The sequence below is a fragment of the Ambystoma mexicanum genome, chromosome 9 (genome assembly GCF_040938575.1).
Source record: "Ambystoma mexicanum isolate Mex_15411 chromosome 9, UKY_AmexF1_1, whole genome shotgun sequence".
Taxonomy (NCBI): domain Eukaryota; kingdom Metazoa; phylum Chordata; class Amphibia; order Caudata; family Ambystomatidae; genus Ambystoma; species Ambystoma mexicanum.
Genome location: NC_090931.1, coordinates 617,672,964 through 617,745,052, shown reverse-complemented (window position 1 = coordinate 617,745,052; position 72,089 = coordinate 617,672,964).

Genomic DNA, 72,089 nt, shown 5'->3' with positions numbered 1-72,089 from the left:
TTGAGGGGGGAGAGGTGCTCTACATTGATAGGTCTTCAACTATTGATCAAAGTGATGGGATCAGGAGAACAGGGGCTGCTGTATTGAGATCGAAGGAAGACTGGACAAGTGAGGTAGTGGTGAGTGCCAGGTTACCACCTCATTATTCAGCACAAGCAGCAGAGCTTGTGGCTCTCATATTGGCTCTACGACACAGTGTAGGAAAGAGAGTGACAATATACTCCGACAGTGCCTTTGTCACATCAACAGTACATTCAGGATTGGTCAGATGGCTCAGGAGAGGATACAGGAGAAGTGATGGAACTAGAGTACAACAAGCCCTAATATTAGGAGAATGAATTGAAGTGATAACATACCCGCAGGAGCTTGCAATGGTAAAGTGCCAGGCACACACCAAAGGGAAAATGCAATATTAAGAGGGAATGAAGCAGCAGATTATGAGGCAAAATGTGCATCATATTTTGGAGAGTTGTGGGAATTGAAGGAGAGTACACAGGCCACTGGAGGAGTAAGGCTAATGGTGTTGAAGGAAGGGTACAATTACCTACCAAAAACACAAATCATGGAGCTGCAGGGAGCTGCACCCAAGGATAAAAAGGATCTCTAGGTAAAGAGAGGGTGTTCAATGTCCCCCACAGATGCCCTATGGTGACAAAACAACACTGGGAAGGTGGTATTGCCACTTGCATTTCTGAAAACAGTATTGACACAGCTGCATCATCCAACGCAAACAGGGAAAGAGGTAATTGCCGTACGCATTGAGAATCATGGTTCTGTCCTAACTTAAATGAGCATGCGGCACAGATTTTGCCAGGTAAGTTCCAGTAAAGCTGTTAAGCTAGATGATGTTAGGAGAGAAGACCTTGATAAGCCTAGTGTCCTGTGGGTTCCAGTCGGAGGCACGAATTAACCTTCTCTTTTCTCGCACATGCAGGTTATGCACATTTGACAGCAGTAACACAATTTAATCTTCTCTTTTTCGCACATGCAGGTTGATGCAACTGTTGCTAACATAGTTAGGAAAGTAGCTTGGTATTCATAGATTACTTGACCCAAATATACCGTCTGCTCGAACATAGCGCATACCCCGTCCTGACCACATTATGTAACCCATCCATACAGATAATCTGGGAGGAAATCTTTGCATGGGCACTTAGTGATTACTTAGTTCGCAGAGCTTGAATCATACTCACAATTACTAAACAAATAAAGCTTTTTCTTACGAATTTCAGACGGGCAACTTTATCATCTCTTCTGCTGCTCACAAAAGCAGCGTAAGTGGTTAAGATGAATAAAATTAAGATTGCAATGACTTTTGTGTGGTTCCTATTATCCACTGGGCTCTTGGGTACTGTTTTCTGGCAGCTGTATTTTGCTATGCATGCCACTGCTGTGTCCCTTACTAACACTCCCCCGACCCAAGCAGCAAGGACATCCATGTCAAGTGAAAGAGAAAATACTGCTGATAAGGTAAGGAGAGGTAAGCGCAGTGTTGACACAGACATGAAGGGAGTTAACATTTATCTTACAGACACAGCACACTTAACAAACATGTGGTACACGCATATCTCAGAAAAATTGGCAAAGATACGATCAGAAAGAGCTGTTATTTCTGCTCTTTAATCCCCTATGCCATGAGTGCCTACAGAACCTTCATAGCAACAGAAATATCTGCAGCAAGAGCGCAACGTTTGATGTATCTCGCAAAGTTCCAAATGCAAGGAAGATTTTGAGGGAAAACAGCACTATTAAGGTGGATGTCCAAGGGGACTTTCCGTAACATGACAATTATATTAAGACATCATCCACATTTAACAATTACTGGCAGCTAAGTGAGGGGTTGCAATACATAACCGAAGGACGAAAGAAAGGAGAAACAAAGACTATCACATTACAATACTTGCCATGCCCATGGACAAGAGTAAAAGAAATAGGAGGAGATCATGGTTGCTGGGAAAGGCCACAGATACTGATCTATGGAAGAGTATATACTAATGATGGGTGGGAAGATGGAGTAGTGGGAAGCAAGGCACTGACTGTGGCAAAACCTGCAGTAAATAAGGTACAAGAAGAAAATGACAAATACCTCAAGGAATGGGACAGAAGCGCAAACCTAGTGACATGGGTGGATAATGAAGCAGGACCACTACCTATAACCCCCCTGAAGACACCAGCTCTCCGTTATCAACACAATGAATCCTAGAAACCCACCCTGATTGCCTAGGAGACCCTCTTAACACCATCAATAAAAAGAAGCCCCCTCCAATCCCCAAGAGCTTTTTCTTTAACAAAGGGAATGTCATCATAAAATTCAGTATACGTTGTGCAGTCATGTACCTAATCATCCTCCCCGGTTTATGGTATTTCCATCAAATTATTTGCATCGAGGGACATTTCCATCAAATTTTTTGCAAAGAAACAATTTGCATCGAATGCATTTTTTTTTTGGGTGGGTGGGGAGGGGGGGGGAGTCCCCAACAACCACCCTTTTTTACTATTTAAAACCTGCTGCAACAAAAATGTACCTTTTACCCCCAAAAAACATGCATTTGGTGCATATTTTTTCATTGCAAACCCCTCGATGCAAATGCATTTGATCGAAAGGTATTCGACGCAAAGTCCAGATACCCTCCTCCCCTACTGGTTTCACTATGAATGTTGCTGAATTCACTTTACTGAATCTAACACATTTTGATAGCAGGTTTCGAGATAATTACCCCGTACCCTGATGCTCTTTTATTTATTGGACATTTGTATGACGCCTGTAGACAAGTGACTCCAGGCGCCACAAGACAAGATGGGGTGGGGGACCATGGGAATAACAAAGTAGAGCAATACAAAACGGTTATATTGACCGTGTGACAATCCTACCGTGCAAGTGCATGAACAAGGAGGTAAGTGCAGGGGGAGGGGGATAAGGGCGAAGTGCAGGTGGGGGTGGCCAAGTGCTGGGCAGACCAAGGTGGCAAGTGCCCAGAGGGATAGTAGGGGAAGGGAGGATGCGTGCGGTGGACAGGAAGGACTAGGTGGCGCTAGACCAGGAAAGGGTTCCCGAGGGCAAGTGCTGACAAGGGATGCGGGGGCGACTGGTAGGGGGTGGTCTGGCCCCTGTATGACTCTGAAGGGACCAGGCCCCAGTTGCAGTGGCAGAGGGAGAGTTAGCACGGGAGGGGGATACGGAAAGAAGAGAAAAGGAAAGTCTTGAGAAGTTTTCAGAACTTAAGAAGATCCGGCTCAATTCTGAGGGGAGGAGGGAATCCGTTCCAGAGGGAGGAGACAGCCGAAGAGAGGGATCTACCTCCCACTCTGCTTGGAGAAATGTTTAACCTGAAGAGAGTTGGAGCCAGAGGACCGAAGGACTCTGGCTGGGAGGTATTTAAGGAGGGAAAGCTGGATGTAGATAGGTCTCAGGCCCCAGACAGCCTTGAGGATGATGCAAAGGGTCTTGAATTTGATCCTTGTGGACACCGGGAGCCAGTGGTGAGATGTTGACAGGAGAGATACGGTCCCTGGGCTTGAGGCCAAGGATAAGGCTCGCACTCCTATTCTGGATTAAGTGAAGGGAGGAAAGAGGCCAATTCAGGAAGTGGCTGTTGCAGTAGTCCATCCTAGAGAGAACTGGGGCTCTGGAGACAATGAGCTTCTGGGGGAAGATGAGGAAAGGTAGAATGTCCCTGAGGAGGTGCAGCTGAAATTTGAACTTCTTGGCAAGGTCCATGATGTGTGGAGAGAAGGAGAGAGAGGACGCACAGATGATTCCAAGGTTTTCTGACTCACAAGTGGGTGAGGGGAGTAGACCCAAGGGGTCTGGCCAGAGAGTGGCGGGAAACAAGGAGCATGCATCGCAATGAGAAGGATCTCTGTCTTACTGGCATTAAGGCAGAGATCATTGGCAAAGCACCATGCTTGAATAGCAGTCAGGCTTGAGGGAGGAGGTATTTGTATTTTATTGAATTTATATAGCCCTTTAATCCAAAGTGCTGTACATAAGAACTAGAAGAAATACAACAAGCATAAGATGGTAATTGAATCACAACTCGAAAACAGTATAAGGAACAATTTACATTATTGCTGATGTGAGGAGGGAGCGGAGAGGGACAAGGGGACAAGGGATACTAGGGATAGGGGAGAGACAATAAACAGCTAGTAATAATTGAGACATAAATTGAAACAGTGAAAGGAACAATTAACATTATTGGTAAGGAGGGAGGGGAGAGGGACAAGGGAATAAGAGGGAGTGGGAGGTAAAACAATATAAGATGATGAATGAGTCACAACTCGATGGACGAGGAACAGTTTACATTATTGCTGGGGAGAGGAGGGAGTGTAGAGTGACTAAGGAAAGGGAGGGAAAAGGAGGGATGAGAGGAGATGTCAGCGGAGTTAGAGGGAAGCAGGAGGGTGAGAGGAAGACGAAAGGGAAGAATGAGATTAGGTAAGAGCAGGAGGTAGTATAAGAGGGAAGAGGAGGGGAGGAAAGGGTGTAGAGGTGAAGAAGTAGGAGGTGAGGCAAGGGCGTAGAGAAGTGGAAGAGGGGGTGAGAGGTGTTAGGGGTGAATGGAAGAGATAAGGTAATGATAACTTAAGGTAGAGAATGGCAGCTTGAAAGAGACCTTTGTGTCATCTGCATTACACTGGAAGTGGTGGGAGAAGGTGGAGATCAGGTGGGCCAATTTAGTTTATGAGGATGGAGTGGTTGACTGTGTCAAAGGCAGAAGAATGATCGAGGAGGATAAGAACAGAGGGAGAGTTAGAGTCCGGATTAGAGAGTAGGTCTTCACAGGGTGTTCAGGAGAGCAGTTTCTATGCCTCTGGCTGCCCTGAAACCAGACTGGTGGTCATGAAGACAGCCATCCATTTTGTTGTGTAGGGTCAGTTGGGGAATGACCAGATTTTCCATGGGCTTGTCCAAAGAACTGTTAATAGAGATAGGGCGATAGATAGCCGGGCAAGAAAGTTCAGCAGATGGCGTTTTAGGAGACAGTGCCCAAGAGAGTGCTCAACGGGTTGAGGGAAGGGGCCAGTAGCAAATGAGTGGTTGCAGAGGCCAGCCAAGGCTGGGGCGAGAGAGGCAATGTTGTCCTTGATGGTTGTGGAGGAGTATGGGAGCACCTGTTTAGAGGAGACTTTCATAGAGTGGACAACTGTAGAGATCTCATCTGGTGCAATGGGGGAGAAGGAGGAGAGTAAGGGGATCAGAGGAGGAGCAAGGGAGGCAAGAGGCAGGGCAGCCGGGGGCTTGAGGTGGAGCAGATGATAGGGAAGACAGGATGTCTAGAGTTTTGGAGGAGAAGTGGGTACCCAATGCAGAGCAGAGGGCCTGGGAGGGAGGAGGAAACGAGGAGACTGCGTAAGGATTGGCCAGTTCCTTGCAGATTTGAAAGAGTTCTGCCATGTTATTGGTGGCTCCAAAGATGCAGGCTTGGACACGAGTCCTCTTCTTGGAGCAGATGGTGAGACAATATTGCCTTTGGAGTAGGCGGCAGGCCAGTTTGTCAGAGGATGAGCTAGATGCCTGTCACTTCCACTCTGCAGCTTTGCACTTGCGTTTCAAAGCTGCCCAATCGGAATCATACAATGAGTTGCATTTGGAGGCACGCTTCATACGGATCCTCATGATGGGGTCAAGGATGTCCAGGGTGTTAGAGATAGAGAGATGGAAGTTAGCTAGAAAAGAGTCAGAAAGAGAGTCTAATGAAGGGGAAATGAAGGAAGGGGCAAATTCAGCGACTGACATGCTTCATTGGTCAAATGACAGAGAAGGAGACTGGCAGAGTGGGTGCAGGCATCATCATGGGACAGGAGAGGTCAAGGTGGGAAGAGAGTAGAGAGTGGTCAGACCAGGAGAGTTGGGTGGTAAGAGGGTTGGAGATGGGGATGTCAATTGAGATGAGAGCATCCAAGATGTGTCTGGCAGAGTGGGTAGGGCCAGAGGGAAGGATAGTGGGGGAAAGAGTGTTGCAGAGGTCATGAAAGAGAACAGTAACCACATCAGGAGAATTGAGATGGATGTTAAAGTCACCAAGGAAGATAGGTTTGGGGAGGAGGCAAGAAGAAAAGAGGATAGGTCAGCACATTCTGAGAGTAAGAGGGACATAGGTCCGGGGGGCATGTAGATGGTAGCGAGAGTAAGAGAGAAGGTAGGTGAGACAGAAAGCCTGCAGACTAAGCTTTCAAAGGAAGAGTAGGTTTGAGTGGGGATGATGGAGGGGGGAACCCACTCAGGGAAGATGAGAACCACTCCACCACCAGGCCGAGAGGGCCAGAGATTGGACAGGATCTTATAGCCCTCAGGGAGAAAAGTGTCAAAAACAGTAACAGAGCTGGCCTTGAACCACGTCTCAGTGAGAGCAAGGACGTTAAGGTCAAGGTCTACAAGGAGGTAACAGATGTCAGAACAGTGTTTGATAGCAGAGCGAGAATTTAGGGTAGCTAAGTGAAGCTCGTTGCCCCCTTTAAAAGATTAGTAAGGGGGTACAGGAGTGGAGGGTCACCATGGGGCGAGGGGAGAGGTGGGATAAGGGATGGAGGGGTGGCAGTCAATGTACTTTTGGGTTTCTCTAGAATTGCAAACAATGCATGCTCAATTAATAATGTTACTGAACACCCCATTGTGATACTTGAAGCTTTTTCAATTGCAAATGCAGCAGCAGCTAAAGCTTGTTCACCAGGGTAATGCTCTTTCATAACTGGTACTAAACTACCACTGCAATAAGCCAATGGTTTGTATCCATGCCCTAATGTTGTTTTCTGTGGAAGAACTGATGTCATGACTTCTCCATTTGAATGAAAAAATACATAATATTCTTCATTATGGTATGGGATTCCTAGCATAGGGGTTGTACTAATTCCCTTTTTTTATTCCTCAATTCTTTCAGCCATTTCATCTGTCCATGTTATCTTACGTTTGTCTACCTGTGCTTCTTTAAGGCCTTTTAAAAGTGGTTGAATATATTTACTGTAATCAAAAACCCAGGCCCTACAATAGTTACATAGGACTAAAAACGGTTGTATTTCACGCATTGTTTTAGGTTCTGAAGTCTTCATAACTGCTTCTGCTCTTTCAGGTGTCACTTTTCTCCCCTCTTGAGAGATTAGCTTTCCTCTTTACAGGACCTCTTCCTGACAATATTGTAACTTTTCTTTGTCCACTTTGTATCCTTTCTCTGCTAATTATGGTCATGAGTCGCACTGAGTCTTCCGTGTACCTTTCCTCTGTCTCACTGCAAACCAATATTTTACCTACGTACTGAATTATTGCACTCTCAAACTGTACATTACCCAGGTGCATCTGAAGAACCCCGTTAAAGATTGATGGGGACTCACAATACCCTTGGGGCAAATGAGTATGTTTCAGGCAGATATTGCTATGCAAAAAGGAAGTCAAATCTTGTGAGTCCTTATGGAGGGGAAACAAGGAGGGTTCTGGGAGTCCCTCTAATATCCCTGCATATCAGTCTTTGTCCTGCCCGGGAGCAGTCCAGCACCAAAATGCTAGGCAATTCTCGTGCTTAGGCTTAGTTGGGCCTCATTAGTGAGGTGGAGATGTGCCTCTCTAAAAACAGTGAGCAAGGATTCCATGTCTGGATTCCCCTGGTAACTTAGGGTGAAACCCAAAGTTACTTAACCCGTAAAGTGCCAAGGGCGAGGTATCTCATCCTTGGCACTACCTCCCTGTTGCCAAGGACGAGATACCTCATCCTTGGCACTTAAGGAGTTAATGAAAGAGAAAACATTAGAAGGCATTGAATGGTGACATACCAAAATAACCAAAAAAGGCCTTGGCACTTGGGGGGGGGGTGGTAAACCCATGGCAGTTAAAGGGTTAATATGCAAAACAAGAGGAGTTCTGGGAGACTCTCTACCGGCACAAATGCAGCCCATTGACCTGTTCTTGGGTGGATGACCCCCAGGAGAGTCTCAACCAAGTCTTTAGCTCACTGTCCCTTCACAGAGGAGAAATATCCCTGCATATCAGTCTTTGTCCTGCCCAGGGGCAGTCCAGCACCGACATGCTAGGCAATTCTCCCCTGAACAAGAGTACCAAGAGCAACCCCAGACCCGTGTTTCGGCCTAGTTGAGCCACATCAGTGAGGTGGAGCTGTGGCGCTCTAACAACATGCAGGGATATTTCTCTATTTGTGTTCCATTGTGGTTCCATGGCCTGTTGTGGCTGTGCTTGCTGGGTCTGTATCTATTGGGTTTGCATAGGCACTTGCTGTGGTTGCCCTTGTGGCGATTGCATTTGTATGGAGCTTTTTGTATTTGCGACGCACATACCTGATGATTCTGTGTGTGATCTTCGGCATAATATTCTGGTGGTTTTGTATTATATTGTGGAACATAGCCCACCCGCTCTTGGAGCTGGTCAATTTTGCTGCATGCCCCCTCTACTTCTACATGTTCTGGCTTTATGTCCCATCCGCTTGCAATTCCAGCATTGTTGCGGCTGTCTGCCATTACATCCTCCTCCTCCCTGAGGGTTCTGAAATCCACCTTGTCCTTCTTCCCTGGGTCCATTCCCTCTTCCTCTTAGCTAAACATTGCACCCACTCTGATCCATAGGGTATACTACATTGCTTTGCTGCACTGGTCGCATCTCCTGTGCCGCCACACCCTCATTACTTGTCAATACTGCTCCCTCTATGGCAAGTTTTCACAACTTTTTCTGAACTAACTTCACTTCCTCCGGCTTTCTGCTTTCTTCTTATTCTTCTCTTGTAACAATCGGCGATGGTGCACAACAGTCAATTGAGTTTCTGGCCATGGCTTCACTTCCATCCCTACCTATTTCATTATCTGCCTTTGCACTGGGTTAGGAAGTCCTTGACATAAAATGTGGAAAATTATGCCACTGTTTAATCCCACGGTTGGTTTGTATCGAGACACCATCTCTCTTTAATATCTTTAATAAAGGCAATAGGATCTTCATCCGCCCCATCATCCTAGTCATGATTGCACCCATATCTGATGTATCGGGATATTGTACTCGCTCACCAATTAATACTCTGCAATTATTAAATGGCGCTCCATCTTGTGTCGTGTTTTGTGCAGTCACACCTGCTTATCCTGCTTGCTTCCAAACATCATCAGTTCTTCCCCCTAGGATGGCTGCTAGCAAGCCTTTTATATCACCTATAGCAAACGTCATTCCTGATGTCATTCATTCTACCTCATAAATCCATTTTCCTGCACCTGAAGTCAAACTAGGTAATTTACATTTCAAAGTATCCTTGTCCATTTGTGGCCACAGAATATATTGTGGTTGTCCTCCCGCTTTCTCTAATAATGGAAATTGTGAAAACCTTGATCCATAATTATACCCACCTACACTTCATGTCTTCCAGGTGGGGCTAGTCTCGCCCATTTGTCTCTGTCCAGGTAGTGACCTTAATCTGCTTACATAAGGCGGGATACATCCCCTGCACTGTGTAACCATGCTTGTGGTCGCTCAGTGTATGGTGGCGGTTCTGTTTTTTTTTTAAGGGTTCCCTAAGTCTGATCATTTTACCCCTTTCTCTATGCTAACATTTTTCGTGAAAATGCCTGCGCCCCCTCTTTGCGCTTTCTTGTTTTGTTCCCTTTCTTCGCCTGACATCATTATGCTCCAGCTTGTATGACTCATCTCTTTCCACATCATCAAGATCTAGTCTACTTAAGGACAGTGTTCTATGCTCATCTGTTAATGCGTCACCTGACCCTCCTGCTGTTTCCCTCGATAAAGATCCTTCAACATCCTCTTGTGATTTATTCCCATCTTTATCTCTCATTTGCCTATATAAAATCCCCAATCCTCTTCCCTATGTTTTCTGCTTCATGCTCGTCAGCCCATGTCCGTCTTCTTGGTATCCCTTGCAGCTTCCTCTCTTCTGAAAATCGTTCTCGTGCTTCGATTGGCACTATGCTTCTATGAAATAGATAATCTATCTCATCATCCTTTAGTCCCCTACTTCTGTTAATTTCATCTTCCCTTCTTGTCATCTCTTTTCTCTTCTTCATCTTGCCTATGTTGCAACCTGCGTACTTGCATTCTCTGTATTTCTATGTCCTCTTGCTTCTTCTCTTCAAGTTTCTTTTTCTTTCCTTGCCTCATACCTTCTTCGTTCTTCCGTTCAATTCCTATCTTTTTCCTTCTCTTCTTTGTTTGTGCTCTCTTTCCTTTTACACTCTTCTCTTTCTTCCCTTTTTCGAACCCCCATCAATGCCCTTATAATCTGATCGGCGCTTAGAAACCAAACTCGAACTCAGGTATGGTATTAGGCGCGTTATAAAAAAACAAGTAAATAAATAACTTAAGTAATATCTGTCCTCCCATCCATTCATTCTGTACTATCGTTACACCCTTAGCCTTATCTTTCCCTTCCCGTTGTCTCCATGCCTCCTTCTCCATCTCCATCTGTCTGTCCTTTCTCTCATCACGCGGTTTACTTTCATCGCGTGTTGGCATATATTTGCATTCTCTACTTTTGCTCTCTTCCACACTATCCTCACTGTTGTAAGCGGTGGGAGTCGTATGTCGGATTAACATATCCTGCCGCTTCTTTCAATTCCTTTAAATTATAAAATCCCTGCTCCTCAGTATCTGCGCTCTTGTTTTCTTTTTCTTTATTTGGTTGGTTGAAATTAATCAACCTTTCAAATATGAAACAATCATGAATAAAAATGTAAATAACAGCAATTTGATAGATACAAAGCAAAATAACAAAGCAAACTTCAAAGCAGATGCAACCATGGCATAAGCAAATTGGCAAACAGCTAATAATGCACAGAGTCTAATACCAAACAATTCAAAGAATTAACAGTCGCTATTTGAATTGCGGTGCATGAAGAATTTAAAATTGCTGCCCAACACTCTCGCTGATCTAAGTGACCTAAATAATTACAATATTTTGAGAAGTGTAACTCTCGTTCACCACAGAGAGGAACACATTCCGTAAGCAAATGAATAAGAGTTTCATGAGTGTCAGGTGTCATACAGAATCGACAAATGTTGCTTGATATGGGAAGAAGTTTGTATCTAACTTGTATGTCTCTTGTGGGGCATAAGTTAAATCTCAGACGTAGAATATCTAAACGATATCTCGGAGTAGGCGATAGCAGCAAATAAGGAGCCACTATACAAAGTTTTTTTTAATGAGGGAATCTTAAATCATCCCCATCTTTGTACTGAAGGCAAAGATCTCTTGTCAGAAGCCAATCAGATTGATAGATTTTAAGTTTGACTGTCAGGATTTGTTAACAAAGTTTCAATCGAGACTTCTGTAATTATCAAAATTTGGTAAGCTTTGGTTAACCATGTGTGCATGAAGACATGTGTTACAGAGAACATATAGTCAGCTAGTAGTTTCAAAATAGAGGTATGAGTGGTAGAAAGCAGGTATTTCCTAAAGAGTGCACAAACATGCCAGTTATGAAGAGCTTGTAATGAAACAAGGCCCAACTCAAACCTAATCCATGGACAAGGAGTACATTGTGGTAAGTGTAACACTTGTTTCCAAAATGTGGCCTCCCAAAGTGTGAAGAACGATGATAAATCGTCATGAAGGGTTTCCAAACCATATAGTAGAGACAGGGTAACTTTCAAGTTCCAAAATTGCAATGCCGGAGTGATGGAAAATTTGCTGTATTTAAACATTATAAAGGGAGGCCTGCGAGATGGCAGTCTTCAATTTATTACCTATGTGAGCGATGTGACTAGAAGCGTGAGACTTGCCCTCGAAGATCATCCCAAGATAAGTATATTGAGAAACCACAGAGAGAGGGATGTGGTTGATGTGCCAAAGATGGGTAACGGGCCTGTGATTTCGTGGGCAAAAGGATACAATTTGAGTTTTGTTGGTATTAACTCGTAATTTATTATGATCAATGTAATTATGAAAAGCATTTAGAAGGTTCTGTAAGCCGGAGTGTGTTTTGGAAATGAGCACCAGGTCATCAGCATACATTAGCGCTTTGACTTGATGATTATTGAACTTTGGTGCATCTGAGATGATGTTTTCAAAGGCTAGTCTCACGTCTTGAAAAAAGTAATTAAAGACAGCTGAGGCTAAAAGGCAGCCTTTGTTTTAAACCCCGGGCCATGGGGATACTTGAAGAGAGGCGCCCGTCTAATGAAAGGCGGATTTGTATTGAGGTATTAGTATGTAAAGATGTAATTATATCGAAGAGAGTAGGTGGGCAATGGTCATTTAGTAGTTTGACAAATAAAAGGGGTCAGCTAACAGAGTAAAAAGCAGCGTGTAGGTCCACAAAAGCAAAACAAATGTGCTGTTTTGTGGCATGACACTGTGCTTTGAGAGCATTTAGACAGATTAGATTGATGGAAGTGCCTAAGCCTGCAACGAAACCTGATTGCAGAGGATCACGCAGATTTGAATTTTTAGTCCATTGATTGAAGTCTCGTAAAATGAATTTGCAAAATAATTTACCCAGGGTGTCCAAAAGTGCGATGGGGCGGTAGTTAGATGGTAAACTATGATCGCCCTTTTTGAAAATTGGAATGATTAACGTAACAAAGTCTTCCTTAAAGGAGGAATTGATTTATAACTTAAAATATTAAGGAAGATGTTATGTAATATATTGGCCCATTCAAACGGAAAGGTCTTTAAGATCATGTTGGAGAGGCCATCTGGGCCCGCTGCCAGAGATGAACTCGCTTTCACGATTTGCTCTTGGATGTCAGAGATGGAAAACTCAATTCGCCAAGAGCCAGAAGTAGTGGGTGGGAAGCTAATATTACCAAAATCTGGATTGTGATAAAGAGAAGAAAAATGAGTTATCCAAGCTAGATCTGATACACCATTGATCTGCAGAGCACCTTGTGAGTTAGATGTCAGGTTATGGAGTATCTGCCACATGGGGCTAGTGTTTTTATTCTTCATAGCCCTGAACATCATTTCACTGTCTTGTTGATATATTAGTGCTTTCCTACTTCTGATCCAATTTTTGTGTCTGCATTTAAGCGTAATGAGGTCAAAAATAAGGGTAGAGGAATTTAATCGTAAAATGGCTCTTCGATAATCGGCTTTAGCAGCTTGGATGTTCGAATCAAAAACATTTGCATGTCGACGAGTTAGCCTTCTCGAAGTGGACAGATGGTAAGAGTGAGGGAGCTGTGGGCATACCCAGGTTGCCCAAACGTGATGCCAAATAAGCATCAATTCTAGCTTTGTAATCAAAGAGAGTGTCAGTCGAAGATGGTAAAGTAGACACAATCGGTGAATGAGAAGAGGAAAGAGACAAGTTAGATTTGAGATTGTAAAGATTGTGGCACGGCAATGGACTGATGAGGAGGCTCAAGATGTTCGATGGATTGAACTAAATGGCTGAGCGGAGAAAGAGACTCAGAATGACTGACTGGCATCACAGTGGAGGAACTTGCCATGGTGGAAGGAAGAGAAGGTTGCAGAGGAGAAGCCGCAGAGAGAATAGTCGGAAGTACAGTAGGTACTGAAGACTGCCCTAGAACTTTAAAAAAATCTGTGAGGGTGTGTTTGGAGTGCTCTGAGGCAGAAAGATTTTTGGTTTTCTTACCTGCCAGATGAATTCTACGGGTTAGAGGTTTGGCAATAGAAATCACGTTGGGTGCTGTCGGAGGCAAAGAAGGCATTTGGGGGGGTATCTAAAGTTGGAAAGAGAAGGGAAGTGAGAACTGGTTCAGAAAGCAAAACAGGGACAGGTGTCGATACTGGTGCAGAAAAGTGAGGAACGGGTAAAGGCAGAACAGAAGGAGGAGACACGGGAGCAGCAACAGGATGTGTGGGGCCACCAAGCACATCCTGGGAAAGAGGCACTGGAGGCAGTGAGGGAACAATGATAGGTCTGATTATGCCAGGAATCGAGGGAAGATGACTTGTGACAGGAACAATAAAGCAGTCTGGAGATGGTTGATTAGGTGCCTGCACCTGCGCTCTTGTTTTCAGAAAGGGAAAGAGCAGTTTTTCAGGAGTGAATAAAGGAGCCGAAGGCGTTATATCCTCCTTGTGCTGATTAATCATCCACTCCTTCTCAGGCCGATTTTCTTTCTCGCTCTGATACATTTTCCACAACTCTAAAATGGCCTATCGTTTCTGAAACCTCTTCTCCTTGTAAGTAGCATGCAAATATGTTGTCATATGTCGCAATACTCTTTTTGACAACAAACAACACGAGTGCTTTTTTTTTTAGTTGTGCCTCTCGCCCACTCTGTGTGATACTGTCTTCTCTTGATTGTGTACCTCAACAGTGTCCTGCATAGGTGTAGAAGAGGAGTGCCCCCATAACGTAAAGTCGATCTTGACTGTCAATACTTACCAGATCTTTTATTCTCGTATTCATTTTATCAAGTATATCACATTGATTAAGGGCCCTTTGCTGCTTAGGATGTTCGAACAAATATACCCTGTGAAAGGAGAAAAGGGATTATAAAGAAGATCAGTCCTGAACTAGCTTGACTGACCAAATCCAAATATCCAGTAACACTGGACAATCCCATTGGACGAGCAAAATCCTAAATAGAGGTGTTGTTTGGTCAAACATGACTAAAGCATTAGAGTTTCTTGTGCTTTGTAGTCTAAATAATCAACATGAATGATGCGATAGTCGTGTAGCAAAATATTTACAATGTTAATGGTTTTAAACAGGTGGCATCTAATTGTAGCTGAATACCATTAGTTCATAATTATTTTAATGCATTTCCTACAAAACTTGATGAAAAAGGGCTACTAAAAAGGTTTGACAAATGTAGAAAAGATGTCTATAAAATCTGACATATTGCAAGAGGCGCATGCACAACATTAAATGAAAGACACTAATAACGAACAAAACAATATATTACACTGATGTTTTAAACATAAAAACCTGAAACCTAACACAGTCCCTCAAGGGTAATGTATAAGGAACCAAAATTATGATACATGTAGAAAAATGTTATACAAAAGAAACATGAATATGTGTTTCAATCTGAGTTTACACAAGTCATGAGTATACTGAGTGATGTTGCATCTACTTAAGCACTTACGTTTCAGTTCCCATGCCCAATCATTTAAAGGCGAGCCTTCCTCAGGACGCTAATTCAAATACATGCGCTCTCAACGAAAATCAACTGAAGGCTCCCAGTGGATATGCGTACAACAGGTTGTTTATGTGTTCTTCAAATTGCTCAAAGTATCCACGGGTTCACGTCCAGAGGCTCATGGGCTTTACCCAGATGTTCCACCTCGCAGTCAGCATAATGACTAGCGTGATTCTGAGAGAACAGGAGAGACAGGCGGCAGCGCAACAAAGTAACACGCCGGCCTCATTGCTTTGAATTGAAGGTAAGATGAATCCAAATATTCTTCAGCCACAGCAAGACACCAATTTGGGGATATCCTTGTAAAAGAATTGGGGGGGGATATATTATTACCTTTCATATGATTAGATAGGGTACAGGTCTGGCTGAAACACATTTTTCACTCTGGTTTCTCTCTGGGTCAGTCGAGAAAGGGGCTTTTCTATCAGCCAAGCTGCTAGATCCTCAGGCTCCTCCTTTAGACTCACTGTGCTAAAGTAGAATTTAGTGTGAATAATAGCATCACTGTGTTAAAGTCGAAAGTTGAAGGTTTTCCCAACATCATTGAGTGTGCCCTAATAGCATTACTGAGTTAAAGTTGAATTTGAAGGTATTCCCCAACATCACCGAAGTGAGCCCTAATAGCGCTCCACATCATCGAGTTTGCCCAAATAGCGCCACTGTGCTAAAGTTAAATTTAGAAAGTGTGAATAATAGCGTCACCGTGCTATAGTAGAATTTGAAAGTGTGCCTATCAGCGTCACTATGTGTGGTTTCGGTTTCGTCACGCCCCCCTGTCCTGCTCTCGTGCCTAGTCGCAAGCGCTTTACGGATAACCACCATATCACACTACTAAGCTCACTCTCTCCTATACACCATCATTCAACTAGAACACAGCTATACTACAATAAATTCGGCCTAGCTGTTCTCATACTAACATGACCCCACGAACACATCATCCTAATAAAACAAAGCTAGCTGAGCACATACCCACGCTAGCTTAGGCGTCTCCTCAGGCCTAACGCGGCCAGAACTCAGTCTGGGTGTCCACCCTCCAGACTGAACACATCCAACTGATTTCCTCAGCACCACACCTACTGCTAAGAAGCAGCTATCATGCAACAACCACACAAGCTGCACACATATCCGGTGCGCCCACGCACCATACAACACACTCTCTCTACTGACTTGAACTGCGGTTCCTGAGGGCGTTCAACCTACCAGCGCATTGAGGTCATAGCAATGATATAAAAGCACCGGTTACCAGTCATTTGGTTGAAAACCAAATGATCGAATGCCATTTGATAGACAAATGGTCGAAAAAAATGGTCGATTTTTCTTTTTTTTTATGGGGTGTTCCCCCCCAACCCCCCGTTTTCTTTATTAAAAATATTTTTTAACCAACCAAAACTAAAAATATATATATAAATAAATAAAAAATTCGACCTTTTTTTCCGACCATTTGACTGTCGATCAAATGGTCATTCGATCTTTTATTTTCGACCATTTGACTGGACACCTGCTAATATGAATGCCAAGTAACATAACAGACTTGACAGGATCAACCCACCGTCCAGAGTACCAAGTCCACCTTCTTTATGCATGAAGGGCACTCAGTCATGCACAGGGGTTCCAGAGGAGGTGGTAGCAATATGCCTTTTCCCAAGGTAAAAAGAATACGGGCAGAAGGACTTCAGGTCGGGGGGTGGGGGGGATTGTTACTTCTGTAAAAATGTGTTAAAGTTCAACGTCAGATTTGGCCCCGAAGGGAGTTGTTTTTCAAGAAGTTGGGGCTGCCTTGGAAGAGGTGAAATAGGATTCAAGAAGCTACAGCCCAGAAGGATTGTATGAGTGATATGTTGAGGTCAAGACCTTGGCTTGAAAGATTAGACCTGAAGCACGACCTTGGCTTGAAAGATTAGACCTGAAGCACGCCTATCTGTTAAGGCCCATTCATCAGAATCACAGAAAGTGCCTTTAGTTTTCCTGGTGTGACTGTAATGCTGCTTCTCTTGCTTTTGGCATGGCCTCTGCTTACTTGTGCTTCACAAAACTGTTGAAGTCAGTTGTGCCTTTTCTGCAGTCATGGGGAATTAGTCTTCTGACATACCTAGAGGGCAATCTTCTTATGGCTCAATCTCAAAGAGAGCCATCAGCGCATTACACTTGACCATCTGTGCCGCAGGGGGACAAGTCAGACTGTTGCACTGTCCAGGGTATGCAGGTCCTATACGATTTCATAGATTGTACACATTCAACACTGAGGTTGCCAGCGAGCAAGGTGGGAACTGAGGAGAGTGGTCCTTGATCCGGTAATTTCTCTAGATCAGCCTGCACATATTACAGGTCTGTCGTCCTCCAACCAGGCGGCTTTCCAAGTTCTCTTCATTATCAGCATCTCCAAGGTTAAAGATCTAGCCCCTCAAAAAAGGCTTTGGGTGTTTCCACTCCATTCGGTTTTGAACAGAGGCTAAGCGGCAAAGCAATGGTGGCACGGAAATCGAGATGCATGTGGGGCGGTTTTCTCTGCCGTCTCAGGCTTATAGTCATAAGCAAGCCTGAGCAGTAGGTGGGCAAGGTGCAGTTTTGTCTTGACTGGTGGTCCATGGCCCGTTCAGAAGTCTTAGGCATATAGAGTGTTTGGGGATTCTTGTAGGATCCTTTTTGGTGCATAATTTCACCAAAAACATCTTACATTGCATCATCATTGTTTGGACAGTATTTCAGTGGTTCAATGTTTACAAAATGTGGGGGACAAAAGCTTCTCTGGTCTTGCTGTAAACTTCAGCCTCCATTATCAGATCGAGGCGATGGTGTAGTATTTCCTGAGCACTCTAAACCTGGTAGCAGATTGGTGTTCCAGCCAATGAACGGACACCAACATTTGGTGTCTGCACAAAGGCACCTTCCTGGCTAGCCTGAAGCAATGTAGACCTCTCAGATAGACCTATTTGCCTCCAGACACAGTGCACAGATTGCCAGATGTTTCATCTGGAGGCTGAAACCAGATAGAAAGCAGACCGATGCACTTTACCAGTTTGGGGGGAAAGGGGTGCACTGCGCATTTCCTCAGGGTTCTATGATTGCTTGCACACTGTTACAAAAGCAGAAACAGGCACATAACAGGTAGTGATCTTACCATGGCCTCTGTCGCAGGCATGGATCCCAGTGATATTGGCAATAATTTGGGACTTTCCCCTTCGATTGCCAGCATGGAAGGATCTGCTCTGGAACAGCACTGGGACCTCACATCCTCTGATTCAGTCGGATACTCTGTCACTAGTGGCATGGTGGGTGTCAAAGTTAGGGAGTCTGCATGTGGCCTTTCAGAAGAGGCTCCAGACTTCATTCTGAGGACATGGGCTATAGACAACCTCAGGGCACACAAATCTGCTTGGCAGTGTTAGCTCTCTGGTACACATGTTATCCAAGTAGTAAATGTGTTGGCTTAACTTCCAGTGAATTCTGCTTTTCGTACTGTAATTGTCTACCATCAGCCATTTCCCTGCTCCTTTCTTCGGTTGCCAGTGGGTTCTCCCACTCTGGTATGCAGGCTACTGAAAAGTGTGCATATTTGTCTTCCTCCCACACTTAGAGCTTTTGAGATATGAATACTACTGGTTATGTTTAGGGAGTGGCCATCGAATGGGGATCTGTCTTTAACTAGGCTGAGAGCAACACCGAGCCCATTACAACACTGGCAGAGGGACTCATTCAATCTGCCCGAGGCTGCATACAGAGATCAGGGGACCTGCAAGACGCATCCAGTATCGATCTAGGGACTGCTCAGGTGACCTCCGACCTCAAAACGGCCATCTTTTAACAGTCATCCCACCTCCAGCCACAGCTCCAACTCCCAGCCAGCACTGCTGCCAGCTTTCCTGTGGACCTGCCTCAATTCTAAGCACTGATTGTGGGCAATGGTTTCCGATCACGTGACTGGGTCACACAGCTATAAGCGGCAGCCATCTTAAAGTGACTTTGCCCACCGGAGAGCCCAGCAACAACTCCTGCTCCCAGCCAACACTGCTCCCAGGTTCCCATGGACCTGCCTCCATTCTAACCACCAATTGGAGACATTGATCTCATATCACGTAAACAGGGTCCTGGAGCCGTAAGCAGTGGTCATTTTAAGGTGACTTTGCCCCGTCACAATGTGTAGTAGCTACTATGACAAATCTAAGGATGTCGTGCTTTCTCCCCTAAGGGGGAGGCCTTTCCCATGGGGCTTGGGCAGTGTGTCCACAGTACAATAGTCCCTGTGGTGTTGGTGCAGAGCGCGACCAGGCAAAGGGGGGGGAACAGTGGAGAACAAACACAACAATCTTACTAGGCCCAGTGACATTGAGAACGTGCAAGTGCATGGGGAAGGGAAAAAGCGGGAAAGTGCATGGGGGGAGAAATTGGAAAGTGCAGAAGCATAAGAGGACAAGATAAATAATAAGAAAATAAATAAATAAATACGGTGATCAGAAACAGTGGTAGTGCAAGCCCGTGCGGGTCAAGTGCAAGGTTAGTCAGATGGGGAGTATCTGATCAGTGCAGACGAAGAGTGGGGGGGCCTGTATGGGTACAGATACAGGCCCCAGTGCAAGGGGTAGCCAGGGGGCAGTGCAGGAGGCCGACAGGGTGAGCAGGGATCTGGGCATGAAGGGCAGACGGTGGCCAGGTGCAGCATTGCTGAGAGAGAAAGCAGATCAGCAAGGGAGAGAGGGAAAGGCAGAGGCGAAGAGGAAGGTCTTGAGGAGCTTCCGGAACCGTAGGTGGTTCTCCTCAATTTTCAAGGTGGCAGGTAGGCAGTTCCAGAGGGAGGCCCCCGCAGAAGACAAAGATCTACAACCAGCTCGTTTCTTTGAAAAACAACTGACCCTGAGGGATTTGGAGGTAGAGGAGTGAAGGGCTCTAGAGGGGAGGTATTTACGGAGGGATAGTTTAAGGTAATTTGCACCCAGGCCCCAGAAAGCCTTGTGAACAATGCAGAGGGTTTTAAATTTAATCCTAGCAGCCACAGGGAGCCAATGAAGGGATTTCAGAGCTGGAGAGATACGATCCCAGGGCTTGAGGCCAAACACAAGTCTCGCAGTCCTGTTCTGGATTAGTTGTAAAGGGCAGAGAGTGGAGGCAGGTAGATTTAGAAAAAGGTTGTTACAGTGGTCCAACCTAGAGAGAATCAGAGCTTGGGAGACAAGGAGCTTCTGAGGGAAGGAGAGGAAAGGAAGAGTACCTTTAAGGAGGTGCAGTAAGAAGTTAGACTTTTTGGAGACAATAGAGATGTGTGCGGAGTCAAAGATGACCCCAAGGGCTTGGGGACGGTTATCAACAGAGAACGCTGTATCAACCTGCTTTAATACCTCCAATCCCTTCTCCAACACTACATTCTTCTTTCCCCGTTCTTGATAAAACTGAGATGCTTGGTTGCAGACTCAGTCCATCTGATCTACATGAGAACACAAAGGCCAGGAAACACAAAATATCACGTATATAACTTTAAGGCTGATATTGGGACAAAGACGATAGGTGAAAGCCCAAAGATCACTCGTGAGAAGCAGAACGAGTGGTCTAGCTTCTGGAGGCCAGTGATTGGCCCAAAGCAGTAAATGTATCAGATGCAGGAGTTTCGAAGGAGTTCAAGAGCTGGGGTCAATCCTAAGTGTAGGAGAGATGCACGGGGGAGAGACGTCCCTCGAAGAGGAATAGCGGGAGCCGTGCACGGAAACAGCTGACAAGAGTCGCAGGAGGTTGTGAAGCATGGAAGAGTGAGACCATGCAGCAGGAGGATGGCTTCAGTCTGCCGAACCGGTGCAGCCCCCACTGGACGCCCGAAGGCTACCGGAGCCGCCAGAAGGGATACAACAGCCTGTGAACCACTGGTACTGCTGATAAGAAAGCTGACAGGTACGTGGGTTGCCCGGGAGCTGTGACAGTTTCGGGGAAGCGGCTGAGCTCAGGAACCAAGAAGAGAGGGTCTGGGACCCTAGAACAAGAGCCATTTGTATATCTAGCAAGAGAGTGAGTCAGGTGGTACAGTGTCACGATACAAGTCAGGGACCCAGAAGAGAGGGTCCGGGACCCTGAAGTGAATAGAAGACAGTTCTATACTTGGCAGGAGAGTGGTCCAAGCAGAAACAGTGCAAGAGTGAGAGTCTGGAACCCGCACCCATGTGAGAAACCAAAGCTTAAAGTCATGAGGGTCTGGGACCTTGTAAGAGAGATGATAGAAACAATCCATGAGAACCCAGTAGACTGGCAAGAGAGAGAACCAATCCACGTTTGCAGGTCTGGACTCGCACCCTCATGAGAGACTGGGAACAGGAGGGTCAAGGACCCTGAGACAGATAAAAGGGATCGAACATTTGGTCACGGAGTGTGCTAAGCTGGTAGGATATAAGTGTTATTAAATCAAGATACATTTCTTTGTGAATCATCCAGTAACTAAAGATACCAAGATGTTTAGTGGAAAGGAGCCCAAACCTAACATCGGAATCCTATATTTTGGAACAAAATTTTGCATCACTTTATTACCAGCAAATCTGGGAACTTTTCTGTTGATTGAAACACCAAGAACACTGTTTTGCTTTGAGAAGAGACTATCCTTTTTTTCAGACTTCATGACAATTTCACCGGATTTCTTTGAGGTAGGGAGGCCACTCTTAGTTTTAGGGATAGAGAGGCTTTTTTCTGCCCTTTTGTTATTTAATAAATGTTTTGATCCAAACATATGCCACCATTGTGTCTGAGTCTTACTTCTGCACCTTTACGCCACATATGGGTATCTTCAGTTAAGGGTGTTTAAGTAAAGGGCAATCTCCCAGCCTTCTTCCCTCAGCCTCTTGCCTTTGCTTTGTCCTGCTACTTATCTGTAGGTATCTGTTATTGCTTCTTCTCAGCCTCATCCTCACCATGAAATTCCCATGCTCTCTCTTCTTTTCCAATCTACTTCTCTTTGCACTCTTCTACGCTCAGAACCATCTCAACTCTCTTCCCGTCCCTAACATCTCTTCTCGTCGTCGTCGCCACCCCTATTCTTGCTCCACTACACTCTCGATTCACAAAACCTACTTTAACCTCAGCTAGCTTTCATTACACTTCATCTTCTCTCATACACCCCCAGAGCCTCTCTATTTCTCTGACTCAATTTTGCTATGCTTCTACATCTCACTTTTTTTCTATTGTGCTTTGGAATTTGCAGTATGTCTGTATTAAAACCTTGTTTACCTCCCACTTCTTCCTTTTTCATTCTCCTTCTCTTAATCGCATTAACCTTATAGACACCTGGCTCTCTCCCTCCGATTCTGCAAACCTTGCTGCCCTTCATGACCCTGCCTACACCTTCATCCACTCTCCAACCTCACTGGCAGGGGTGGTGGTGTAGGACTGTTTTCATCTTCCAAAGTTCCTATCTCTCCTACTCCCCCATCTCCTGCTAATTCTCCCCTTTACAAATACACTATCTTAACAGTCACTGCTCCTATGGCATACATATTATCTCTATTGGTACTGTGGTCTGTTAGGTCAATTCTCTAACCACCTCACCCAACTAATTGACTCTCCCTCCTGATTACCACTTCATTGTCATTGGTGACTTTAACCTCCCCTCTCTCTCTGCTGCTCTACCCACTGACTTTAACCCTCTTCTCCATAACCACTCAATCACTAATGTCAACTCTCTGCCCACCCATTCAAAAGGAAACTCACTTGACTTTATTCTCATCTTCTCTCAACTCTCCAACGCTATCTACACTGCTCCTTCTCCTTCCCATTTCTCTCTTATGTTTCACTCATCTCCACTCTTGCTTTGTCCTCCCTCTCTCCTTCTAATACTACTGTTAGTAAGTACAGGTTTCCCTCCGCCAAACTCGCTGACTACCTCTCTGACCTACACCACTCTCTCTCCTCCTATGCTGAACTCAACTTTACATCCACTGAAGACACCTTCAATAACTGTGCTCCCTTCTTATCGCGCTACCCTCTTTCCACATGTACTCCTAAATCCTTCCCTTCATTGCCCAGGATTACACATCTCATATGCACCCTGAAAACAGCAATGCAGAAAAAGCTTTGCACTTGGCAAAGGTCAAGACATTCCGCAAATCGACTTCACTGCTCTTCAAACCTACACCTCGATTCTTGACTTTGCCAAATGTGACTTCTATCTCTCTCATTTCAATTAAATCCTCCCAGGCACCTCCTAAAATCCCTCAACTCAATTCTCTCAACTCCTTAACCCGTCTCCATCCTCCTGAAAATGGTCTTGCCCTCGACTTTGCTTCTAAAATGTCCACCATTCACAGTACCCTTGCTACTTACCTTCTATTCCTTCCTCCCTGCTCACTTTTCCCCACCACTCCCGCTACTATGATATGATATATGATATGATAGGTTATTTATAACACACTTAATAACCAGAGGTTTCTAAGCGCTGACCCGGGGATCGAACCTGTGTGGCTCTGTGTTGTCTTGCTTCCAAGGCAAGCACGTTTCCGCTGAGCTATCCTCCCAGTACTATGCCTTCCTTTGCTCCCACCAACCCTAATGAGATTCTTGCCTTACTCCTCATGTCAAGCCCTTCCTGTGCCCCAACTGACTCACTGTCCATGCACATTGTGAATCACATAGCTCCCAGTGTTACTCCACAACATACTTCCCGCTTCAACTCCTCTCTTGATAAAGCTACTTTTCCATCATCCTATAAGTCAGCTAATGTCACCCCTCTTTTAATGAAACCTGGTCTCAATCCTAACTGTCCTGCCAACTTTCGTACATTCTCTATTCTATCACACTATTCCCAATTCTTAGAGAGAGCCGTATTCAATCGCCTTACTGAGTTCCTTAATACTCACAACTTCCAGGACCCTCTCAAATCTGGCTGCCGAACTCTGCATTCTACCAAGACAGCTCTCCTCAATGACAGCAACTTCATCTTTTCCGCACGTCATGCAAACTGTTCAGCTATTCGTAGTCTTCTCAACCACCCTGTTGTCTTGGATATCGACCATTCTGACCTTCTCTCTACATTATCTCTCCTTGACCTCAGAAATAAGGCCCTTACTTGGTTTGCTTCATACCTTGCCTCCAGACACTTTCAGGTGTCCCTGGAACAATCTTACCTGCCTACTCACCCCCTTACTGTTGAAGTTCCTAAGTTCCCTAAGGGTCTGTCCTGGGTCCACTTCTCTTAACTCTCTATACTTCAGTACTTGGCACCCTGATTTCATCTTACAGCTTCTTATATCAACCGTTCGCTGAAAACACTAAAATCTTCTTCTCCTTTCACACATCATCAGACAAGCGGTTTTCAAAAATGTCAAACTGTCTCTCTGCCATCAAATGTTGGATGACGTCTCACTCGCTCATGCTCAACTCCACTAAGACTGAAATTCTCTATGTCCCAGCCAGACTATCTCTTCCTCTACCCCTCTTCATCGCTTCTCTCCTGACTAACTTCCTTACTCTGCTTCTGCTCATAACCTGTGTGTCATCTTAGACTCTTTGACCCATCTCGCAACTTCTCGCTGTTCATCGCCAAATTTGCCACTGCAGCCAGACTCAATGTCCTCATTATCAGCAAAATTCTTCATCTTCTCCCTTTCCATACTGCTAAACAGCTAATATCCTCCTTCCCAACTATGCTTTCTCACCTCTGGACAAAGTCCTCAACCTTTCTGGCTTTACCTCTACCTCCTCTGCCCATTACCATATTGGATGGTTTTCTATGAAACGAAGAGCTAACTGTACACTTTTTCTCATCATCTTCCAAACAATCCATGAACTTTCCCCACCCTACCTATCTGCTCATCTCACGCCATACTCTTCCCCCTCGATCATTATGATCATCCTCAGCAGACCTGCTTTCCACTACTCAAACCCTCTTGGCTCCCTCTTGTTTCTGCACTTCTTCTCGTCTCTGCTCTCTCCCTCTCCTCGCTCCCCTCCCTCTTCATACTACTACAACCTACCACTATTTAAATCCAACCTCAAAGACCCCCTCCGATCTGAAGAACCTGTTTCCTAGCATTCTACTTTACTCCATCTCCCTGCTTCCTCTCTACCTACCCTCACAGACAACCCTATATTCCTTTACCATCACCACTCCAGCTTGAAGTCGGCACTTTCTCCACCATCCTGTTCCTATGTTATTGTGTCCTGTCCTCATCCCTGGTTTATCTTCCCACCTTTCCCTGCAACATTTTCTCTTAAAGTCACATTCTCTCACGCCCTTGTCAAGGACCCATGTCCTTGCTCTGTTATCAATGTTACATTTTGTACATGTTTTTGTGCCAAAAACGCATTGCTTTCCTGCGATTTCTATAAATAAACGTATAGGAACGATCTACTAAGCAGGTGATCCTAATGTGTTTAGTGCCATTCCGGAGAGTATCTGATGTTGGGACACTTGGATTGTCAGGTAAATGCTTTATACCAAATAAGGTTACATTTTGTGGACTCGTTGAGCTAATATGGATCCATAATGTACTGAATTTCCTGGCCTTCATGCAAAGCCTTCCTTATGTATGGTCCAATGTCTGATGGAGTACACAGATCAAAAGGCACTTCAGCCATTGTCCAATGACCAATTTTTGTTTTTTCTTTCATAAGCCTCCTTGGCTGTTTTGTCCCCCATCTTCCATCTTTCATCTCTTTCATTTCCCATCTTCCATCATCCATGAAGCGCGGCTGCCTGACCGGCATCTCCTCACCTCAGGCTGCTTCAAACCCGCAAAAAAAGCAGTTTTTAAAGCAATTCTTCTTACCCCACTTGGTGAACCTGCATCTCTGTCTCTCTGAAACCTCTGGGCCAGGTTCCTCCAGGAATCGGACCTTCTCTCCAGCTCTACGACGCTGGCCGCTTCCTCTGCACCCAGGCCTTGTCTTCTTCCCGCGCCGACACACAAGACCTCTGCCTGCTGCGCTGGTCCGGTCTTCACTGGAATTGGACCTCCCCTCTGGCGCTTCGGCAGTGCCCGGACCTCTCTCCCCATCAGTCGTACGTGAACGCACGGTGCCTCTGCCTGCAGCTCTAAACCGGACTCGGATCGGCCCATATTAAACCTGGACGGCCGGACCCCTACCAGCTTTCATAAAACACGGGCGCGGGGCCTGCCTTTAGCTCTGGACATTGCCATGTCTTTCCTCAGTGAGTCACTTTCCTTCACGGTGCCTTATTAAATCTAAGTGGCCAGACCCCCACCCGCGCAGAGCCTCTGCCTTCTGATCCGGACACTGTCCTACTTTCCCTCAGAGAGGTCCCTTCCCGCTTCCATCTCACGCGGATGCGCGGGGTTTCTACCTGCTGTCTCAGACCAGATCCGCACCCCCATCTGTCTGCACCTCAGGTCCTGACTCGGACCAACCTGTGCCACTTCCGAGTGGCCAGGCCCCTCATCTTCAGCACCGGCCCCCTGTATTGTGCGGCTTCTCAGACGAGCTGTGGACCTGTACTCCTCGCGAGGATCCCATCTTCTGTGCTCTTCCTGCACCAGCTACACCCTCTGCACCGACACCGACTGCTGTGCTTCATTCGAAGGTATGTGCCTCCGCCTGCCTCTTGCAGGCGGAGGCACATCGACTCGACCCAGGACAGCTACTCTTCCTCTTGGATCCTTGTCTTTGTTTAGCCCCTTTGCACACTTAAAGTTCTTCGACTGTGCCTCCTCCAGCTCCTGCTCCTTATCTCGTTACCACGGGTTCCAGTGTCTGTTGCCCTTTCACTGCGACTGGCCTCTTTCCTCCACTGAGTCCTCCCCTACCAGTACCTATCCCCTCGTCATCTGCCTCGCTGAGTCATTATTGCTGGCTCCTCTCATCACACCAACCTGACGTGTGGCAGCCAACACCCCTGCTGCCTCTGAGCTCTTGTATTTCGGCCCACCTGCTCCCCTTGTACCACTCAATTGCTTACCCCTGCCTCCTCCAAGTCCCTTACTCACCACTTAACACCCACCACTACTGACCCCCCCCCCGCCTTAGTTCAGTAATACAGTAGTCTTCCTAGGGCCCTTCCGGTCTGTGACCCCCTACTGCCTCCTGGCCTCTTTACATTCCTCAGTCCGCCTACTGCCTCCTAGCCTCTTCTCATCCCTCAGACCGCCTGCCACCTCCTGAGACTCTTTTCACAGTGGCCCTCCTGCTTCCACCTCACCCACTTCTACTCCTGTCTACCTGCTACCGTCTATTGGACCCCTGCTGCTTCGGGGCTCTTATAGGTCAGCCCTCTTGCTTCCCTTGTACCCCCCCCCCCCCCCAACTGCTTACTCCTGCCTCCTCCAAGGCCCTTACTCACCACCCACCACTACTGACCCCATTAGTTCAGTAGTACAGCAATCTTCCTAGGGCCCTTCCAGTTTGCTGACCCCCTACTGCCTCCTAGCCTCTTCTCATTCCTCAGACCACCTTCCACCTCTTGAGACTCTTTCTACGGTGGCCCTCCTGCCTCCACCTCACCCATTTCTACTTCTACGGACTACCTACTACCGCCTAGTGGATTCCTCATCTCCCACGGTCTGCTTGCTTCCACCTGGAACTTTCTGAATTGTGGTCCCTTTGTTACTGCCTAACCTGTGGACCCCTTATTACTACGGACTATCTGCTACTCCCTCACTTCTACTCCTACGGACTACCTGCTACCACCTACTGGATTCCTCTTCTCTCACGGTCCACTTGCTACCACCTGGAACTTCCTGATCTGAGTCCCCTAGTTACTGTCTAACTTCCTTTTAATTCTATGGCTTGCTGATCCCCACCTGGCCCCCCTTTCTGCAGACTTCCCTGCCACCTCCTAGATTCCTCACTCCCCATTAGCCATCTGCTACCATTGACCCTCTCTGATCAGTGATCTACGTACTCCTGCCTGGTTTCTCCCGACTCTTAACCCACCACCTCTAATTCACTTACTCACCCACGTCCTCCCCTCCCTAGACCTCTGATCTGAGGTTCACCAACCCTAGTCCGATTGACTTATCTCCCAATTAACATCTTCCGTCTCTCTTCCACTCTCCTTTCTTCTTATACCCCCCCCCTTCCTTCCCCTTTGCTCCCTCTTCATCACACCACTCTCTCCTCTCCTCGGTTATGCGTATTACCAGACTCCTCTCCTCCCGTCCTCACTACTCTTCCCCCTCCTCCTACCCCCTTGCCTCCTCCCTCTCCTACTCTCCATTCCCCTTTTGCTCATGTCTACCCTGTTCCTCAACCCCCTTCCCCACTCTTCCCACCCCATACCTACCCTCCCTTTCTGTCCTAACCTTATCTACAACCTATTGTTCAACCCTCCAGCCTCATCAACATTGCTCTCTGGAATGCCAGATCCCTCTGCAATAAGACCGCAGCTGTCTTGAACATGTTCTTTTGTCTTAACCTTCACTTCCTATGTCTAACCGAAACCTGGATCCCCTTCACAACTCTACTGTCCCTGCTTCCCTCACCACCTCCTCTTCCTCCTTCTCTCATATCTCTCGCTCTTCTGGTCGCGGCGGTGGCATTGGCCTCCTCTTCCATCCTAAATATCTTTCCTCTACCTCCTCAACCCCTCTTCTTACCTTTTCTTCCTTCAAATACCTATTCAAATCCTTCACTTCCCCTTACCCTATTTCTTTTCTAATTATCTACCGGCCTCCTGGCCCCCTCTCCTCCTACAATGACCTCAACCACCTCCTCTCACTTATCTCTCCCTCCCCCTCTCCTCTCACTGTACTTGGCGACTTTAATCTTCATCTGCCTTCTTCCCTTCAATCCTCCCCTCTTCTCTCAATCCTTGACTCCTATCTCCTTTCTCCTCTCCCTTCTTCTCCTTCCCACTCTTCAGGCTCCACTCTTGACCTTATCTTTAACTCAACCTACCCCTCCTCCACCATCTCTACACTATCCATCTATCTCTCTGACCATGCTATACTCTCCTTTTCCCTTACTCCCCTTCCCCATTCATCTACTCCTGTACCCTCCCCTACTTTCTTCTCTAGACTTGACCTTTGTGACTTTAGTCCGTCTCTTTTTTGACACTTGCTCCTCCTCTCTTCCCCGCCTTCCTGATTTCTCTTCTCTGTCAGCCAATGATGCTCTAGCCACTATTTCCTCTTCTATAGCCTCCACTCTTGATCTACTTTGGCCCCTCTCCTCCTCCCATCCTACTCGCAAACCCATGGCTTTCCCCTCAACTTCTCTCCATGGGTCATCTCCTTCATCGCCTCGAGCGACTCTGGCTCAAATTCCCCTCACTATCCAACCAAACCTCCTATTTCTCCTACCATTCTCTTTATGACTCCTGCCTCAGTTCTGCGAAATGTTCCTACTATTCTAACCTTTTCCACTTCCAAGCCTCTCATCCTCGCCGTATCTTTCAAACCCTCTTCTGCTTCAACTACCCTCTCCCCTTCTGACTTTGCAAACTTCTTCTCCAAGATTCTTTCTCTTTGTCAAAAGATGAACTGCTCTCCCTACTCCCCCCTTCCCCTTCCCCCTATACGCCTTCAGTTTGCATGTCTGACTTCTCGCTTGTCTCCCCTTCTGATGTGTCCCTCCTCCTGTGCAAAGCCCACCCTACATCGGCCCCTACTGACCCTCTCCCCACCCTCCTCATCCCGAAGATCTACCCTCTTCTCATCTCTTACTTAGCCTCCTTCTTCAACATCTGTCTCTCCTCAGCTACCTTCCCCTCCGCATTCAAGCATGCCACTATTATATCTATTCTGAAAAAAACCTTCTGCTGATCCCCTTCTTACCTCTAACTTCTATCCAATCTCGCTTCTCCCATTCCTCTCTAAACTACTTGAACGACTAGCCTACTCCCACCTCTCAACCTTTGTCACTAACCTTTCCCTCCTTCCCCCCTCTCAATCCGGCTTCTGACCTAAACACTCCCCTGAAACTGCCCTCACTTATATTCTTAACTCCCTCCTCTCCGCTCGATACTCTAAACAATCCTCTGTCCTCATCCTCCTCGACCTTTCTGCTGCCTTCGACACCGTTGATCACCCTCTACTTCTCAACATTCTTTCTTCCTTTGGTTTCAAAGGCTCTGTTCTCAACTGACTCTCCTCTTACCTCTCCCCCGGCTCGTTTGCTGTCTCCTGGGGAGGTCGTACCCCACCCACCTTCCCCTTGGTTTACAGAGTACCCCAAGGTTGGGTTCTCACCCCTTTCCTATTCTCTCTCTACACCTCTCTCCTTGCCCCCATCATCTCTTCCTTTGGTATTTCTCACCATTTCTATGCCGATGGCACCCAACTCTTCCTTTCCTTCACTTCCTTTTCTCCTGACTTCCACCTTAAACTCTTCTTGTCTTACAGCCATTAAAAACTGGATGTCATCCCACTTTCTTTCCCTCAATACTGATAAGAGTGAAGTCTTATTCTTTCCCTCCAAAACTCTTCCCCTTCCCCCTCCCTCTCCTCCACCTTTTACCACTTTCCCCCCTCTAATCGTCCCATCTCTGCCCATTCTCGCAATCTAGCTATTCACTTTGATTCCTCCCTCTCCTTTTCCCACCATATTTCTCTTACCTCTCACGCCTGTCGCTACCACCTTTTCAACATTCGCAAAGTCTGCTCCTCTCTCACCTTCCATGCCACTAAACTTTTAATCTCCTCCCTTATCTTCTCTCGCCTCTTCTACTGCTCCTCTATACTCTTTGGACTGCCTGCATCTCAACTCGCCCCCTCAAATCCCTCTATCACTCAGCCGTCCGCACCCTCTGCCTCCTTGCCCCTCATGACTCAATTTCCTACTCGCTTTCTTACCTTGGTTGGCTTCCCTTCCGCTCCCAATTTAAATTTCATTTTCTCTGCCTTTTCTTTAAATCTCTCCATGATCTTGCTCCCCCTTACCTCTCCTCTCTTTCTACACCCCTTCCCGTTCCCTTTGTTCTGCTGACCTCTTCCTTCTCACCATTCCCTCTGCCCCATGTGCCTCCTCCCGTTTACGCTCCTTTCCACTCCTTTCAGCTCCTAGCTCCCCTGCACTGGAACTCCCTACCTCTCTCTATCCGCTCCATACCTGCCTTTTCCTCCTTCCGTACTTCCCTGAAATCTCTCCTTCTCCACCCCCCACCCTGATACCTTCTCCCATTACTATCTCCTTTCCCTCACATCTCCCCCTATGTACCTCACCCTAACCCCCTTTTTCCCTTACCCTCCTTGCTTCTTCACCATAATGCCCTTTCTTTTCCCTCCTCCTTTCCCATCCTCACCCCCTCCTTCCCTCTTACCCTCACAGATTAATTGCTCTACATACTGTTTTATTGGTTTGATTCATGTTTTGTAAATTGCTTCTACTGTTAAAAAATGTTTTATGTACCTTGTTGTTATAATTTATTTTATTTATTTTTCATTTTTTTAAAGCGCTCACACAGCCCGCGGGCATCGAGGCACTTTTACAGGAATTGTTTTTGTTTTTGTTGCAAAATTGTTTTTTTTGTCTTAGTTGTGTATTTATAACACGCATAAATTCCCAGAGGTTTCTAAGCGCGGACCCGGGGATCGAACCTGTGTTGCTTCCTGTCGTCTTGCTTACAAGGCGAGACCGTTGCCGTTGAGCTATCGTGCCGGGACTTGGAATAAAGAGCTATATAAACACAATAAATACAAATACAAATCTTAGTTAGGTGGTTCTGCTGGGTGATGCCCTTGACAGGGTTTGCCGTTTCTGTGCTTGCTGGTCTGTCAGCGAAGGAGTCTGTGGTATCCAAAGTCTTTTGGTCTGGGGCTATGTTGGAGAACATCCTCAGGTCTGCTGATAGATTGAAAATATAAATTATGAAAAAGAGGTCATTAAACCAATTACTCAGGCCACTTTGTGGTTATTGATCAGCTTTGAAGGTTGCTTAATAGGAAGCTTCCATGCCATTCTATAGAATGTCAATTTATCTTATTCGATCATGACAGAGTTGGGATTCTATTAATGCTTGGCAGACAATATTATCGCTCCCTTGCCAGCTCCCTTATGTCATTGTCCTCTGCAGATTCCAGTTTTCTGCTCAACAGTTTATTTGATTGGACAATGCAGATTTTATCTACGTGGATTTAAAAATTTGTGGTCTTATTGACCCTGCCAAAATTGGTGTCCTTAGAGGGCTGATAGGGATGTGCGAAAAGAGGAAGATCATTGATTGGTAGTGGACTATGAGCTTAGGGCCCTTTAGGAATGTGCATGTAATGGGTGGGTTCACACAGAATAACTCTGAGTCCAAATTGCTGAACCAAATCAGGAAGATGGCCAAGTACTGTTTTATTAACAATTATCTAAAACAGAGAGTTTACAATGAACATCAACGGACGTACGCTCAGGTTCTCTCAGCAATCTTTTCACAAAACATAGTTTATATATCAAAGATACGTCAGCAGTGTCATTATACTACGTGGCAAATAATGAAAAACCTACTAAGGGTTGGGATTGGCTTAAGGGGAACATCCAAGTATATTTTCTATAGGAACTAGGATTGTGATTGGATACCCACTGTCAGGTGGACAATATATGCCTACCTCTAAAACATGTCATCTTCAGAAACATTGGATACATGGTTTCTCCTTGGTTTTCAAACTATAAGGTTCTTTGTTATATGGACCACTACAATTAATTGGCATGCTTGTGCCATGTCTGGAACATTTGGTTCCCTTAGCAGCACATACGCCCAGACCCAGGTGCAAAGAGATGGGGCATGACACTACCTCCCCACCCAATTAGCCCAGCAACTCTCATCGCTCATGCCTTCTGCCATGAAGATTGTCTTTGAACTTGGCCTTGCAAAAGTATCATTGTCTTCAGAATACATGGGAGTGTGAGCGCTCACTATTGTGCTCTGGACTTTCGCTCAAACTCGATTTTCATCCTTGGCTCACATGACAGGAGACCATGATTTGGTCCATTTTGCAGGTTTTAAATGCCTTAAATGAATTAAACTTGGCACTCTTGGTGTTCTTTCTTTGCACCTTAACACAGCCTGATTCATCCTTTGCACTTTCGCTCCTTTCCAGAATAGATAGCTGGCCTTGGCTGCTTCGGTCTTGACTCCAAGCCAGACAACCTTGCCATGCAGCTCGATGATTCACCTTATTCTTGCTGTAAAACAGTTTTCCCTTTCCTCTTCATGAGTCCTGGTTTACTAAATTCATGATACCGATGCCCAGCTTCTATACAATGACGGGTTTGCCTGCATTCTATTTACTACATATAGCTAGCTTCTATGATGACTTAGTCTATTTGCATTTCAGCGTCTATACATTTATTGAACGGTTGTTTCTCTGCAGAACTTTGTGCACGTGTAATCTTTTTCGTATTTAAAAGTTCACTTGATTCTTTACTTCGTCATTAGTTTCTGTATGATTCATACATCCTCTTCAGCCAGTATCTTGGGATGTCGTATGTCTCTTGTGACATCTCTAGCTTCTTTCTTTGCTCTTTTTCATATTTCGTCAGGGAGTTCCTCCCTTAGGTTGTCATTGCGTCAGGGATACATTCGGTACAGTTTTCTCAATGGTTATCGTCTTTTGAACCTACGCTGCGGTATTGGCGCAACTGCTGGTGTCAAACACGGCCGTATCTGTATCTCAGGTCTCCAACATATGGGAGGTAGGGGGGCAAGATTTCCTACAGAGGCATGCAGCTGCTCCTCTACATTCCCCACTCTGGTTGAGTCCTCGACCACCTCTTCAATCGTTTCCACATCCTGATATTTTCTCTTGCAGAAGTGTTTCTTTGGTGTCCATATCTTCATCATCCCCCTCAGGGTGCCTGCTGATTTAACATGTTCACATACACTCCAGGTCATGTAGTTACATTGTCCATTTGGGGTACAAGAGACCCATCGTCCCACATACTTCTTATGATTCTTTGGATACAGGAACTTTGTTTCCTCAGGTGCCACGATGCTGGCCTCTATGCATTTCCTGACAGCGTTATCAGTCATCTCCTAGGCGTATGGTTCAGGTTTGACATCAATCATGATCTTCATCCCTACCACCTTCTTTGCTGTTTTCTTGCATTGGGCAATCACCATTCTGACTACACAGAATCCAAACATTACTAACACAAGTATTACTCCAAGAACCCTAAATATATTTGCCAACCACTGTGGAATCCATGAAAACAAAAAGGCAAACCAGCTGTCATGTTCAATGTCATCAGTCTCTTATTCCATCTTGGCATGGAGGTCTGTCAACAACGTTATGGCCTCTGTCAAGGCTCCATTCTCGTCATTGTGAGAAGGTATGAATGTGCAACATGATGGCACGATTTTGGCACAAACTCCTCATTCCATCGCTGTGATCATATCAAGGACATATCGTTTCTGGAGGGGCATCAGTCGTATTGCCCTCAGCTATTCTGTGATGCCGTTGAATCCATTTATGGTAGCATTGTCTGCAAAGGTTCTGTATTGCACCAATGGTTATGTATTGCACCAATCTGGGGAACACGCTTTGTTGTTTGCTACTGTCAGAATTCCAGGCATGAATATATCTGTCATTATCATAGCAGTTTTAATGAACAACCTGTGCTCATCATGAATGGTTTCATACGCTGTTATCGATTTGGCTGAGAAATAATTTTCTCTTTTCATCCGTATGAGTTCAAGTGATCTTCTCTTTCGCAAATGGTCATCCACCTTTGGAAATTCACAAATGTTTAGGTCGCTCTGAGGAATCACTAATGCTGGAACATGGATGAGCACCAGGGAACATACTCGGCACCAAGCCTTAACCAACTTTACATAGGCTCTAGATCCACAAGCCCAATCTCGATCCATAAGGACGGCTGTCCCTTCTCCCATTCTGGGGACATTAATTGTGGTCTTGCATTCTTTGTTATATCCCACATGGTTCTTTCCATGTCTTCAGAAGCATAGTGTTGCATTAACCAACAGGATTACAACTACTGGGCCTGATTCATATTCTACCCATGTCAATAGTTTGGAGTGCTTAGCCCATGGATTTAAGCATCCATCATTCACTTTCTGCACTTCTTGCACGTGGTCCATCTTCAGAAATTGAGCTGCACAGAATGACCATTCTTTCTTCCCATCCCTTCTTGGTGTGCACGTGTCCATATATCAACTTTTGAGTTTGTTCCCAACATCCAGTTGATCCTGCTATTTCTGTCACATCAGGACAATTAATTCTCTTCATTTCTTCAATGATCACCTCATCCTGTCCTGCGGCAGGATATACAACCATATTGCTCTTCCATCCAGGCTCCTTCTCCATTTGTGTGGTCTTGATATAGTCATCCTGGTATAGAGACAACCATTTTGATCGCCATCGCAAGGTCGCCCAACTTCCTTGAAACTTTTCTCTAGTAGGACATGCTGCAAGATGGCTGAGGCACTTTGCATCGTGTGCTGAAACCTCCTTTGAAATTAAAGTCCTTACTGTATTATGAAATAGGGGATAAGAGCACAGACATAGCAACTCTCATTAGATGCTCTTTCCCCCCACCTTTTTCAGGTGTTGATACCACATGTTATTCCCCAGGTGAGCTGTAGTATCTATATATGTATTTAAACCCTTCATTATCTTCCGCCGCATCTCTTCTATGTCTCCCAATATACATAGAGATCAAGGAATTATTTGTCATTATTCATTTTCACAAGGGTGGACTTTAAGAGCTCTTTCTTTGTTAGAAACATTAAGATGATAGACACTATGAAAGATAAGGAACAGAACAACAATGAGAACAATCATGCAAATATATATCATGTATACAAATCTGGGGAACCATTTCTCGTGCCATCATACTGCTTGCTAAACTTGTTCATTCTCCATGACCATGCCATCTTCTACATTAATAATGTCTAATACAATCCTCAAATTTCTTTTATGTCTGCAACTATACAATTTGTTAAATTATAGCAATAAGGAGTATTCTCATCACTGGACCGTTTTTAGGATCCTGTAAAAAGCTGTGAATATTAATGTCTCTTCTAACAAGAGCAGGGTAAGATTGAAGTATGAACACAAAGACAGCAACCACAAACCAATGAACATCACTGCTGGCATATATCATGTGTTTTTATCACTTAAAACAAATATTCTCCACAAAATAAATCTGGATACTGATCTCTTTTCCAATTTCTGATCAAGAACTGATGTTTAGGCGTAACTGTGATGCATCACTTTCTGCTTCAATATATTTCTAAAAGTTCATTTAAAAACTCCTGGAATTCTCTGCAAGTCCTCACATTTTCTGCTCAAATATATATGAGGAGTGTATATTGAATTCCAGTCCAAATAAAGTACGTGTTAATTACTCGTTGCTTTATCGTCCTTCTTAATCATCAATCGGGTTTGCACATGTGAAAATTCTTCTTCTCGTCTTACTTCTGGATCAGCAATGGTAGGAGGGATCTTCATGTAGTTTAGGTGTAGCCAAGCTCTTCTTCCTTCAAACAGCCGATGGGCCATTAAAGCGAGGCTCATGTCACTATCCTGATCAGGACTAGGGCCCTAACATATAACTTAGCTGGTGGTAATAGTTCACTTGGATTGGTTGCCGAATTATCTTCTTCCATATTCTTAGACTGCCCCCCCTGACGCTTGACTTGATCTGAAATTAAAGAAATACTGGTAGTCATACATGTCAAATAATCATGCATCTCATGACCTAAAGTTTTGGCTACACTCTGGGCATCACTCCGAATCCTAGACAGAGGTGTAAGGGGCTTTCTCATTCAACACCCTGTAACTAGCTCATGCAGGGTGAGGTGGTGGTCCGATCCTGGCTGATTCCGAAGGGTATATAAGGCCTGGGGTAGGCAATACAGACATCCCTTTTTCAAAGTCAATTTCATCTTGGCAATCCTTTCTTTGAGGAGGCCGTTGAGTCTCTCACATATCCCATTCACTTGCCGGTGGTACGCAGAAGAGGGCCTGTGCTTCATACATAATAAAAGCCCTATTTGTTTGAATAGCTCATTGACAAAATGTGGCCCATTTTTGGTTTTTAGTACTTCACAAAACCCCCATCTCAGGAATACTTTGTGCACTAAAAACTTTGCTGCACAAGTGGCATCAGGGTGTGTGCACGGACCCACCTCGATCCACCTAGAAAAGGGACACACCACTAATAGATTCCTATATCCATTACATGTCTGCAATATATCGACATAGTTGATATGTAAATGTTGAAACAGACCATTTGTTTGAGGTTTTAATCCTCTGATCATTCTCAGTGTATGGCCAGCATTAAACTTTTGACACACGATGCAATTCACCATAAATAGTGCAACGTGTACCGACAAATTAGGAATGAACCAGTCTTCTGCAATATTAGCAGAAAGACTTTCTCTAGTTACATGTGCGGGGTAATGCAGCTGTTCAACCGCAACTTTTAATAAAGTTACTGGCATCACTGGCTTTCGAGTGCTGTCCTGTCAACATAGAGCTTCCGTGGGGGATAAAGAACATCTCCTTTATTTCCTCAGTTCTTGCTCTTCCTGTGGTGCGCTTCCCTGAATCTCTATTAATTGGGTTATTGACAACTTATTAAGCCCCTGTTGTACTTACATAGTTGTAACTGAATTCTCTTTAATACACTCAGTATCAAAACTCAAAATGTCTTTAGAATATGCAACACTTGTGACTTCTATGTCTGCATTTGTTCCCGCAAGAGATAAAAATCTGTTCTCTTAGTATGCGCAGCATATTTTACAGCCGATCTGGGTACTGGGAGTTGTAGTGCCTTAATGAGTCTCTCCAATAAGGACGCATGCTGCACTGGAGAGCTGTCTGCATGGAAGTAGCCCCTCCTCTTCCAACGTGCCAACCCTGCATGTACGGTGGACGTCACATAGGCGGAGTCACTGTAGACTGTCACTACCTGCCCTTCATGTTTCACAAGTTTGACAATAAGCGCCACTAATTCTGCAGCTTGCGCTGAAAAATGAGATGTGGCCTTGCACTAGCCACCACCTTGAATTCTTCATTTAATCTGTATTTTACTACTGCAGTGCCTGAATGCCTTTCCTAATTATTCTGATCCATTTTTGAAGCACCATTAATAAAAAGAATCTTCCCTCACGCTAAAGCATTCTCCTTCACACAGGGTATAGCATCATAAAATACAACATAAATGGCACATTCATGCACAAGATCACCTTATTCTACAAGTTCAGCTATAAATGTGGCTGGGTTCACTATTTTACATCTTACAATTTTAATCGCTGGAATATGTATCATTACCTCATAAGCTGAAGCTCTTTGGGATGTCAATGTGCCCTTGGGTTTCTCTAGAATGGCAAATAGAGCATGTTCCACATAAAGGGTCATAGAACAGCCCTGACAATAGTTGTGGACTTCTCAATTGCATAACTGGGTCTAAATTCCCACTGTAATATGCTGTAATATGCCAAAGGTTTGTACCCCAATTTGGTTCTTTGTGTAAGCACTGCTGTAATTACTGACCCATCAGTGTGTGAAAACAAATACATTCATCACCATAATTGGGAATTCCTTAAACTGAGGCTGTACTAATTGCTTTTTTCAATTTTTCAAATACTTCCTCCATTTCTTCGGTCCATTCTAATTTTGTTTTAACAACTTGTGCTTTCTTTAATGCTTAATGCTTGCAGTAGTGTACTTACTATAATCAAACACATAGGCTCCAACGTAATTGCACAAACCCAAATACTGTTACATCTGTCTCACGGTTTTCGGTTTTGATATTTTCATGATTGCCTCAGCTCTCTCAGGTGTCACTTTCTTTCCTTCATGCGAAATCAACTGACCTATGTATACCACCTCTTCTTAACAGTACTGTAACTTCTCCTTGTCCACCTTATTTCCCTTAGCTGCTAGAATAGTCATTAATTGGATAGAGTCCGGTCTACACTCATCCTCTGTTTTGCTGCAAAGCAATAGGTCATCTACATTTTGTATCACCGCACTTTCGAGATCGATGTTGCCTAGATCCATCTTTAGGACTCTGTTAAAGGTTGATGAGGACTCACAGTACCCTTGAGGCAAACTAGTGTGTTTTAATCTTTCTTGGCGAGAACTAAATGAAGTCAAGTCTTAGGAGTCGTTATGCAATGGGATCGAGAATAATGCATTTTTCAAATCGATCACCATGAAGTATCGAGCTTCTACTGGGATACTAAACAATATTGTTGCTGGAGTAGGAAATAAAGGAAACTCCGCATCTACAATCTGGTTAAGAGGTCTAATATCCTGGATAAATCTCCACGACCCTCCTTTAGAATTTTTCAATCGGATACACCGCGGTATTACACGATGACTCTGATGGCACCAGAATCCCCCGATTCATCAATGCTGAAATAGTCTGAAATATACCTTCATCAGCTTCTCGAGACAAGGGGTACTGTTTTGCTCGGGGTAAAATTGCTCCTGGCTTAAGCTTTATTTTAACCTCCTCTATCCCCTTCAATAGGCCTACATCATAAGGGCATGTGGTCCATAGAGCACTTGGAACTTTTTCCAGATCCTCCTGAAAACATGCTGGTCGCTACCCCATTACTGCCATTCTTTGTAGAACTTCCCTTTTTTTCTATCTTTATCCAGTATGTAATGCTCATGAAGAACACTACTTTGTCATCGCTTTGGTCTTCCCTGAACATATGATCATCAATTCTGTTAATCTGTACCCCTCGTCAAGAGCCATCAGTGTTTTCCATGGTCTACTCTCATCGTCTATTCCTTCATGCATTGCCATTTCTTTTTGTACTAAAGCTGCCTTCAACTCTATAGGAATACTCTGTCGACCCTCCTCATCCATGGGTATTTGCTGTCTAAGTAAAAACTTATCAGGTATCCTCACAATCTTTCCTACCAGGCCAAGTAGCCATGTCAGTAAAATGCTTACCCCATATAAAAACAATCTCTGGATCTACTGGAAGATCTCGCAGAGCCACTTGCCCTGTGAATGTCAGAATAAATTCTCCCACTTTTAAATAGTGTATTCTTGGAGTGGAGCACACTATTCCTTGTTAAGTAAATGAAATCATCATGTTAAGTTTCGTCATTAAATCTTTTCCTAAAATGTTAACCGGTGTCTGTCGTGAATATAAAAGAGGAATGGACATATCACATTCTCCTATGGAAACTGGTAATTTATCAGTGAAAGGAACTTGACTCGTAGCTCCAGAGAAACCTTTAGCATTCATGGCAATACCTGATATTAGATATTTTCCCTCTCATATACACGAACGAGTTGCTCAAGTGTCTACAAGAAAAGAAAAGGATTTGCCTCCTACTGTCATATCGACCCTTGGTTCCTCTTGGGACCTGGTGTCACAGATAGTACTGAACACATTAAGTCACCCTGTGAGCTGTCCTATTGTGGATACAAGATCAGCCCCATCCCTGTGAAAGGATTTGATCCTACCACCGTGACACCTCCTATTCTAGGTGTCAATCCTTGTCCTGTATTTGCATACTGCTGTGTCTGCATAGGGGCTTGTTGCAACTGCCCTTGTGGTGGATTCAGTTGTACTTGTCCCTGCTGTTGCACCAGCTGTGCTTGCGGTGCTTGTGCCCGATAAGATGAATGATCTTTGGCAAAGCTCTCTCTGGTCTGTGTGCTGTATGGCGGATGATAATCTGTCCTCACTCTGGAAAATTGGCCATTTTGTACATTCCCTTGGTTCCCACATATGCATGCAATATGTCCTGCCATTCCACAATTCCAACATACCGGGGGAACCTTCCTGTTAGTCCATCCTTGGTTATGTCCTCCCCGAGCACTCTGGTTCTCATTCTGTGTATTTTGAAACCCACCTTGGTATTCTGAAAGCTGCATCCTCGTCCCCTATAACCCATACCCACCTTGGACCATCTGGCATGAAGTATTCGCCTGCGATGTGCCCATTGCTTCCTGCATTCCCAATAGTTTTCTGCTTATCAATACCGCACCTTCTATGGCAGATTTTGGCTTCCCCGATCTTACTATTCTCATCTTTGTTCTGTTTTTCTCTTGTAATAACCGACAATGGTGCACTATTGTCAACTGTATCTCAGCCTATGGCTTTGCTTCCATCCCGACTTGTTTTTCCATCCGCCTATGTACTGGCTCTGGCAACCCCCAACATAAAATGTGGTAAAATAATGCCACTATCTTTTCCACAGCTTGCAAGTTGCCATTTCTCCTGAATGTAAGCAATATGGTCTTGATCTTCCTTCATTTTATGTGTCATAATTGCACCCACATATGATGTATCAGGATATTATACCCAGAGAGCCCTCCAAACGACTGCTCACAATTATTAAATGGTGCTCCATCATGTGCTGTGCTTTGTGCAGTCACACTTGAATATCCTGTACTCCATAGGTCATCAGCCCTCTCTCCAAGAATAGATGCCAGGAGACCTTTTATGTCGCCTATGGCCAGCGTATTTCCTCCGGTCATTTTCTGTACTTTGTATATCCATTTCCCAGCCCCCGAAGTCAAACCAGGGAGCTTGCATTTTAAGTTATCCTTGTCCATCTGTGGCCATTGAGTGTATTGCGGTTTTGCTCACCCCTTCTCTAACAAGGGGAACTGTGTGAATCCCATCCAAAGTCATATCCCACTATTAGTAGGGATAATCGTCCCTGTCTGTCTCCTTGTCTGTAATGACCTTAACCTGCTTATGTATGGTGGAGACTTCCACGTCTCACTATCTGATTGTCCTCGGAGCCTTTCAGGATATGCCATGGGATCTGGCATTCTATCCTTAGGTTGTTCCAGATCCGACCATCTCACTTCCTTATCCATTTGCAGGCTTCTTTCAGGGGCACTTGCGCTCCCTCTTTCTTCCCCGAGACTGGGCTCTCTTTCCTCGTCTGACATGTCTAGTCCCCAACTAGTGTGGCTATGATCGTCGTTCACTCTTGTCCAAGTTCAGTCTGCTCAAAGACAATGCTCTGCGTTCATCACTTAACAAGCTTCCTTCCTCACTTCGTGATGGAGGTACTGGGGATCAATCATCGTTCCCTCGAGCTTCATACTCTCTATCTCGTCTGAACTGTTTATCAACCTTATCGATCCTTTCTCCAATGTTTTCCGGGTAAAATCTTTCTTTTTCTAGTGCTACTCTAGATACTGCCGGCATTACTTCCTTTATCAGAAGACTCTCTTCCACTCTGTCCCATCGTATTTCTGGGCTCGGCCTCATTTGTTCTTTATGAATGAGACTGGCATCAAAACCTTGCTGTCAAAACCTTGTTCTATTTCTTCATATAGTTCCCTTTGCTTTCTTGCATCCCTTCTAATTCTTTGTTCCTCTTGCCTTTGTTCTTCTCCTCTCTTTACTCCTTCCCACTTCTTCTCCTCTTTGTCTCCAATCTTTTGACCCTTAGTCTTTGTGCTTCTTCTTCCTCTCTTCCTTTCCTTTGTCCCTTTCTTCTATAGCTTGTTGTCTATTGTCATACTTTGTTATTCTGCTCGCTCTTCAATTTTCTCTTGTTCCTCCTGATATATCTGCTCTCGTCGCTCCCTGCTTTTCCTTTTCTGCTCATCCTCTTTCAGTCTTTTCTTTCGTTCCTTATCCTTCCTTTCTTGTTCGTCCTCATCTTCTTTTTGCCTAACTTCCTCAATACTTTTTCCATCTATCTTGAGTAATAGCTGTCCTCCCATGCATTCATTTTGTACGAGTGCTATCTCGTCAATCTTATTCTTTTCTCTTTTCCATCTCTTAATCTCCCTGTCTATTTCCGTCAACAAATTCAACTGCTCACTTTTTTCTTCGTTGTCTTGTATGAACTTATAAATCTCTTACTTTCTTTAAATCTTTTCCGGAATATCGTCAGTACTGTAAGCGGGGGTTCATACATCGGATTACGGTACCCTGTCGCTGCTCTTAATTCCTTTAAGGATACACTCCTATCTCTTCCATAGAAACACTCCCCTTTGCTTCAGGCAAGGTAATGAGAGCTGAGGGATCAACGCCTTCCCCCTTATGCTGATTAAGCATTCACTCCTCAGGTGGCTGGCCTTCTCTTTCCTCTTTATACATCTACCAAAGCTGTAAAATCGCTAATCTTTTCTCCAATTTCTTTCCTGTATACGTAGTGTGCAAGTAAGTGGTCATGTATTCCAATACCACTCTTGACAATGATCCCCCTTGTATCACGGCATAAACATTTTATCTGCTGAGCCCTTTACCCATTCTGCACTGTACTGTTTGAGCTTGTGCACATGTTTTGGCAGTGTCTTGCATAGGTGCATGAGAGGAGTATCCCCCATAATGGCAAGTCTCAAATGACTGTCAATACTTACAAGACCATTAAATAAACCATTTACCTTGGCTTAAGTCACCATTTTTCAACGTTTTAAAACATCAAATATGAGCAAGCACCATCAATCGCTGCTCAATCCTCTTGTTTCAATGGCCTATCTATTCGTTTGATTAGCGCCAATGGTTTTACTACACTTTATCTTTAGTCACTGTTACTTTTCAACTCTTCACAATGTCTATTGCTCCTCCATATTTTACTCAACAGACAACATTTAGACAAGTCAGACATTTACACTTTATAAAACACTGTGATCACTTCTTCCTGTGCCTTTACTTTTTTATCCTGTATAGGATTTGAGACATTACCTTACGCAGTCCTGACTGCGCATTTTATATTTCACCCTACTCCTGCTGGAGTTTGTAATGTCTCCTTATAATTCCCTTGAATTAGGATTCTTAGGCATTATCTCTTTATCTTCACAATATTTCCCTGTTCCTCAAAATTATTACAATCCTGTTTCTTTATTTGCCATTTCCCTTAGACTACTCACCATTCGTTAAACAGCTCAAGGCCTTCGGTATCGACTCCTCCAATCCGACCACTTGGTCTTCTGTCTGCAGGGCACCCCTGGAAACCAGGCAAGCATTTCTTCAAAGGGGAACCTGCCCACCATCTCTGTTATTCCTGCAAGCTTATTTCTATTCGGCCGCTCTTCACAGGAAACTGTGATCTTCCAGCTAATGGCAGAGGGTGCCCGATCATCCAAAAATCTGGAGCTGAAATAATTTGGATCATTGAACCCTCTGCACTGCTACCACTGGAGCTTAGGGTACTTTAGGAGCATGCATGTAATGGATGGCATCACACAGAAAATCTGAGTCCAAATAACCGAAGCAACTCATGAAGATGGCAAAGTACTGTTTTATTAACAATTATCTGAAAAGGGGGGTTCACAACGAACATCAACGGACATACTCTCAGGTTCTCACAGCGATCTTTTCACAAAACATAGTTTATATATCAAAAATACATCAGAGGTGACGTCATACTTCGTGGCAAATAATGAAAAACCTACTAAGGATTGGGATTGGCTTAAGGGGAACATCTAAGTATATTTTCTATAGGAACTAGTATTGTGATTGGCTACCCACTGACAGGTGGACAATGTATGCCTACCTCTAATACATGTCATCTTCAGAGACATTAGATACACTGTTTCTCATTGGTTTTCAAATTATAAGGACCTTCGTTATATGGACCACTACAATTGGTTGCCATGCTTTTGCCATATCTGGAACATTCGGTTCACTTAGCAGCACATAAGCCCAGACCCAGCTGCAAGTAGATGTGGCATGACACTACCTCACCACCCAATTAGCCCAGCATCTCTCATCGCCCATGCCTTCTGCCGTGAAGACTGTCTTTGAACTTGGCCTTGCAAAAGTATCCTTGTCTTCAGAATACATGGGAGTGAGAGCGCTCACTATCGTGTTCTGGGACTCCTTGTTCAAACTCTGTTTTCATCCTTATCTCACATGACAGGAGACCACGATCTGGCCCATTTTGCAGGTTTTAAATGCCTTAAATGAATTAAACTTGACACTCTAGATGTTCTTTCTTTGCACCTTAACAAGGGATGATTCATCCTTCGCACGTTTGCTCCTTTCCAGAATAGATAGCTGACCTTAGCTGCTTCGGTCTTGACTCCAGGCCAGACAACCTCGCAATGCAGCTCCACGATTCAGCGTATTCTTGCTGCAACAAAGTTTTTCCTTTCCTCTTCATGAGTCCTGCCTTACTAAATTCATGATTCTGATGTTCAGCTTCTATACTATGGCGGCTTTGCTTGCATTCTATTCATTTCGTATAGCCAGCTTCTATGATGACTTAGTCTACTTGCGTTTCATCGTCTGTACAATTATTGAATGGTTGAGATTCTCTAAAGCACTTCGTGCACATGTAATCTTTTTCGTATTTAAAATTTCACTTGATTCTTACTTCGTCATTAGTTTCTGTAGGATCCATACAGCCTCTTCAGCCAGTATCCCGGGACGTGGTATAAGTCTCTTGTGACGTCACCAACTTCTTTCTTTGCTCTTTTTCATATTCCTTTAGAGAGTGCCTCCCTTAGGTTGTCATTGCTTCGGGGATACATTCGGTACGGTTGTCTCAATAGGTATCTTCTTTCGAACACATGCCGCAGTATTGGCACAACTGCTGGTGTCAAACACGGCACAATCTGAGGTCTCCAACATATGGGAGGTAGGGGGGCAGGGTTTCCTGCAGAGGCATGCAGCTGCTCCTCTACAACTATATAGATGAAGTGTTGCGCATTGGCTGAAGGACCAGAGTGCACTAAAGCGTCCAGGGTGTTATGGGACTTGCGATACCGGAAGGACAGTGACTTGTTTTGTTTATTGTTTCACACATCCATGATTAGATGGAGGAAGTGAAGGTTTATTCACTCTCTATGAAATAATAGAAGATGGTGTCTTTGCCCTAACTTTGTATGCAAGTCTCTTTTGTAGAGGGTGACAAATCTACTTTCTCAGGAACCTTTACGTGCAGCATGGGTACCTCCAAAATGTTACAGTAGTTTAGCGCGTCCAACATCACTATTAATCGAAGAATGTTCCTAGTCTCATTGGTGAAAATAATAAACTATAAAAAAGCACCAATCCTAAAGCTGCTCTACCACAGTGTGGCATCACCCAGTCTTCAGCGGTTTTGTTTGATGAAATCCAAATCACGCTTTGATTTCTCCAATTCCAGGATGTCACAAATTTAATAGCAAATAGCCTTACTAATATTTATATGGCCTTCCTGGGAAAGGAGCACATGGGACAGGTGCTCGACCACTCCCAAGCAAGTTCAATCACACCGGTAGGGTTGTATTAAAGCTAGGCACAGGAAAAATGGTGTCTATTGCGGGGGATTAACCAGTTTTGCCGAATGGCCATTTCACAATATTGTTTTGCTGCATTTTTTAAAATCACAAAATTATAGGTGGTACTTTTAGGTAAGGTATATGGGGGGTGGTGAGGGGAAGTATGTGTCCGGGGGCTCTCCCTCTGGCTTTTGTGGTAAAAATAGGTCCATAAAATGGGCAAAAATGTTGGGCGAAATTTCCATTCAGCAAAAAGCATGTTCATAGATCTGATTGCGGTTGGAGGAATCGCAGTTAAAACTAAAGCCTCTCCAAAAGTATAATTTGGGACAAATCTCACTAAACTGGTTTCAGGTTTAAGTTTCCGAAACATTGGGCCTTAGCAGAATCACGGCCCTTCAGGAGAAATAACCCCCTCTGCCCAGTGGCGTCACTAGAGGAGGGTGGGCTCCTCCTCTGAAATCCTGGGGCCTACGGGAGGGCGGGGCCTTCCTCTGAAATCCTGGGCCCTACCTCAGCTGGGCTACTTTCTGCACTGTCTGCATTGCTGTGTCCACCAGTTCAGCACACACACAGGGCTGCAATCAATACTACCTCACAACAATCAAGAGCATTGCCCTGCAGCCAAGAGCAGCCCCTCCTCACAGAATGTGGTGCACGAAACCGCTAATGATGGGTCATTAGTGGCTTACTGGTTTAGTACCTACCTTCTGATGGGAGGGGAGGTGCAGTGGGGTGTGGTAGTTGGTGTACACAAACGATTCTCTGCTGGAGTGCTTCTGACGTCACATTACACCCTTATAGGTGACCCCCTCTACTTTTGTCTGTGGCCCCCCTACCTTGTCTGTGGTCCCCTCTGTGCCCCCCCCCTAAATTTGATTCCTGGCGACGCCACTGTCTATGTGTGCTTTGAAAAGTAGCACCGATCTGTGCCAGGCTTAAGCCAACATCCACTGACCTTTTATGAAAAACGTTATTCCGATGTGCACTCACTGCTCTCAACCAACCTCCTCGCTGCACCCTGACACCAGACGTGCAGCGTGGAGAAACCCTGCAGCACCTGACGGGTCCAAAGACGGCCTGTCAGTGTGTGATGGAACTCTGGGGCTGGCCCTTTCTGAGAATTGAACAGCATTCCCGGGGTCTTTGTACTCTCCTGTATGGGCCTTTGTGCGCCACAGGCAGACTTGACACCCTGCATTCTTTCCCTCACAAACGAACTCAACGTCTCCATATCGATTCACATATACAAAAGAGGGGATGTTTGGGGGGGGGGACTGCAGGGGGTCAGACACCCCCTTGCTGAAGGATTCACAGCGAGTTTGGCGGTGGTAAGGAGCGGCAGCAGCAGCGCAGGAGGACATATTGTGCGACCAGACGCGAGATTATAGATCGGGAGACGATCCAGCCTGCTCCGGGCGCTCTGCTGCCAGAGCTTCATATTCAAACAAGCGCAGCGCCGGCCCTCACCCCCCTCCAAAGGAGCGCTCGACGCCTCCTCCTCTCTGCTCTGAAACGGAGAAACGAGCTGCAGCGCCCGGGGTCAGGAGTCGGAGCATCAGCAGGACAGGCCTGTGGACACTCGGTTCATCAAAACATGAGAAGGGTGCGTAGGAGGCCCAAGAAGAGGAGACCAAGTACTGGGAGACAGAGAGAACATGGCGGACATGCAAAGAGAGAGGGTTTAGAAGGACGACTATGAGGCAAGGCCGATACAAAGAAGCATCAGCAAATGGAGGGAGGGAGGCTAGGCAGGGAGATTAACATGGGCCACGGGGAGTGGGTGAGGGGGAAAGGGGGGGGCGGAGGACGTTTCAGGGGAGGGAAGGCACATAGATGAGAGCCAGTGCACAAAGCAGCAAAGTAAGGTGTAGAAATAGAGTGGAGAGGGTGAGGAACAGGGGAGGAAGAGAAGCGGATATGTAAAAGCTAGTGAACTGCAATGATAGATGAAGACGTGACCACATACTGTTAATGTTAAAGGGTATTTGTACCGCAAACTATCACCACCTCAGTGATCCCCTGGCGCTCTGGCGGATCTGAAAAGGAGGTGTGGAAGGAGGTTAGTAGGGTATAGCGGGAATTGGTACAGTGAGAGTTGTGTCCAGTTGGCAGCTTCAGTTCGGTTTGCGCCGTTCGCTGAGCTTAGGCGCGATTTTCAGGTCGGTCCAATACCCATGTGCTGTTGTGCATGGTTATGTGTTGTTTGTATGTTGTTGCAGTGTGGTGAAGTGCGTGCGGGTTGCTGTGCAGAGCTGTGGCTGTGTGCGTTGGAGCAGTGTATGTGGAAAGTTGAGGCTTTAGAGATGGGTTAGTGTTTTTTTTTTCTTACCTCCGTGCTTTGGACTTATTTGTTTATTTATAAAGTGCATCAAACCGGGAGGCATCTCGGCACTTGAGAGATTGGTTACAGTGCTTATGTTACATAAGTGACAGTAGTTACAGGTATTAGTTACATTTGAGTGCAACAGAGTAGGGTTACATCAAGGCCAATCAAGTAAGTACATTAGGGAGCCATACCCGATGTTGCAGGGCGGCTACAACACCAGGATGCAAAAGACAGTCAGGTAAGTACATTTGGGGGGCCATACCCCATGTCGCAGGGCGGCTACAGCACCAGGATGCAAGAGTCAATCAGTTAATAAGTACATTTGGGGGGCCATACCCCATGTTGCAGGATGGCTACAGCACCAGGATGCAGGATGGCAAGTAGGCACTTGGAAGACATTGGGATGTGGAATACGCTCACATAGACACATTGATATAGCTAGAGAGGCAGGAAGAATCATGAATTATAGTTTTACTCACTGAAATACATGACAAGACGCGTTCAGGCAGCGGACAGGGAGCAGACAGGGGCCTTTGGTGAGGGGCCAGCTAAAGCCTGCCAGTCGCCGAAAGACCAAGATCAAGCGAACAGAGGCCAATTGCACAGCAGCTGATGTAAAGGCAGAGGACTCTGATCCTCCTTTATGCTGCACGTTAATCGGTGGTCATGATGGAATTGCCACGAGGACCTCCAGGGATGAATGCAAATTCAAGGCAGAGTGCATCACGAAGGGTGCTGCATACACAGGGCACAATATAGGAATAAAAAGTATTTTCGCCCCAAATTGGTGGCAAAAAAGCATAACCCCCACAATCCTACCTCTGAAGAAGAGAGGAGTGCACTGCAGCCACGAGCAACGGCAGGATCACCCTCCGGATGAGCAGGCCAGGTCATCGTGGCTCCGGAGTGGGGGAGAAGGAAGCCTGTGATCGCGTTGTGCACCAGTATGTAGTCCTTGGTGACTTCTGTGTTCATCATCTCTGACCATCCTGTGTTGTTGGATATTATGGGGCAGTCTAGTCGACAGACGCTTCACAGCTTGGTGGCTTTCTCATGTAAGTATGTGGGCATGAGAGGTTGAGGTGGCCTCCCCCCACCTACGGGTTTATTAATGGGGGTCCCTACCTACTGGGGTCAGGTGCTGTGGGGCCCCTTGAGTTACCTGTATTGGTTAAAGTCCCCCTTCAGTTTCCAGCAAAGTCTTTGTTTTCCTAGTCTTTCACTTCTGATTCTGATTTATAGAGCAAAGTTTAAGTAGTTTTCCGAACGTTAGGTGATTCCTTGTTTTGGGTCTGTTTTTTGGGAGGCAGTTCCAGGTTTTTGCTGCCAGGTGAGAGAAAGATGACTCTCTGAATGTTCTTTTATTGTATGGTTTTTGTTGTAGGCGAAAGCGGTTGCTTGATCCGAGAGGTCTTGCTGGAAGGTAGATGGTTATTTTCTTATTTAGGAACTCTGCTCCTTGGCCGTGGATTGCTCTGTGCGTTATACACATTGTTTTGGACCTTATTCATTGTTTTATCAGTAGCCCGTGTAGTATTTGCAGCACTGGGTTGATGTGTGCTCTTCATGTTAGACTAAGCAGGAGTCTGGCCGCTGCGTTTTGGGTACGTTGTAGTTTCTTTAGTTGGCAAGGACCAACAGGTGAGGAAAACAAACACAAATAAAGGGATTAAGCAAATGAAAAAGAGACACGGCAAAAACAAATGGATGCACAAGCCAAAACTGTTGGCTATGTCAATGCTTGTTTTAACAGAACTATCAGTGAAGGACACGCATAGTGCTTATAAATCCAGTGGTTGAAGGCAAATTTGGTTAAGAAATGTTCATTATACCAGTAGCCTGGCCATGGGCAGTCAATGTGTAGAGGAGGTCCCAGATATGATCCGCACCCTTGCCCCCCATTGCGTGTTGCCATTAAGGTACTCGCCGTGGTACGTGACGTATGAGGAGCAGATAAACCAACAGAGAGCCGCACTGGGACTCTGCCCCTTGTACATAAGGAGATCAATACCGGTTGAAGCAGCCATAACGCGACAACCCTGCGCAGCACGATACCCTATCAGACAGCCATACCAGCCACTGATACCGAATGAGGAATACCTGCACATGGTCCACAAGAGAACCCCAAAAGCCTTAATGGAAGGCCAATGAAAATAAAGCAAGGGCCCGAGCAGCCCCGAGAACAAACAGACTTGGCTACTGAAAGCACGAATGCCAGTACTAGTAACCGCAAGGATAATGATAATGGATGCAGGGGAGAGACACTGTTAAAACATAAGAGAATGGTGCCATAAGGCAAGATGGAAGCAACTGCCCTGTTGAATGCGTGTAAATAAGCTTTAAATGCAAAAGGCTAAGAAATCGATGCTGCTTGCAATGCCTAGTAGGAGAGTAGAACGGCAAGCGCCAACCATATATCTACCTCAATACTGCACAACGTACACATGCAACTCCATTTTGTGAAAGCAGAAATGTACCCAGGCGGCCAAAGGCCTGACAGGCCGAGTTTAGAAACCCAGCAAAGACCAGAGAAGGAGCTGAATCAAAACTCAACAAAGAGAGGTGAGTATGAGCTCACGAGACTCCAACTACAGAGAATACCAGCCCGCCCGTGAAGGTCAAGATAGAGAGGCCCATGCCGGTGGCCAAGCGCACACAGAATTAAATACACAAAAAGTTGGAAACTGAAGCAGATTCACGGTGAACCAACACGTGACCAGACAGGCGCAAAGATGTACCACTGCCTGATGTCATCCAGAACCAGACGGTGCCATATCTTTTCCTGATAAGAGGCTACATATCCGAGGCCATACCCAGCCAACTAATTGACACACAACCCTAAAACACTGATTGATGGAAGGGAGGAAGGGTGAATCTTGGGACACTAGGCACCTGGGTGTCTACTCTGCATGCTGCTAATTAAAATGGAGATTTATGTTTAGGGGTGTAACTTGCCCAATCACAAGGGACCATGTAATCTAGGGTCCTATAGACACTGTAACCAATGAGATGTCGTACTTGTAGTGACGTCAATCACGTGTGGTGTAAAGGGAAGGGTGTAGACGCCCACCCTTTAAGACTTATCCAATCCACTTGCGTTATTTCCATATACAGATATAGCAACTATACTTAAGATACCTTTCCCAACCAATTGTATTGCATGATGATTTTTTGTAGAATTAGACGTCAATGATGACGGACTTTGCCCATAAAAGAGGCTGTTGGACTAATGTTCGGGGAAGTCGGGGTGAGGCAGGTGTTCGTGATGCTGCTGATTTCCATAAGCTGATGTATGTATGTATCATTAAACAGACTTCCATTTGCCAATTTACTGAGTCCTGATTATTGAACCTTGCTGGAGTATGTGAATCCTGCACTCTGTCTTCGCATGGTGCAGCTATCTTGTATTACTAGTTTTCCAGGGTGAGTGCTGACCAATGGGCCCGTCAGTAATTTCCTCTCCTCGTCAACACTTGGTAGCAGAGGATGGTTTCGGCCATCGATTATAGATTATCGATTGATATAGTATAATACACCTTTCGACCGACGGCATGAAGTATTTCTGGGCCTTCAGTTACATCACGAGTCCTTTCGCTATGAGTAGGCTGAGAAGCTCCCCGTGGACAATGATAGTGTAATCATTCCCAAAAAATGTGCAGTGGGTCTGAAGGAACCCGCCTTTCCAAGCATAACCCTTTTCATTCCCATGGGCAGCGGATCGGACGAAAACCATAAAAGCAGGAAGAGGAAGGGGTGGTGATCCTGAAGTTCTAGAGAGGAAAAGAGGCGATCGGTGAGTGAAAACAACGAAACTCGTTACCTTGGCAAATGTCTTATAGGCCTTAGAGTAAGAAGGGGAAAGGTAACAGAGGGTGGTGGAGAAGATTAATACAGTTAAAAGTAGGAAAGACTGTAGAGATAAAGGGTAAAAACCTGGGCACCTGAAGTAATTGAAAGGAATACCGGGGGGGGGCATCCGAGAAAAAAACTGTAAGGAAGACCGGGGGGGCACCTGAGAAAAAACTGTAAAATTTGCCTTGTTCCTGCGCTTTAAAGGGTGGTCAGAAGGTACTTGAACCCAGAGCCCACAAGCGTCTGTCCTATATGTTCTGTGTATGCTGAATGTGGAATTATTGTGTTATTAATTGATGGCAATGTATTTTTGCTTTACGCGATTCTGTAAATGAGAGGGAATCGCCACTGAATTGATGTGTTTTGAGTAAAACTGTTGGTATAAAATTTTGCAGAAAAATTGGATTGGAGCTCGCATATGTGGTGCTTGCTCATAATAGCGTAAAGTTGAAAAACTGTATGAACATTGTTGATGACAACATTAAGGATGGAAGAAGTTACCCCACTTGCACACTTATGCAAGCAGTTGCCAAAGCACGCAACAAAATTGAAGAAATATAGCACGGAGTGGGTTAAGGGCACCGCAAATAAAAAGTTTATGCCGCCGCCCCAAAATGGGTCATTGTCAAAGGCCGTTTTACAGCACATGACCACCTTCCTACATGCCACATATAGCGGGAAGAAGCTCGAAAAACGCCTTGCTGTTCTCGAGCTTTGGAAAATGTTTAAACAAACAAAAGAAGAAGAACCCCCCGCAGACTGGATATTAAATGTATGTACGGAGGGGGGTGAGATGCCTATCGCGCCACCTGCCCCGCCGGAACCAGTTGTTGAGGGAAGTAAGTCGGAGGGTCTTTACCCATTAAGAGAGTTTAAGGCTGCATATGAGTCACCTGCGTGTAGCAGTGACGAGACGAAAGAGAAGGAACAGCAAATTGACTCGGCCTCCACAGTCCCATGGGGAAAAGAGAGGCAAGGTGGGGAAAGGAAGGACCAGGCACAAACGAGTGCACCTTTAGATAGGGAGAGAGAGAGGGAAAGAAGCAGAAAGGAACCGATGAGTTAACATGTACAAAGGATGAATGGATGGGATGGCAGATACTGTTGAAGTTAGATGGAAAAGGAAGTGACGGTGCAAGGCCGAGTGAACGGTCTGATGAGGCGCAAAGAAAGGAAAGGGAAAAAGAAGTGGACATAAGAAACAAGAGGGCAAGAAAGAAGGATAGGTTGAGGTGAGAACTATATCGCGAAGAGCAAGGTATACCGCTGAGTCGCACGCAATATGCAGCCTATGAAAAGTACAGGCAGAACATGCTTAGGTTAGAGGAAGAGAAGAGAGTGCACGAAAGAAAGGTAAAAAAGCGAGAAGACGAGGAAAGTAGAAGGGCAAAAGAACGTAGAAATGAACGGATGAGGGAAGTAGATAAGGCTAGAGAGGAAGCGAAGAAGCGGAGAGAAATGGATGAGGAAGCAGAGCGTAAACGCAGGCAAAGGGCGCGAGCTTTAGAATATTTGCAACGGGAAGTTAAAAAACCCAATCCTGTTGTAGACTGGGAAGACATAGAAGAATTCTTTCCTGCAAACGATGCGGTACCAAGTACAAGCGGGACAATTATTGATGATGACTTCGACACCCGAAGCATTGGGGAAGCGATTGATAAAAATATGACGAGATGGGACTAGAACGAATCTCCCAAGAAGGAAGGAAAGATGAGCACTTAGAGAGCACTCAGTTATATGACACTGAGGATGTCACCCGAAGTAGTGAGAGTAGGGGACGTTCCCTAGATAGACTAGAAAATGGGCAGAACGAAGATGATGCAAGAAGTTGTGCAAACTGGGAGTATTCAGAGTCCGACTCCGATGGAGAAGCGGAGAAAGTGATGTATGACGAAGGGAGGCGGTGCGAAACACGGCTCCCAGGGAGTTGAGAGGTACGGTGGTCAGACGCGGGTGAGTCCATAAGTAGGACACCGAAGTCCGCTGGACAGTCCAGCCGAGATGAAGACACGCGCCCCGGTCAGAGGGGGGCGTCGGCACCTGCCTATACTGATAGATTAAGGGCATTGCCAGGTAGACGGCAAGGTGGGAATGCCACCCCGGCAAGAGACCGAGGGGGTGTAGAGAAGGGAAAGGAAGATTGTGCATTCCAATTCCCACTGTTAGAAAAGGGGGGAGCAAGACCGCAATATATTCCATGGCCACACATGGACTGAGAGAATCTCAAAAATAAGCTTCCAATGTTGACATCAGGAGCCGGGAAGTGGATACATGAGCTACAAAAAATGACGGGGGGCATCACCCTAGCCATAGGGGACATCAAGGGTCTCCTAATTGCTATACTCGGAGAAAGAGCAGACGATGTGTGGAAAAGGGCAGGCTAACCTAGGGTAACCATAACTAACACCTCTCATGACGGAGCACCATTTAATAACCGTAGAGCAGCAGTATGGAAAGCACTGCATATGCTATATCCAGACATGTCTGATATGGGAGCTATAATGACTCGAAAAATGAAGGAGTCAGAGGATCTGTTACTTTATATCCAGAATTTTCAAGACGCGTGGGTGCTCGAAACGCATGAGTCTTGAAATCGATCCCTGTATTCTACCATATATTGTGCCAAGGGTTACCAGAACCGGTGCAAAAACAGCTAAAAAAATTGGTAGGAATAGAAGCTAAACTGTGGGCTTAGATCCAGTTGACAATTGCACATTACTGTAGGCTGTTGCAAAAAAAGAATCGAAAGAAAGAGGCAATGCGTAAGGGAGAAGAGGCGAAGCTAGTGCAAAGGAAGCTCTCAAAATATGCTCTCAAGGGAGCCATGCTAACAAGCCCAGCCGAATCGAGTGCACATCGTGCAGCTAACCCCCCCCAGAGTAATCAGGGTAACGCAGGATATTACCCAAGAGGAAGGGGATTTGGAGGAAGAGGATGGCAGAGCAATCAGGGAGGCTTTAGAAGTAACCAAAGAGGTTTTAAAAATGTTCAAGGTGGTATCCAGAGCGCACCAATGGGCAGTCCAGCTATGCCAGATGGGCAGATGGCCCGACCACCGCCAGTGTGTTGGCTATGTGGAGTGACAGGACATGTGGCGCGCATGTGCAGAAGCCAAGGCATGTGACAGAACAACCAAGGGATGGGGACAGGCATGGTGAATCAACCTGCTACCCCCACAACAGGGCAATGCGCAAAACTATACCGTGCAGCAGCAGGCAGCTGGCTTGCAGCAAGGTACACATCAAATGGTCCAACCACTGAACATGGGGAATGTACCACAGGGACAACCCCAGCAGACACTGCCACAAGTGGTTCAGGACACTAATTCAGGTGGAGGAAACCCACAGGTGTAAAATGGACCAAACCTATATATGAAATAGGACGGCTCACAGGGAACTCTGTGTTCTATCCTATCAGTGACACCAGACCCTAACAGGGAACCAAGGGTAAATGTCACCATAGGGGGGAAAGAATATTCCTTCTTAGTTGACACGGGTGCAACGTGCTCGTGCATACGAGAAGGAAAGTTCTCCTTGTCCGGCGAGGCAATAGATACCCAGAGTTTTACTGGAGCTCATAGCAGAGTTCCCTTTACTGATGCACTTCCAGTTTCCATGGGAGAGTGTGATATGAATGTACCTTTATCGTATTCTCGTCAGTGCCCAGTAAATATCATGGGTCGGGACTTGATGACAAAGTTGAATGTGACCACCTCATTCACTGAGAATGGCATAGTGTGCTCCACCCCAGGAATGCATTATTCAAACGTGTGCAAAATGATCAGAGCATACTCTGGATGTGCAGCTATGAGAACTGTACCGCTGGAGCCAGAAGTATTCGCATATGGCGTACGAGTGCTTATGGCGGGGTTGCTAGGCCCGCAGACAAAACTATGAGAACTCCAGATGAGTTTCTATTCAGACCAAGAATACCCATGCACAAAGAGGAGGGACAAGTATTTCCCTTAATGATACATTCTGCCGCAGTGCGAGGAAAAGCGGTATTGGTTGAGGGATGTGACGATGAAGGCAGACCATGGTGTGCGATTGTCACCATCGAAGAAGGGTATCGAGTGACTGACGTCACCGATGACGATCTGTTCGAAGTACACCATGACCTAGAAGAGATGCGGGTGGAAGTGAGTCTCATATTTTGGGTCAAAACGATCATGCGGGAGGTACCGCAGAGGATGTTAGCATTAGTACGTCCAGAATACTTTGATAACGACACAGCCCTGGTGCCGGCCAAAGTATGGACTACAGGGCCCTATGATGTAGGACTCCTGAAGGGGGCCGGCGAAGTAAAAATTAAATTGAAACCAGGAGCAATTCTGCCATGGGCACGACAGTATCCCATGTCCAGAGAAGCGGATGAAGGGATCGCAAAGACAATCTCTGCCATGATGGAGCAGGGCATCCTTGTGACGTCAGAATCGCCGTGCAACACAGTGATTTATCCTGTCAAGAAATCAAAGGGAGGGTCTTGGCGTTTAATCCAGGATTTACGAGCATTGAACGACATAGTCGAAGCTGAATTCCCTCTAGTCCTGAATCCATCCAAAATTTTGTGCAACATACCCATTGAGGCAAAATACTTCACGGTGATCGATTTGAAAAATGCATTTTTCTCGATTCCATTGCACCGTGACTCACAAGACCTGACGTCATTTACCTTCAGGCAAATGCGCCTGAAAAGTACGAGGTTGCCACAGGGGTATTGCGAGTCTCCATCTATTTTCAACAGAGTCCTGCAAATGGACCTAAGCAATATTGCGGTGGGCAGTATTGTTTTGCAGTATGTAGATGACATTCTATTCTGCAGCATCACTGAAGAGCAATGCCGACACGACTCAGTCCAGCTATAGACTATATTGGCTGAGAAAGGATACAAAGTAGACAAGGACAAGCTGCAGTACTGCCAACAGGAGGTGTTGTACATAGGGAAACTAATCTCACATGAGGGGGAAAAGGTAACCCCAGAAAGGGCCGAGGCTATCATGCACACGGCAAAGCCGTGAACAATAAAGCAAATGCAAAGCTTCTTAGGCTTGTGCAATTATGTCAGAGCATGGGTCTTTGACTACAGCTCATATACCAAGCCCTTGTTACAGGCCCTTAAAAAGGCCCAGGCAACAAGAGAAGAAATTGAATGGAATGAAGAAATGGAGAAGGGGTTTACAGAACTCAAGGGGGCAATTTGTAAGGCCCCAGTTCTCGGGATTCCTAATTATGCGGAGGAATTCTATCTGTTCTCTCATACTGATGGCAGTTTTATGACAGCAGTGCTCGCGCAGCGAACCTCATTGGGATATAAACTCCTAGCGTATTACAGCGGGAGTCAGGACCTGGTCATGAAGGGCCACTTTGTCATGATGCCTACCCCCGGGGACCCAGACCAAGCCCAGCAACCCCGGGAGCAGGCATCAAGTTATTCCAAGCAAGCCCAACAACACATGCTAGGGGCTATTTGGGTCCAGTCCTGCCGTCTATGGTGCCAGGCTCATATGGAGAGTCAGTCCTGCCGCCATAGGTGCCAGGCTCATAGATTAAAACTTACCTGATGCAGACCATGCTGCAAACTTACCTGATGCAGACCATGCTGCAAACTTACCTGATGCAGACCATGCTGCAAATGACTCCAATCCAACATGAAGCCTGAAAGGGACTATTTTTCTACAGGCAATATTTTTTACTCGGGTGTGGTTCTAGGGACTTCTTACCTGGGACTACTTTGTAGGCTATTTAAACCACGCCCGAAGAGCAGCACACGCTTCGCGTTATTCTGCATCCAGCAGCTTAACGCTCACCATGCCTGCAGGTCTGCATCCAGTCTTCGGCCACGCCCGCCTCGAGTCTGGAGCTCCTAGAAAAGGGAGAAAGAAGGAGAAAAGGTTAGAACAAGAGCAATACACCTTTGATCCTTACCTGAATTCCCGATCCATCGCGCCTTCGAGCTGGAAGAAAGAAGTTATTTTATGCGTGTGCCTCGCCTGCTGCAGCGCCGCGCTGGACTCACCGCCCTTCGCAGCATCTTCACATTCCACCGCATCCTTCTGCATGTTCCCGCCGCAATCCGGCACCTAAGGGGAAGACAAGAACAGCAAGATGAGCCAAGGGAATACACAGAGGCAATATTAGTTATCCCCCATAGACTTACCCGATTTTACCACCAGGGGTACTATTCCTCTTCACGGGTCGGCGCAGCTTCCACTGCATTCTCGCCGAACCCCGGCCCCTAAGGGGAAACAAAAGGACAGCAAGGTTATTCAAAGGGACAAACAAGGGGAAACCTCCTCACCACAATAGACTGATTTTACCGCCGGAGGCATTATTCCCCGAGACTTCATACTTTCTCTCAGCGCCTGAATAAAGGAGAAAGCAACAGGTTACATATTGACATTATTTTATCGAACTATGTTGGATAATACAAATCCTTACCTGAATATTACCGGTTGCCACGAGGAACTCTTCACTAGGGTCAAGCTGCAACCTGCAAGGAATCAGACAGAGTGAAAGTCAGACATTTGAACTCTTACGAACTACATACTTACGGCGTCTTGCTGGGAATCTCAGAGTCAATATTGTTCTGGAACTCACCAATTCCTTGGAGCCAGTGAAGGAACTGGTTATCTACGCGCCCCTGCACTCAATGCAGGATGGAGAGCTCATCTTTCCAAACCATCAGGTGAGACTATAAGAGGGGACATCAAAGGTGATCAGTGGGGGGAACAGTGGGAGTGGGGGGGTTAACGCTCAACTCCACGGGTGGTTAATTCCCTTTCTCCATTTGCAGAAGAATATTCCTACGGGCCAAGCAAACAAAGCTAGGTGGGCCAGTCCAGTCCATCATCTCGGCACTACGCGTCACATTGGTGGAGACCGCAGCTGTCCAGTTCAGATCGACGGCCCTGTGGGAGCCAGGTGAGCGTAACACACTTCCGTGCTAACAAAATTTAGCTGCCGCCGCGTTCGCCATTGAGAAGGCGTCAGCCATTGTGATGGGGTGCTCCATGACATATGTTGAGCACTCACTATTCACCATACTAAAGAAGGCAAAGGGCACGCTGACTTTGCAAAGAGCATCAGCCTACGAGGTGATTATCTCTAATCCAAGAATCAAAATAGTGCGATGCAAAACGGTGTACCCTGCTATGTTTATAGGCGAGCCAGTTACAGAGGGAGAACCTGTGCATGACTGTGCAAACTATGAAGAATACTATGATGAGATCCCCAGGGTCAAGGAAAATGCCCTAAGTGGAGAGATCGTCTTTATTGACGGGTCATCAAGAATTGACCAAGATGACGGGCAGAGGTATACAGGCGTGGCCGTAATCAAACACATGGCGAATGGAGAGTTCCGAGTACTTGTCAGTGCGCGAATACCATCTCACTATTTGGCACAGGCTGCAGAACTAGTGGCATTGATACTCGCCATCGAGAACCATGCAGACCAGGAAGTAACAGTGTACAGCAACTCTGCCTATGTGATGTCAACAGTGCATGCAGGATTAGCGCGCTGGAAGAGGAGGGGCTACCTCCGAGCAGACGGCACGCCAGTGCAACACGCAGCCTTGTTGGACAGGCTGATGAAAGCACTACAGCTCCCATTGGGCATAGCGGTCGTAAAATGCGCCGCTCATACCAAAGGGACAGATTTTGTGTCACGTGGAAATCATGAAGCAGACACGGAAGCCAAACGGATGGCATCCAAAACTGAAACAATCATGGACGTGGAGGTGGCACGTACCCATGAACGAATGATGGTAGCACGAGCCACTCCAGAAACCTATAGTAATATGGGGCAGTCTCAATTGATGGAGCTCCAGGGGGAGGCACCTCAGGAGGAGAAAAATGTATGGAAGCGTCGAGGGTGTTCTTTAAACCCCTCTGATTGTGGAGGCAAGACAGCACTGGTAAACAAGCAATGCCTGTCGCCCTTCTAAATGTAGCGCTAGAACAGCTTCACTACCCCATTCATATGTCAAAAGAAAATCTTGCTGCAACGCTCGCGGAAGACTGGTTTATACCGAATTTAGCAGAGCATGTTGCATTCTTTATGGTAAACTGCATTATCTGCCAGCAATTCACTTCTGGGCACACATTAAAAGTAGTGAGAGGAGTCATCCCCAGACCAAATGGACCTTTCCAGCACCTACATATTGATTATGTTGATATGATTCAGGTGTGTAATGGGTACAGGTATCTACTTGTAGTGGCGTGTCCCTTTTCCAGATGGGTAGAAGCAGGCCCCTGTACACACCCTGACGCTGACTGTGCTGCTAAATTCCTGGTGAGGGAGGTTTTCGAGGTAATGAGATCTGATAATGGGGCCCATTTTGTAAATGCAGTATTTGAGCAGATTAGCTTGTTGCTTGGTATAAAGCACAAATTCTCGTTGGCGTATCACCCAGAGGGAAACGGGATATGTGAACGGATCAACGGCTTGCTTAAGGAAAGGATAGCCAAGTTGAAGCTCACATTAAGAAAGGGCTGGATGCACTGCCTACCACTGGCCTTGTATGCTCTTTGGAACCATCCAGGCTCCGACCATCATCTAACGCCGCACAAAATAGTCACAGGGAGAAGGATAAGGACCCCTCTCACCCCCCCCCCGTGACAGAGCTAGATGTAATGCCCAGTCAACTAGGGAGGTTCTGGGAGAGGAGATGAAGGCCTATCTGGATTGTCTTACATCCAGTTCCACTATCATTTCAGGCCAGCTGCAGCGACGGCAGAAAAGAGATGACACAGCACAAACCACAACAGACAGTGCTGATGCCGACGCAGCTCATAGCCTATGCGCGCCTCTTGTCTTCCCTGGAGATCGCGTCCTCGTGAAGAATTTCACAAGAAAAGATGGGACGAGCCGAGGTTTAATGGCCCGTTCATCGTAGAGGACTGCACCCCGTCAGTTGTCAAGCTCAAAGGCAGAAGAGCCTGGATCTTCACAAATTATATAAAACTCTTTATAGGAGAGAGCACTCCTACTACATCTACTGCCGAGGAATCCACAGACAACGGGGAAGGACCGCAGCACGTGCAGACGAGATCTATGGCAAGGAAGAAGGACGCATGAGCAGACAAGTTACAAGAATTAGGAGAAAAAATATATAAAAGTGTGACTTTCGAAACAAGACAGTTCTTCAAACCAAGTGAAAGGTGAAAAAAGGACAATTAAATGAACATTCAATGTAGCCAACAAAATAACTTTTGTGAAAATCTTGTCCACGCTGAACCTTTTCTATAGGCATAAAAAAGACAATAAGAAGCAGGCAAACACCCTGTGCAGCCAAAGATGCAGGTTAAAAGAAGAAAATTGCGTACTCATATCAACAGAAGCGCTAATCGCATGAACGTTGAGCCACAAAGCATTGAACATGAACTCTGACTCTGATAAACTGTAAAAACAGGACACTCTTGTAAACTAAAACTGGTATCCTGAAGCATCCAGTATCAAGACTCTGTTCACAGACATATGGTTCACTCCAGCAGAAGTCTCAAGTGGGATGTGCTCACCTATTTTCAGCTAGTAGTACTGTCCTATCCATCACTCATAGGGAGAGAAACAAGTGTCACTGAATTCATTCAAGACCCTGCAAACAAGAAAATAATCCGACAACTACTGACTGTCATAACAGAAATCTTTTATTACACTACCCAAACACAGCAGAAAAGACACAGATGCTTCCACCACAAGTAATCATTGACGAGATCACATATACTTTGTTCTTCCGCATCATCGAAGAATGTCCATGACTTATCGGGGGAACTACAGATACATTGACATTTATTAGAGATCCAAAAAACAATTACTTTCTCAACCAAGTGTGGTACAAGCTGAACCACGTGGTTGCAACTCACGCAGCAGGAAAGTGCAAAACTTGTTTGCATCAAAAAAAGGGACTGTGATTAGGTGCCAGCAAACGAGGCAAATGTCCCTATCACCTGAGGATACACGGCTGGCACACAACGTTTTATTTCGATTAGTCACAGACTATCCGGAAATGGTGGAGAGAACTGCAGATGTTGACGTCATCACCTTTCTTAGGAATCCGGCCAACGCCCCACACATGGGCGCACTCTTCCAAGGCATCATGCTCCAAGTGGAGCTGTCCAATTTCCAGCGCGAATTCCTGAGGAGATTTCAGTGAGACTAGTCGACGAGGGACAGATCGAAGAAAACAAAACAACTGATCACACTGCAAGAAAAGGCCTGTGACTTTAGAGCCAAAGGACCAGAACAAATGTCATTAACACCTGAAGACAGTCGCTATGCTTTTCGTGTTTTCTTTCATCTCATTGAAAACTTTCCAGAACTAGTGGGCAGACCCTGCAACATTGATGTGCCTGCCTTTCTTAATGATACAGCAAAGAATGCCCAACTGAACAGGCTCCTAAGAGCTATTGCATCACAACTCAGAAGCAACTATGGACATCCACATCTAAGAAGAGCCTTAGAAGGGGGCGTTCCAAAATACCCTTTTTCATCATCATCAACCGGGGACAGGCAAGAAAACAAAAGACACAGTTCTTCATGCTTCCAACATAGGACAGATCGAAAAGAGCAGAAACAAGGATAACTACATCCGTTCTTATTTTTCTTGTTTTGTGTTTTCTATTTGTTCATCATAATCGCGCAGGAGAATAAATGGGTGAGAGAGAGACTGTTCACCAACTCGACCTCGAAGGACCAAGTGAAAGGAACAGAGACATGAACTTCACTGCCGTGTTTACCTTTTTCTTATTTTTCCTATCTTCTCATATGTTCACTTTTATTTTTATTTTTTCAAAATTTTATTTTGCGTGATTTGTAGCGAATCCATCCTGTCATGGTGTCACAGCAAACAAGGTCCTGTATGTCTCCAGGGCCAAGGCGAGTTGGAAGAGTGCCCTGGGAATATGCTGGCCATACAAATACAGGATAATTATGATGTGTTGAAAACGATAGTCTAAGCTTTTTCCATAGTCTAGCAAAGGAACTGTACTCCATACTCAGAGACTATCATTATCATCACTCGTAAGAGGGGGGACATTGAACTGCACTTGTCACTTTAGTGTTTATTGAACTTTGAATGACGAAAACAGAATAAGAAGAAAAATAAACTATTGACTGTGGACGTATTTGAAATGGGGGCCCAAAACAGTAACTTAGTCGTGCCACCAGCGGAAGAGCGCCACCCGGTTTCCCGGAAGGAGATGCTGTAAACTGTCCTTCAAGGCCATTATATGTATATGCATAATGATTATTGTAGTATTTTTTCTCTATCAGAACTGCTTTTTTTATTGGTGCATGAAGCGTCCCAATGTCTGTGCATCCACCAGGTAATGAACATCTGGGGCCCACAAAAGCACCCAGACCTTATATTGTCATCCCTGTTCCAAGAAAAACTGATGATAAAGCAAACGATTTACAGTTGAATGTAATTAGCAGTAACACGCATACACTTGAAGTAATGAATGGTGAGAAAGGCTGGAGACAGGGTCAGCACGGAATGAATGATAGCATAGCACTGTCCACGGCACGCACCCATACACTGAGTGCACACGAACAAGGGCAAGTGTCAATGGCTATGAAGCCACAGGCCAAACCAACTGAAAGAGGGAAATCACCTGTGGAACAAGCAGCTCCAGAAAGCAGGGAGCAACATGAGAAACCAAACCGAAGTGAAATAGCAAAATCACTCAATAGAACAGAGGAAGCAACAAAAGAACTCACTGAGAAAACACATGCGGTAGTTGAGTATGTGTTTCCACTCATGCTTAGAGCAAAGAAGCTACATGAGGAGCTAAGCAAGACAACCACCACAACTGTGATAGCGAGCACGCCAGCTCCAACGCCAGAAGTAACTACCGAGCCTACGACACAGCCACGTGTTGGAAGGATGATAAATCACATGCGGTGGGAGGAGGTCTACAAAAGAATGCAGGAGGGAAGGAAAAGAAGCGCAAAACCTCCCCATATTTCTGCAGGGCAGGAAATAAAACCTGCCCCTCAAAGGATAACGCCCGAGAGTCTGCCTGAACGAAAGAGCAGTACAGACGCATTCAGAGACATAGTGATAGCCAACCTCAGAAAAACGCTAAGGATCAAGAGAAGTCCATATGAAACCGATAACGAGTTAAATGATTGCTTGGACAGCACACGGCCCATCTTGGAAACAACATATGATACCAGCATATGAAGGAAGTTGGACGAAGGCAATCAGAAGGAGAATGTTTCGTCTGTGCACTCCTGCCGTACAGCATGGGCAAGTCCAAAATCTTTGTGGCTGTAGAAATAGATGTCCCCATAGCACACTGCCTGTCACATGTGGCAATGTGTAACACCAGAGGACAATTCATGGGGAGAGACGCCTCGTTGATATGGGCCAACGAAAAGGACTACTCTGATGAAGATGGACATGTCCAGGACATCAAAACAAGAAACAGGGCGCACACCAAGAATCATGTGATTAGATATGAAAACCCTGACGTCAAGGGATCAGGAATAAGGTGGTAAATAAACTGAAGACTGAATTTCCAAGGGAAAACGGCAGAAGAAGCTCAAATATGGAAGAACCGAGGACAAATGCAGATCTGGGTATCAATAGTCTCCCCAGATGGATGGGAAGAAGGAGTAGTAATCTGCCAAGCTTGGATGGTCCTTGGAGCCTGCAAAGAAGCAATAGAGAACTCACCGAGACTATGCAGACCATTGTGGCCAAAATTGGTAAAGCTGTTGACATGGGTCAAAGACAGAGGAGGACCCTTGCAGATAGTACCACTTGAAAACCCAAAACTATGCTTTAGAAGCAATGGCACAAGGAAAATGGGGGAGAATCAGAACTGTGAACTAATATATGAAGTCCCAGGGATGATGCAAGGAACCGCAGTCTTAATGGACCATTACTGGGCATGTGGATCCAAGGCATACATAAGGCTACCGAGGAACTGGGGAGGCATATGCACACTGGTGAACGCACACGTTCCAGCACTAGTGATTTCAAAAAATGAACTGAATTTGGACAGTTTCCCGAAAGCAGACGCTCAACTGAGGAAAAGGAGGTCTGTGGAACTAATGTCAAGGATGAAGAGAGAGAATTACTTCTCCGCCAAATCAGAGGATGCATTTTACGCCATTCCCTACGAACACAGGCTGTTCAGCCTAACTTCATCAGTATTTACAACAATACTCTTGCCGCATATCCAAGTTGGTGCAAACACCAAGTGGTTGCAGATAACGAGATGGAAGTTACTGCAGAGCATCAACACCACAATAAAAGGATTCAATGCAATCAAAGAAGAGCTGAGAGCAGTCAGACTGATGACCCTCCAGAACAGATATATGCTTGACATGATCACCGCAATGGATGGCGGTGTTTGCGCAAAAATTGGAGAATCATGTTGCACATTTATACCATCACACGATGAAGAAAATGGAACCCTCACAGAGGCCATAGACATGTTAACAACCCTGAAAAACCAGATGACTGATGAGACAGATGAAGTGGACGATGACAGCTGGTTTGGGAACCTATTCTCATGGGTCCCGCAATGGATGGCAGATATATTCAAGTTCCTGGGAGCTTTGCTAGCAATGGTGCTGCTAGGAGTCTATGTTATCAAGATAATCAACACACAGTGCCAGAAAACAGCAAAGAAGGCCATTGGGATGAAAATTATGGTTGATGTCGAGCCAGGCTGGAAGCCCAGAGACCTGACAGATGAGGAAATAAAAGACTTTGTGAAGGCCAGTGAATTTGCACCAGAAGGAACAAAATTCACTTATCCCAAGAAACGAAGAAGGTACGAAGGCAAATGGATTTACTGAAGTCCAAATGGACAATGCCAGTTGATGACCTGGAACAAAGATGAGCATGCGAGAACAGCAGGAAGCTTGAAAGGGGTGATAAAGATATGGACACCAAAATTGCATACTTTCATGCCTTCTTGTGTAAACCCAGGAGACGATGAGCAAGAAGCTGAGGAATCAAAGAAACTGAATATAAAGGAGGAAGGAGGAGTGGTCGATGAACCGACCAGAGGGGGGAGTGTAGAGGAGGTCCCAGATATGACCCGCACCCCTGCCCGCCATAGCAAGTTGCCAGTAAGGTACTCGCCGTGGTACGTGACGTATGAGGAGCAGATAAACCAACAGAGAGCCGCACTGGGACTCTGCCCCTTGTACGTAAGGAGATCAATACCGGTTGAAGCAGCCATAACGCGACAACCCTGAGCAGTACGATACCCAGCCACTGATACGGAATGAGGAATACCTGCACACGGTCCATGAGGAGACACCTAAGGCCTTAATGGAAGGCCAATGAAAATAAACCAAGGGCCCGAACAGACCCGAGAACAAACAGACTTGGCTACTGAATGCACGAATGCCAGTACTAGTAACCGCAAGGATAATGATAATGGATGCAGGGGAGAGACACTGGTAAAACATAAGAGAATGGTGCCATAAGGCAAGATGGAAGCAACCGCCCTGTTGAATGCATGTAAATAAGCTTGAAATGCAAGAGGCTAAGAAATCAATGCTACTTGCAATACATAGTAGGAAAGTAGAGCGGCAAGCGCCAACCATATATCTACCTCAATACTGCAAAATGTACACGTGCGACTCCATTTTGTGAAAGCAGAAATGTACCCAGGTGGCCAAAGGCCTGACAGGCCAAGTTTAGAAACCCAGCAAAGACCAGAGAAGGAGCTGAATCGAAACTCAACAAAGAGAGGCTTATGCCGGGGAGATCGAGGACAACCAGAGAAGGGGAGGTGAGCATGAGCTCACGAGACTCCAACTAAAGAGAATACCAGCCCGCCCGTGAAGGTCAAGATAAGAGAGGCTCATGCAGGTGTCCAAGCACACACAGAATTAAATGCACAAAAAGTTGGAAACTTAAGCAGATTCACGGTGAACCAACACGTGACCAGACAGGCGCGAAGATGTACCACCGCCTGATGTCATACAGAACCAGAGAGTGCCATAACTTTTCCTGATAAGAGGCTACAGATTCGAGGCCATACCCAGCCAACTAATTGACACACAGCCCTAAAAAACTGATTGATGGAAGGGAGGAAGGGTGAATCTTGGGACACTAGGCACCCGGGTGTCTACTCTGCATGCTGCTAATTAAAATGGAGATTTATGTTTAGGGGTGTAACTTGCCCAATCACAAGGGACCATGTAATCTAGGTTCCTATAGACACTGTAACCAATGAGACGTCGTACTTGTAGTGACGTCAATCACGTGTGGTGTAGAGGGAAGGGTGTAGACGCCCACCCGATAAGAGTTATCCAATCCACTTGCGTTATTTCCATATACAGATATAGCACCTATACTTAAGTTACCTTTCCCAACCAATTGTATTGCATGATGATTTCTTGTAGAATTAGACATCAATGATGACAGATTTTGCCCATAAAAGAGGCTGTTGGGCTAATGTTCGGAGAAATCGGGGTGAGGCAGGTGTTCGTGATGCTGCTGATTTCCATAAGCTGATGTATGTATCATTAAGCAGACTTCCCTATGCCAATTTACTGAGTCCTGATTATTGAACCTTGCTGGAGTATGTGAATCCTGCACGCTGTCCTCGCATGGTGCAGCTATCTTGTATTACTAGTTTTCGAGCGTGAGTGCTGACCAATGGGCCCGTCACTAATTTCCTCTCCTCGTCAACAAATGATATGATAGTTATGGGTGGACAAATAACCAAACAACACCTACAAGCTGTTATCCCTCCTCATATGTCATTTCACCCTATTTGCACTCTAATGCAATAGTTTCGGCATTGAGGTAGCGCAAGCACCACCTAAAAGCCCAAACTAAAAAGGACGTGAAGACTCTAGGGAGCCAGGAAGCACCATCATTGTAAGCAAGCCAGCAAGTAGAGGTGCTCCAACTTCTCAAAATATACCCATGATGAAAGTCTAGTTCTGGGCAGATTCAACATGTCCCATAGGATTCCAATCAGATTCTCAAGGGTCAAGGGGATAAAACAGGGGTCAAGAAACACAACATTCCTTTCAGCACTGCATCCAATTGCAAGGCCCGAGACTCGAGAGGGGGGCTTGACCAGCCAATCAGAGGTCCTGAGCCATTCAGAAACAGACTTGAAGGCCTTTAAAAGATCCAGATTGCTTTTCTTTATGGAATTTTTGGCTATTGCGTTAGAAGTAGAAAGTACAGGCTCACAAATTAATGATATCGGGGGTGTTTAGAGTGCTTTTGGCCAGGTTAAGTGTTTGTTAGTGGTGTTTTTTTGTGTTTCTGGACCCCTGTTGTATCCCCTTTAAAAAAATGAAAACACAAACTCTTCCTCTTGTATTTGACTACTCGAACTTGGATGGCCACGAACTTCCTCGGTCTTAATGCCGAAAAGTCAGAGATCCTCTTTGGAGGCCCAACCTCTCCGATTCAGAAACTCATCCCACAATACCCACCCTTCAGGATATGTGGCTTCCAGATCCCTATTTCTGCTACAGTAAAAACCCTTGGCATCCACCTGGACTCTGCATTATCCCTCACCAAACAAGTCAACGCTGTTGCCTCCTCGGCAGCATACACAGTAAAACATCACTGCAGCAAGATATTTCCTGACACCAAAGAGCTGCACCATAGCAAGAGCCAGCACAGGCGCACAACTGGATTATTGCAATGTGCTGTTTGCTGGGACCTCCAAAAAAACATGAACAAACTCCAGTTAATTCAAAATAACACCATCAGAGCTGCATTAAACATCCCGAGGAGAGACCACATTTCAGCCACAAGAAAAAAAAGGCAGACTGGCTCTTGGTCAGGGAAAGGGTCATTTTCAAAACTTTATCTATTACTCATAAATGTCTGAGCAACACCATCCACATTATCTTGCTCAGAAAATTGTGAGAGCAACACCCAACAGACCAATTAGGTCCATCGATGCTCACAGACTCACCCTACCCAAATTCAAAAGATCTAAAGGAGGCAGGGCTAGCTCCCCTCGGTAGCAGTTAACCACTGGAACGCCCTTCCCACAGCTTTAAGAGCCGAAAGTTCATACTGGACCTTCCGAAAGTCAGTGAAAACATGGCTCTTCGCCCAACACACATTTTTCTTTGCAGGAAAAGATGACTCTTGGTCTGCATTAACATCTCCTCTGTTATCTCATGTCCACATCACTCTATGTATTGCCTTACTTAAGCTTTGATTCATGTAACTGGTTGCAACAGCGCCCTGGCGCCTCTGGGATTGGGTGCTTTACAAATGTAAAAATAAATAAATAAAATCTACCTCCATATCAGGGTTTGAGGAACAGCCGGAGGAGGGCAGATTAATGTTGAGCTGGAACATGACGAGGGGGAAGACTGTGGTTGAGGAGGGGAAGAGGGTTGTTGAAGAGGGGAATATGGTGGTTGAGGAGAGGAAAGATGGTGGGTTGGGGGGGCTTTGGTTGAGATTGGTGGGATGGTGATTGAGGAGGGGGAAGCTGGAGGTTGAGGAGGGTGAAAGCCAGTGGTTGAGGAGGGGGAAGATGGTGGTTTAGGAGGGGGACGGTGGTTGAGATGGGGGAAGCCAGTGGTTGAGGAGGGCGAAGCCGGTGGTTGAGGAAGGGGAAGTCGGTGCTTGAGGAGGAGGGTGGGACTACCAATTCAGAGCAGGTTGTGGTACCCGCAGAACGTGAGTCCGTACCTTGACTTTGGAGTTGACAGGTAGAAGGGGTTACTCCATGAGCAGCAGGGAGAAGTTACCAGAGCGATGCATGGGGATTAAGGGCAGTTGTGATAGGAGGTGATGGTTCTGGTGGTGTTGCAGGAGACAGAAGAACACCAGACATAGAAGCCAGAGATTGCTTCCAGCAGAGGGCTCAGGAGGAGGAGACTGGAACCATTGCACATTGTGTGTCCATGCAGAGAAGGCTAGGTGGGGTCAGTCTTACCTCAAGAGGGGGAAGTTAGGTCAGAAGACTTGCCACCCTATGGCATCATTGCTGATCTACTCATGAATATGGGACTGCTTCGCTGGTGGGTGTAACTGTCAGAGGCATGGGGGGCAGGCAGTGCAATATGCATCCTCTGCCAAAAGGGGTCATTGGGGAAAGTTAAGTAAGAGAGTTTTCTGCATTTCCTCAATGCACACGCACTTTAGGCTTTGTCAAATTGATGTATTCAAGGCATGAACATCACGTGCCACAGATGCAGCTATGTGAGCACTCTCCTGCAGAAGTGATGGTGGCAGCAAGGGAGTGTTAAATTGACATTCCAGCTCATCACCACTCAAGCTCTAGCAAGCAACATTAATTACTCTGACTCTGAGCCATCCCAACCATCTCCCGACCACTGCATGTCTGCCCCAGCATATCCTGACCCACTGACATACTAGCATCAACAACTAGTAGGACCGCATTTGCACCACTGGCAGCACAGCTTCATGTTGGTGGTGGTAGATTTCAGGGTGTTGTGCCATTTGGGCATAGCAGGCTAGACAAAGCAATGAGTAATACAGGTGCAAACTGCGTGCATTGTCTGATGTCCGTCAGTCTGTGTGAGATGGATGACGAGCTAGTGGTGGATGCCATGGAGAAGCACATGCTCCTACACCACCATACCCGCCTATAGATGACTGGGCCAGAGGGTAGTGAAACAGGGGCCATGGCGCACTGGGAGCATGCAGAGAAAAGCATTAGTGGCTACGCAGGTTGGTCATTCCAAATAAATTGAGGCAGAACCTCCAGTTTGTGAGCACAGTACTAGGACTCGGAGAGTGGCTCTACCGCTTGGTAGAGCCAAATAAATTGAGGACGAAGGAAAAACAAAAGATTTCCTTTTGCATTGCACTCAACCACTACTGAGTCAAACTTTCCACCGTCATTCACTATGCTGCTCCATCCGCATGACTAGAATGGGTTTGCACACATATCTTCATCACCTGAAGAATTTGTTGTGTGGTCTTCCAACAGATGGGCCTGCTTGATCCTCCCACCAATGATAGTGTTTTGACGGGACCTGTGAAGAGCTGTGAATCAGGAAAATGCCACCTTCTGTAGGCCCACAGGCAAGAGGTGCCCAAACTGGTACCCGGGTTCCATTGCGAGAAAATTTTTTTTTGCATAAGTGGCAGGTGGCAAGATGTGCTTGTCCCTTTTCCTGCAGACTGCAAAGGAGTACCACCATTAGCATGTGTTTTATATTGAAAAGTCTGTACAGTGGCACATGGGCAGTGTCTGAAACTTGATTCTTGTGTAATATGTTTGCACTTGGAAATTGCATGGGTTTGTCAATGCCTGCGCCCTCTTCTTCTGTCTGTTCTCGCTCACTATGGTATCGTCTAAGAAGAGGTTCGTGTCTCGTTCTCGAATCAGGGTATAGAGGGTAACTTTTGTCATGTCCTTCATTGTGATCTGTTTCCAAGGCAATCAGGTGGAGAATTTTCAGGAATCACCTCTTCTCTCTCATGCGTGGATGTCTTGCTTTGCTGTTGAGCTGATGTCATGTCTTCTCCCTATTTCATCTCTGTTGGGGAGCCGCTCAATTTCCTCCTCTCCTCCAGAGATGCATCCTTTGGCACTTGACACATGCACACATGTGCTGCATGCAAACTTGCATTTCTTCTCGATGCACCACTTTTTTTTCTTTGCAGGGGACGGCAACTACAGCTACCACCGATTTGACTGGCATGGCCAAACAGATACCACATACAATCTGGGCTTTTCCAACAAAATCAGCTGCCACTCTACCAGGTAGAAAACGTCTAGCAGATGTATTCCTCCCCGACCCTTACCATGTCCCATACCACTTTGGGTCCTTCAGTAGATTCGGACATGCAAATTCAATACACACTTCCCTTCAATAAGTGAACGCGGGCTTCTCTGCCTATAA